General features: G+C 42.4%; 4 protein-coding genes across 6 annotated transcripts; all 4 read right to left on the bottom strand.

Annotated features, from left to right (window-relative positions):
- Positions 1–27,170: 27,170 nt before the first annotated feature.
- On the bottom strand, positions 27,171–35,565 carry cpz (carboxypeptidase Z). 2 transcript variants are annotated; one of them, XM_047334061.1, is made up of 13 exons: positions 35,266–35,565; positions 34,725–34,757; positions 34,098–34,149; positions 33,634–33,956; positions 33,323–33,538; positions 31,259–31,455; positions 29,647–29,808; positions 29,375–29,533; positions 29,104–29,239; positions 28,882–29,021; positions 28,487–28,586; positions 28,105–28,250; positions 27,171–27,986 (listed from the first exon to the last, which is right to left on the bottom strand). In XM_047334061.1, the coding sequence occupies exons 1-13, from the start codon at positions 35,501–35,503 to the stop codon at positions 27,783–27,785; spliced, it is 2,106 nt and encodes a 701-aa protein (XP_047190017.1). In that variant the 5' UTR covers positions 35,504–35,565; the 3' UTR covers positions 27,171–27,782. The 2 variants fall into 2 exon arrangements, with proteins under 2 accessions (XP_047190017.1, XP_035493970.2); XM_035638077.2 differs by having other exon boundaries at positions 31,220–31,455; positions 35,266–35,564.
- A 1,118-nt stretch (positions 35,566–36,683) lies between these two features.
- gpr78a (G protein-coupled receptor 78a) lies at positions 36,684–45,779 on the bottom strand. Its single transcript, XM_035638252.2, has 5 exons — positions 45,723–45,779; positions 39,893–40,147; positions 38,882–39,731; positions 38,182–38,295; positions 36,684–37,947 (listed from the first exon to the last, which is right to left on the bottom strand). Exons 2-5 carry the CDS (start codon positions 40,005–40,007, stop codon positions 37,704–37,706), a joined length of 1,323 nt encoding a protein of 440 aa, XP_035494145.2. The 5' UTR covers positions 40,008–40,147; positions 45,723–45,779; the 3' UTR covers positions 36,684–37,703.
- Positions 45,780–48,951: 3,172 nt separating this feature from the next.
- On the bottom strand, positions 48,952–54,470 carry htra3a (HtrA serine peptidase 3a). 2 transcript variants are annotated; one of them, XM_035638423.2, is made up of 10 exons: positions 53,778–54,470; positions 53,530–53,635; positions 52,886–53,108; positions 52,200–52,394; positions 51,982–52,014; positions 50,768–50,933; positions 50,110–50,160; positions 49,958–50,006; positions 49,662–49,757; positions 48,952–49,509 (listed from the first exon to the last, which is right to left on the bottom strand). In XM_035638423.2, the coding sequence occupies exons 1-10, from the start codon at positions 54,232–54,234 to the stop codon at positions 49,341–49,343; spliced, it is 1,545 nt and encodes a 514-aa protein (XP_035494316.1). In that variant the 5' UTR covers positions 54,235–54,470; the 3' UTR covers positions 48,952–49,340. The 2 variants fall into 2 exon arrangements, with proteins under 2 accessions (XP_035494316.1, XP_035494317.1); XM_035638424.2 differs by having other exon boundaries at positions 50,819–50,933; positions 53,778–54,466.
- A 3,240-nt stretch (positions 54,471–57,710) lies between these two features.
- pi4k2b (phosphatidylinositol 4-kinase type 2 beta) lies at positions 57,711–70,237 on the bottom strand. Its single transcript, XM_035636689.2, has 11 exons — positions 69,629–70,237; positions 63,680–63,831; positions 63,100–63,180; positions 62,874–62,993; positions 62,527–62,658; positions 61,873–62,026; positions 61,589–61,659; positions 61,015–61,117; positions 60,052–60,185; positions 59,909–59,968; positions 57,711–59,101 (listed from the first exon to the last, which is right to left on the bottom strand). Exons 1-11 carry the CDS (start codon positions 69,969–69,971, stop codon positions 58,928–58,930), a joined length of 1,524 nt encoding a protein of 507 aa, XP_035492582.1. The 5' UTR covers positions 69,972–70,237; the 3' UTR covers positions 57,711–58,927.
- Positions 70,238–71,118: the final 881 nt, after the last annotated feature.

Here is a 71,118-nt window from a genome sequence, read left to right as displayed (position 1 = left end):
GATTTCAGATGAGGAGCAACACTTTGAAACTGAGTCTGTGACCTGAGGCCTGAGAAGAAAAGAGAGGGAGAAAGAGAAAGAGAGTGAAGGAGTGTAAGAAAATTGCCAAGGAAAAAAGGTTCAAAGAAAAAAGAGTAATATAGGTAAATCATCCACTAAACGAAAAGAAAAAGAAATCAGTAGACCTTAACCTGGCTTCTATATTATGTCTTTGTTGTAATCAGAGTCGTAACAAACAGCCACACATTCATGAGTGCTTGTGTTTTCCTGTGTGCAATATAAGAAAGATGTATTCAGAACTTGCCGTTCATAATTCAATCTGTGACTGATTTAGCTGTCTGCTGCCCAGGAGCCAGGCCGGCGCTATGGGATACCCCATCCAACACTCTGCTTTCCCACATTGGGACAGCGGGACACTGGGATACCCCCGCAGGGCCTGAGCTGGGTCGGAGCGAACCGATCACCTTAGTCTAAACTGACGTGTCTGTTTAACTCACACACGCACACACACTCCAGGTAGTGTGCATGTCAAGGGTTTGGAGGCGATACTGCATCAGTAAGGATATGTGCTTGGGCCTGTGGTGTAGAATATCGCCCCTAGAGAGGCTTGGGAGGTGTGTGTGTGTTTGATCTGATGGATGTATTTCTAACTTTCTGTGACTATGAGAGATTGAGCGTTGCATGTTTTGGCATGTTCGCCAGCATGTAACAGAAACGAAAGGGCTCTCAGAGATATATTTTACTGCATAGTAATGGTATATTGAAGCAGCCTGAAAGACATTCACAATCACGCAAAGCACAGTGAGGAAATACTCAGTGGCATTAATCCTCAGGCAATGATTTGAAATAGCTTCCCCCTCAATGTCTGGATAATAATCATCACCATGATTTTCACCACTGTCTTTCAAATGTTCCTGACTGTTACCTCTGGCCTTCGTTTGTCTCTAAAATACCAAACCTCCTTCTATTATTGGTTTCATACAGGGATCATGATCTGAAAATATACAACGGTAAAGAATATTTTCAGTAATTGCTCCTCCCGAGCCTAATTTGTCTTCTCCGTCAGTGCAGGGGGAACTAACCCAACATAACCTAAAAGTGCAATCACTACATTCAAGGCCTTAGGAGTTAATAACTAAAAACCAACAAAAAAACATCCTAGGTCCAGGGGTTATGGTAACTAGGGGGTATTGTTGTTCCCTCGATCTTTTGCCTCTCACCCTCCGTAATGAATATGAGAGCCTAATAGACCCTCAGTCTGACCTTCAATAAGTGCTCCACGCTTGGAAACATGAATTGCCATCTTCAAAGCGCTGCAACTTCCTGAATGTTGCCCTTTCACTGGATGTGTGAAGTGTGTGTGTGTGTGTGTGTGTGCATGTGTGAACATGCACATACTTGAAACTAATGCGGCAAAGGTGACTGCCCCCTCTAGCAGTGAGGAGAAACAGGGGATTCCAGGCTCACACAAATTTCAACAGTCACAATTATTCATAATTGCAGAGAAACATTTGTGTGTGTGTGTGTGTGTGTGTGTGTGTGTGTGTTTGTGTGTGTGTGTGTGTGTGTGTGTGTGCGCGTGTGTGTGTGAAAGAAAGTTGAGAGACCCACAAAATGACAAATTCAATAAAAGGCCAGGGGAGTCTGGCGAACGAGCAGGAAAAAAAGAGAATGAAAGAGGGTGAAACTGTTTACTTTTTGGCCAAGTTCTGGCACCAATGGAGCAGAGGGAATAGGTGGCAGCTTTGTTTCCTGAAATTAAAAAAAACATTAAAGACACTACTGAGTAAACTGTCAGCAACTTTAGAAATAATCCTAAGTAAGTTATTTTCCAATCTGACAGAAATCTTGGGAACAAGAAATCTGGATTTGATCTAATCATATACTGTAGATTGATAGTACATAGGTCCAAAAAGACAAACATAAGTTTTATCTTGTGCTTCAGAAATGATTTCACTTAAATGTATACTTTCACACGCTTCCTCACACAGGACACAATCAACTGCAATTAATCTGATCAATGGAATGTTAAACGCTGTACAGGATATGCTGCGGTAGGACTAAGTGCCCTCGAGCCCCATCGAGGATATTCAACGTGATGGAGAAAAACCATGTCCCCATCTCCTCAGGGGGCTAAATCTCTCCCATGTTAGATAAATTAGTCTGGGTTAGTACCTGGACTTCCTATAGTCAACTTGCAACCTTTTGATCTCTAACTACAGCAAAATGGATCCAAGCTGATGAATTTGTACGGCCTGGTTATGATTGATTATGTGGGTGCTCAGGACAGAAAGGCCTGCCAGAGTTTATTTTGAGGTTTTTTCTTGCTGCTGGAAGGAGAGTTGATTCTTTCAAAACTGAAGGATTTTCCAGAGAAATGGGAGCAGCAGAGAGAAAACGCAGAAGATAAAGAAACACAACATAATGCACACAGTGACTGTGTCTGTGTCTGTGTCTGTGTTTGTGCATGCGTGCATGTGTGTGCATGCGTGTAGACAGGTCTTGCAAGTGGCGCTGAGCCGGACAGAGGGCAGATCTGAACTTAAATGACGACTAATGAATGGTGCTGTAATGATCTTGTCTGGATTTGTAAGGCTGGTTCCCATACAAACCAAGATGATGAGGCCATAGCAAACACACACACACACACACAAACACACACAAACACACACACACACACACACACACACACACATACACACACACACACACACACACACACACACACACACACAGGAAAGGTAAAAACAGAAACACATGGTGATCATGGTCGTATGTGTGTTGCTATGCACAGGTCACACTAAAGGAGCATAAAATTACTTCACAGCGACCTTTCACTCTTCTATTGCTTTTTCCTTTCAGTTCTTTACACACCAAGCAGGAAGTTGCCTCCTCGGTTATTTCAGAAACCGTAGACAGGAGCTTTGTAGCCAGCCGGGGCTGCAGCGGCACATTTTTCCAACCACATTTACACTCGAAGGGTGGACAGAAAATCAAAAACTACTCCCAAAATGGCACCACAACGACTATGGCCTATAATTATCATAAAAAGTTATCTGACACAGTGTAAAAAAAAACCTTAATCATTAATCACAATAATAAACATAAACTGCAGGGCAGTTTTATTCGGTTGCAGTTAACTATACTGAATAATCTAATTTTGTGCTAACACTATGCTAGGTTTTTACCAGGCCATACACATTATCATTCAACTCACAAATGGACCTGGATATCATGGCTGTTGAACAGAGTAACTCATAGTTTGCCCCAAATAAACGTTGCAAACTGCAGACACTTTCATACTGAATACATTTGCCCACAACTGAATCCGTTTCTGCCAGAGATTTCTTCCTGTAAAAGGGAGTTTTTTTCTCTTCCACAGTCGCCAAGTGCTTTGCTCATTGTGGGGTTTGTTGGGTTTTCCCTGTAATATTGTAATATTGACCTCACTATGTAAAGTGCCTTGAGAATGAATGTATGTTGTGATTTGGCGCTATACAAATAATACACCCCTGATGACAAGTGGGCTTGAAAATGAACATCAGATTTCACCTGTGAGAACACAGGGCTTGATCTACAACCTGTTGCAGACATGAGATGTGTTAAAAACATCAACTCAAGTGAAAAAGTAAATGTCGTCATCTATGAAAAAATGAAAGACCCTATAAAATTACAGACCAGTCTCTCTTCTACCATTTATTTCCAAAACACTAGAATGTTCTTTATTCACTCAACTTTCTGCATATCTCCACCAGAACGACCTTCTTGACCCCCACCAGTCTGGATTCAAGGCAGGGCACTCAACAGAGACCGCCCTCCTAGCTGTCACAGAGAAAGTCGACACAGCTCGAGCAGCCTCCCTCTCCTCTGTTGTCATCCTGCTCAATTTCTCAGCAGCTTTTGACACAGTGCACCACCAGATCTTACCCTCCACCCTCCAACAATTGTGAGTGTCATGCTCGGCACTCTCCCTGTTCGCATCCTACCTCAAGGACGGCGCTTACAGGGTTACTTGGAGAGGATCTGTGGCTGTGGCTCAGGAGGAGGTTTTTCGTCCATCGACTTGGCCGTTCGATCCTAGCTTCCGCCAGTTGACTTGCCGATGTGTCCTTGGGCGAAACACTTAACCCTCGATCACCAATGGCTGCTCTTCATACAATATATGATTGTGTTTGAATGATAGGGAAAAAAGCGCTGTAAATAGCAGCTGTGTATGAATGGGTTGATGTGACTTTCCTGTTAAAGCATTTTAAGTGGTCTATATGAACAGAAAAAACGCTATTTGAATACAATCCATTTACCATCTGTGTCTGAACCCTGCAAATTCACTACTTGGGTCCCTCAGGTCTATGTTCTGGGCCCCATCCTATTCTCTCTGTACACCAGGTCATTAAGCTCTGTTATCCACTCACATATCTTGTCTTACCATAGCTATGTAGATGAAACTCAACTCATTTGGTCCTTTCCGCAATCTGAAACCCAGGTGGCAGCACAAATCTTTGTATGTCTGGCTGACCTTTCTAAACTGGACAGGACCGAGTTGCTTTTCCTCCCAGGGCAGGCGTCTCCCAACAACGACCGCTGCATCCCCATTGAGAACTCTATGGTGACTCCAGCTCAAACTGCAGGGACCTGGGTGTGACACTGGACGACTTGCTGTCCTTTGCTGCCAACATTGCAGTGATGACCCGCCCCTGCAGATTTGTCAGTTTCTCACAGAGAAGGCGACGCACGTATTAGTGCAGGCTCCTGTCATCTCACGATTGGACTACTGCAACCCCAATCTAGCTGGTCTGCCGACATGTGCCATCTGACCTCTGCAGCTCTTCCGGAATGAAGTGGCCCAGTTGGTCTTCAACCTACCAGCGTTCTCCCACACTACACCGCTCCTCCGCACACTGCACCGGCTTCCGGTGGTGGCCCAAATCCGATTCAAGGCACTGGTACTAGTCTACTGTGATGCGAAATGGCTCTTGCCCTTCCTACATCCAGAAAATGGTCAAACCTTACACCCCAGCCCGTCCATTTCGCTCTGCCACTGCCAACCGGCTTGCTACTCCCTCACTGCGAAGGGCAGGCAGCCACCACCTAACCAAATCCTTTCTGTTTACTTCTGTTTTCCTGGTTACTCTATGGTGGAACAAGGTCCCCATTGACATCAGGACAGCAGAAACCCTTCAATGAAAACTCACCTGTTCAGACTGCACCTTAGTCCGTGAAACATTACACAAAAATAAAAAGGCGCACTTGAAGCAGTTTTTGCCTGTTTGATAAATGTTTATATACTCTCATGATTCTTGCACTTTTCCGGCAATATCTTCATGATTGGATTGCTTTCCATTTTATCGACTCTTGGTAATTTTACCCATTACTAATTTAAAAATGGCCACCAGGAGAAAATTTGTTCTTTGTTTTGATTATCAAATGAACAATAAAACATAGATGATGTTTCTGGTTGGTATCTGTACTGTAGCATAAGCAACATTGCTACTGCTCTCAGCCTTGCTGTTCAAAAAAAGAAAAAAACATGAGAATTGCACTTTATACTAGAAACCTTGTTCCCAATGCTGTGATAAAGACAGAGTAAAACATGTCTGTATTATAGGCAGGTTTTGTTACTTACTGATTTAGTAGAAATAATGCTAACTGAATGTTGGAGTGAATGCCTGACTGACACACTCTAACACAAACTCTCTCTCCATCTCTGACTCTGGCAATATGATTCAACAGTGCTACTACAGCTGTTAAGCACAGTCGCCTCAAAATATTAAGGGTGCGCACCAAAATAGCCTGTTGATCTGCTGAAGGGTTCATTTTAATTCTGATTGTACTGTATAGCAACAATAAAAAATCTTGTTCGTGCTTCAGTCTAGTACAATCATAGTTCTATTTCAAAAGATGATTTCAGCACAGAAAACCCCTGGAGGTAATAATCGATCATCTGCTAATGCCCTGTCTGCCAACTGCTGCAAAACAAAATGGACTTCTCTATTTTACACCCAGCTCCACACAGCTAACTGCCCGTGCCTCTGCTGACAACACTGCTGAAACCATCAATCTTACTCCATTTTAGGATTAACCACTAGAAATTAAACAGATTTTTTAATTCTCACATCTGTTGTCACATATGACAGGGAGGGAACACCAGTGTCTTGTCAGCTCTACTCAGTCTGTTCTCACTAAAGGATTTTGTTTTATTGCACTGCCCGTGAAAAAGCTTTCAGGTTGCACAGGGGAACCCTTAATGAAGTCATCAAGCTAAATGTATTTTCCAAAAAGTCAATTGACTAAACTTAACTGGGAGATAGAAATAAAACTGTTTCTTCAAGTTCCTCCTTGATGTAATGTAATCTCCCTTTTTAAGTTGTTTTTTTTTTACCTTAGGCACCAGGTATTTTTGGATCAACAGCCTGAATGAACCAAAACATACATCTAGCCGCCATGGTTGGTAATTAGAGGAGTATTTGGGATGTATCGTGCATTTTGTGCAAAAAAACACACACATTACATACATTTACATTCTCCAAACACTAATGACATAATTTCACAATTAATTAATTTGTAGATTGACAGAATCGAATTGCAAACTATCTAAATCAGTCAACCAAAAAAAAAGAAAAACAAATTGCTTCTCAAATGTGAGGATTTCTGTTTTCTAACATCATAAAGTAAATAAATCTGGGTTTTTATTGTGTTGTTCAGACGTTTCTTTTGACATGTTGTTGACTAACTGATTCATTAATGAAAGGAATTGTCATTTGCAACAGGCCATCCATCTTTCTAGTCCCTTCATACAAATTATACCATGTGCAACATATAGTATAATAAAGATAAGTGAGTGATGTGACCTATAGGCACTAAGTGCACATATACTATGAAGTACGTTAGTGTGCTTGTGTGTTCATAACTGTTGCACTAGGAGTGTCAGGGTACCAAAGGCCAGTTGTCTCCACAGACAGTTTGCCATTTCACTTTATACCCTTTTGACTCAGAATTGTGAGGGCATAGGTTAATGGAGGATTGGGGTGTGTGTGTGTGTGTTTCCTGGTCCTCTGCTCTTCACATTAACAGTGTGCTGGTGTGACTTACCCCCTAAATAAACTCACTAAATAAAAAATAAATTCAATCTGATCTACTTTCAATGACTACACCTTTTCATCCTTCTATATTCAGGCCCCTCCCATCCCCCCACCAGTGTTACCATGGTGATGACCAAATGCATATCATATGCATGCATGAGTTTGTGTGGCTTATGCGCTCAGGGCTGGGCGGCAGGCAGAGGGGGAGTGCGGGGAGAGGGGCGCAACACAGAAATGTGTTCTACTTAAAATGCTAATTTTACATATTTAATGCCATGGAGCAATTTCTATTGGGAAAAGAGTGGAGTTGCAGAGAGGCGAAAGGAGAAGGGGGAAGAGCACTTATAGCTCGCACACATTCAACTGTCCAACAGAAGGGAGAGGGGGTGGGGGGAGGGCAGTGAAAGCACAAATTCCCTCCTCTTCACTTAACTCATTTATTCATCTGTTTGCACCCTCTCCTCTCTCTGTCTCCCGCCTCATCTCTCTTTCTGTCTCTCAGTGTCCCGAGCCTCCTTATATAATTGTTCTGAGTGTGTTGAGAGACAGATTCCCCGACAGTGGTCGAAACCATCACTTCAGACAGACAACATCAACCAGAGAGATTTGTTGACCTGTTGCCTAAAACACCAGCACACTTGTAATTTGTAATGTGACAAAGGACACCGTAGGGAATAGAATATCACAACACAAAAAGGCCTTCAGAGAAAATAGCCATGCAGTATCACATAATGTATTTAGTATAAAATTGTGTTGCATATTGTCCTTCAGAGAGGAGGAGACCATAAAGATCAAGCAAATTAAAGCATGAACTCATCACAAACAAGGAGAATACATTAAATCAAGCAAGATCTTTGTCACCAACATGACAGAGCATATATATATCAATGCCAAATCCACATAATGTTGGGCTATTAGTTCAATGTCCCAGAGTTCTCTCGAGGTCTCTTCCTGTTGTGCTACCTGACCCCAGCTAGCATGCAGCCATCAGTGGTTTCATGCTTGATTACAGCTGTTCCTGGATTACTCCTGTGTTGTTTTTGGGGCTAAAGGTAAAACCAGATTAACTCGACTTTGGATCTGTGAACTCAGCTGGAAGGCCAGAGGACTGGTTCTCATGGAGAGAAGATGGACACACACACACACACATCCAGGGGGCAAGAGCACACATAATTGTGAGCCATAGTCGCCTGCATCCTCTCAAATGTACCATATTTCACTTTGATGGATGTCTACAGGTTATTCCGAGATCAAACTAAAAATGGCTATGAAGATATCAACGGATCACCCCCACAGGCCTCTCTCAGTCGTAGCTTTCGACTTAGTGGTTATCTCTGTCTCGTTTTGGCTTTAGCCTCTCTGCATACCAGTCAACTGACCATCAGGTCTCTCAGTGCAGCATGTTTCATAAAAACTCCAGAGGCCTTCTGCGTCACGTTGAAAGGTTGCCTCTGCTGTGGAGCTCAGTGGAGCCAGTGAGTCCTGGGGCTTTCTGGTTGATGATGCCCATGGCTGGCTGGAGCTATTGACAGTCCCCTACACTGACAGCAAAGCAATCTGCCTCCAGAGTCCCTGGCCTCACTGTGTGTGTGTGTGTGTGTGTGTGTGTAGATTTAACTCAGTCAACTGACTTCCAATTTCCAAAGCTTTCCGTGTGAAGATGTGGAGTTATTTTAACCCCAAAGCCCCACTCTCTTGGATCTAGACTATCGTTTAGGGGGTGGTCTGCCTGGACTATATTCCCATCTAGATCTGGCCTTTTGGTCATAGTAGACTAGACTCAAGTGAGTGAGCCATCTTGCCAGTCAGAGATTTCCTTAACCACTATTTTAATCTAAGGAAAGACAAATTGCATAAGATAAAACTGACAGGTTAACCTTTTCAATTATCTCGTAACCATGAGGAAAAACAAGGCACACTGTTAATGCAATGTACCATGGAGACAATTGAAATATCATTGCTCTTGTAACCTGGGGCCTACACACACTGCAGCTCCACGAGAGACTGCACAAAAATGACCAAACAAAACAGCTGGATTTTTATTCTGGTGCCTGTTTATAAAGTTCAACTCAACGGTGTCTACAAGAGTCTCTCGGCATTGTATGCCTCAATAAAACCATAAATCAACCATAAAGAACACACAGATACACACACACACACACACACACACAAATCTCAGTGAGCGGCCTGCGAGACACACACAGTTTAGCCAATCCTCCCACAGGCACCAGTCCAGCCCATGAGGTCATCGCCTGCCGAGACCCAGGATTATAACTCCAAAGGGAACCTTGGAAGCATGTGGTTATACGTTCTGACAGCCCAGCAGCCTGATTAAGCCCCCTGTTTGCTAACGCTAATGCTAAGCTAATATTAGCTTTGTTGTCAGCCTAAAATGTGCTTTTTTCAATAGCCCCGCCAGGCTAAGCTAAAGCTATGCTAATTTCCCCCAGTGCACCTCTGTATTTCCTATCCAAATGACTTAACTCAGTGTGAGAGATTCATCATCATGTAATAAGCTCAATGCACTGAGCTAACAGAGGATCACTTTGGTCGAATACAAGATTAAGGAGGGTCATATGCAGAGGATTTGGCTTTAACTAGTTAGGAGACTGTAGGGAACAATACTGAAACATGGTGAAAAGGGAGTAACACAATCTTTATGCAGCTGTTTGACTTCAGGATGAAATGTTCTTAACCAATCAAATGACCTCAATTGTGCAGCTATTGTTTTGGCACACAGATATATATACATCATTTTATTTATTTTTTACTTCTTGATTATTGTTTTTTTTTTAATCAGCATACCCCCTTTAATCTACAACAACTGTTTTGCTGTAGTTCAATCCAAAGCGCCTAGATAAAAACCATTGTCCACTTGCAGTCCACGTGCACACCTAGAGGTTTCAAAAAGTCCCAATCGCATTGCAAGGTATGAGTTTTTTTGTAGTATTACAATAGTTTGGCAAGGGATCAAAGTAAGCTCATTTTGAACTCTTAATAGTGATTAGCTTATAATATTTGTCATGATAAATGTCGTGCTTCTGTGGCACACTGCCTCCCTGAGATGGGTTTACCATAAGAATACCACAGGTAGTATAATGACAAATGTGATGAAAAGACATTCAAACCTTCGCAATTGATGAAAATTTAGCTATGCCAGGAGGCTGACTGTTTCCACCTCAATTCATAGTGCCCATCAGTGATTTGAGTACTTGGTGGTTTTAACATCAATTAAAATCCCAGTGCCACTTGCTGAGCTGCACTGTGCACTGTCACATCGTGTTGTGTGATCCCGTGGTGTGATGAGCAGTGACATATAGCACCGTGACGGTCCTCTGCAGCCCACACATTCATGGCAAAGCATCTCCCTCTCTTGCTGTGTGTAAACATGCAAACATGTGTCTCTAACATACAGCCATTATAACAAATGTGCCCATGTACACACATCTGAACTAAAGATTCATGCATGCCTGCACAAGCAAACACAATTACCAGATAATAAGATTTGGCTGAGAAATCAAATGGAAAGTGTCATTGAATATGATGAGAGAGGAAAGAGACAGAGAGACTTGTGTGAGAGAAATCAACCATCATCATCTCCATCCGTACGAGTTCTCTGCTTCATTCTCCCCGTCCTAACACATCGTCCAGTAAACAGGCCAACGGCTCAACTCAATGCCACCACGTGTTATCCCAGAGTGTCTGCTTACGCCTCCCTGGGTCTAATCAGCTCTGACAAACCAAATATCTCCGGAGAGTTAAAGCCATTTGGTTTGACTTGTCGGTTGACTTCTAACTACCCAGCAGATTGCATAGCTTTGAGGTCAGCTGCATAATATTGGAGTGAATCAGACACCTGTGTAACAGCAAATTGAAGAAAAACAGACAAAAAATTTAAAATGGTCTGACCTGTATCATGGCAAATTAAGATACTGTATTTGGACTCACATAACAAATCTGATATGATGAAATGCCTGTAAAGCTGGTAAACATACTCTGCAGTGTGGCTGCTTTAAAGCAAACACAGAGGACTGAATGCTCAAAGTACTGTCAATTACGGATGGATCCCAGCCATCTCATTGGTTTTAAGGGTTAAAAATTGTTAGTGAAATTTCACTGAACATTTACATAACTCTTTAATTGGCTAAATGAGACTGCTCTTGTTTTAAGTAAACAGTTTTATCATGAGAAGTATCTTGGGTTAAGGCATCATCATCATCATCATCACTGGCTGTCCCTGTATATGTGTTCAGTGATGCTGACTGTGTGCGTTCACTGGTGCGTTCACGTACTCTTGCATGACAGCTTAAGTAGCTCCGTCTAACGGGACTGCTGTTCCCTGCCATTTGCCTTCAGGGCTTTTCCTCATTCTCTCTTCTTCACTGACTTTTAAAGTGGTCTTCCATTTTTTCCCCCCTTCTCCCTGAGGAAATATTACCAAAAAGCTTGGCTCTAGAGAGAGCGAGGCCACTGATCTCGCTGTATGTTATGTGAGTTATTGTGACCCAGCCAAAGTCCTCTGCCAGTTTGCATGTCATTTACCAAAATACAGGTTGAAAATGTTGCCTTTTACTGAGCTCCATTTTTCAAAACAATGTGCAATGTTAGAGTGCAGACTGGATGTTATTCCATAAAAAGGAAAGATAACAGGACTCTCTACTTTCAAAAAACTAAAACTGTAACTCATGACAAACAAACTGAGAAAGCCCCACTTCTGTGGAAGAACTAGTTATATCTTAAACCGTAAAGACACAATTGACTAAAAACAATCCCATAGCGAATATCTAATGCACACGTTTTGATTATAATGTATGCATTTCACCCAATGATGTCATACAAGATCCTGCCATATCATTCTTTATTATACCTTTGGATGTACTGCTGTAACTGTAGTTACTTCTAATTTGCTTTGTCTCATATAGTGAATATCAGACGAGGACCATCCAGTGTGATCTCAGCTGTCTGTCACATCGAATCAATCTTTATTCAAATTACAGAGAACAGACAACCTGTACTGCAATGGCTTTGTCAGGTGCAAAAACATTTTTTAAATGAATGAAGCGCTATAATCATCAACAGCAAAAACCGCCTCCCAGCAAAGTTGCTGGGAGGCGGTTGAGGTGGATGTCAAGCGTAAGAGCCCGACTGTCACATCAGAGACCAGGGTTTGCATCCAGAGCACAGTCTGTGGTTAGGTCATGGCAACAGTGTTTTGGTTGAGGTTATGGAAAGGACTTGGTTTTGTTAAATATAAATATACTTGTTACATCTGAAGTCACCATAGCGACTGCAGCGACATGCACAGGCTCTGTAACTGAACCACCACCCTTTAACAGTGAAGTATAAATCCAACAATACAGTTTACATGGAGTTGAAATCCCTTACGCTACAAGACTTCAATTGACAGCATTAGCTTCGCCCAAAGATGTGGTAGAGTGTCTAATATACAGCTTATGATACACTTATAGCGCCACGTAGTCACCAGTGTCAATTAGAAGCCGACCTTTCTTGGAGATTGATCTTCTTGTCTGTGTTGCGGGACAGTGTCTCAGTGAAGTTATCACCTCTCATCAAGAAGCAGAACGGCTTAATATTTGGCTTTGACTTTCCTCACACGTTTCCAAGATACTCTTAATTGCAACTAAAACATTATTGCTCCTTATATTAACTCATCACAAGGTAAAAGTGGTTCAGGTTATTTGCATTATTTAAGCATGGTTCTCTAACTGTCTAATTACATTTTTCTTTAAGTTACAAAATGAAAGCACAGAGTCTCAGTTTCAGTTGCTTTTTCTTACATGTTTTTTTCCCTCTTGGGCCTATTATTTAGTAGCCATGTGTAAAAGTAACAACCGCATGGTTTACTTCTCAACATTACATAAGAAATGGAGACAAATTTGAGTTGCAGAAGGAAGAGAGGGAACATCAGAGGCCTCAGGGTTACAACTACCTAATTGAATTGCATTTTACTTCACTACTTTCCACTGAAACTAGAAGGGCTGGAGGTGGAGGAAAATATGAGAGTGATAAAAAATATATAAAAATAGTTTTACCTGATTGGTGCCAAGACCATGTCAGAAAAGTCCCTGTAAGGACGGATACACAAGTTATGAGTTATATACAGTCAATGGTCTATTATAATTACAAAAAGAGCAGAAAATATTGACTTCAAGTCCTCTTGACATTTATATTAAATGACATTTGAACTCCATCATTTGATTACGCCACCCCACTGTAACATCAGCGAATCTTCTGTCGATCCAAGAGGAAATTTCACAGGATTCTAAAAATAATTGATCACATGAACCGTGTAAACGGCCAAACAATTTCACCTCTTTATGGCATACCCAAATGCTCCTAAAATTGGAGCCTGATTTGTTTTGCAGCGAAGCACATAACATTGTCCTTTCAACTTTTATCTCCTCATTAGCTTTGCCCAGTCCTTCCCTGAATCATAATGACTAATACTAAAAATACAGCTTTCCATTAGTTTGCATTCTCTGCTTTTATATTTGTTTCAGTTGCCATGTTGCTTTAGGGCATTTTTCCTGCTGGAGAAACAGATTGGGCTAGAACATTAGAAAAAGGAAAAATTAAAAAATATACTCATGTATTGTTTGTTTGCGGCAGTGTATGTTTGCACACATATGTTGTGTCTGTGTCTCAGTCATACTATCCTTGGGCTGTTAAAGGCCAGACTGTCAGCTGGAGTAATGGTACTATGGTATTTGTCCTTAACCATTCAGACTGGGACATTGGATTACTGTACATGACTTGGTTTAGTGCAGCCTAGGGGTGGGCGATATAGCCTCAAAATGATATCACGATATTATAAGGAAATTTGCGAAAACGATATTTATGATGATATATAAAAGAAAATACTGAAAAACATTTTATTGGTGATAACCGCTTGCAGGCAGCAGCATTTATTAGTACAAACAAAAATAAGGACATTTTCCATCCTGCTTTTCCAACTAGCTACTGCACAATATTATAACCTAATAAAATTGCAATTACAATTTTTAAATACACATGTGAACAAACAGCAGCAATCCAAACAAACCTTGAGTCAAAATGTAAACAACTCACAGCTGATGAAAATGAAATGCAAATGCTTTCAAAACTTAAATAACAGATGCCTTGCATGTTTCCTCCTTTTTGCAACTTGCAGCTAATAAATGCCGCATTTACTGCACTTTGCCTTGTCCTCGCTTTCTCTGTTAAAATTACAGCCAGACTTTTGACTGTTCATCGCGGCCCATGTTTTCATATTAAAACACTGGCACTGTTACGTTGATGCATGACGTAGACAGACAGGTCCTGGCAGATGATAAAAATCCTCCTGGGCTTGGCGAGTAGTCACATCTTTGCAGACATGTAGGCTTAGTTCGCTGTCGCTGACGGGACTCATGCACTGCTTTCGTTCTCAGACATCTTTGGGCTTGTGTTTTTTTTGATTGCATGCGCGCTATAGGAACTGAATGCATCATACGTGATCGCATCACTATATCATTGATATCGCGATATCACACTTTTTTAACAAAATAACAAAATAGATCTGACAAACTAACAGTCCACTACCCGCCAAAAATCTAACAGCAGAGTAGTGGTATTTTCGTTAATGAAAACTAACGACCTTTTTTCCATGACAAAGACGAGCTAAAAATAGATCTTTGATAATCAAAATTATGACAAAATGTATTTTTGTTTTCCTTGCTGTGACTAGACAAAAAATGTTAAGATAAAATTATATTTTTCCTCAGCGTGCATCCAGTCCAGCAGTGCCGAACCCACGGTTCGAGTTACTTCTGCAGAGCAGCTCAGACTGCAGCTTTGCACCGCTCCACTCACGTTGTACGTGCACTGACGTTTAAACGCACGGATAACAATCTGTTTCGGTGAATCTCGACTCAGAACCCTTGAACCGGAGAATCAGTTGTTGTCGCTGTGAACACACCGTTGACGTGGTTGACAACGTCTTTACTGAACATAACGTGTGTCCAAATTCAGCACTGCGCTTTCTTGGATCCTAAACAACAAACATGGCAAGTCTGAGACTGATAAGATGAACGGTTCTCGAGATATGACAGACTGACTGACTGACTGACACACACACACACACAGACAGATTTCTTGACTTATTAGCAAGATAAATATATATGTTTGCTTCATTTCTTTGAAGGAAGACCAAGGTAATGAATCAAGATATTACAAAGTGTTCAGAGTGAATTGTTATTTTATGAATTTCAACATTTGATAAAACCTGACTAAAACGTAATGGCGTTTTGTTGACTAAAACTAGACTAAAACTATGAAGGATAAACATGACTAAAATGTGACTAAAATGAATCGTCTAAAGACTTAAGGTGCGTTCACACTGGACGCAATGCAAATTTTCCGCTCAGGTAGATTACGTACAAAGTCAATGCAAAGATGCAAATAGACGCGAATTTCACGGCACTGACTCAGGCGACACGAAAGGAGCGATATGCGCGATTGGAATCAGGCAAAATTCGGGTTCCATCGCTCCGCAACACGATAGCCAATGAGCGTTGAGATCCTCCCTCCGTCACTGTCGTCAGACTACCTGTCATTGCATCAGGAATGGAGGATCACTACTGTCGCTGTGTGTGTGCAGCCCGATCTGGTTGCTATTTGCATCATGACCGGGTGAAGAAGGAGAGGAAGCAGAAAGTGAACAAGGAGTTTGGACACTAGCTTTAGCACCAGTTAGCACTACACTTTGTGTAGCTTTCCCAGCAGCACTCCTGACCTTCCCATTTATCAGTAAATCATTGCAACACTGGGAACAAATTATAGTGACAGGACAGACACTGTATGTTGATGTTGCTAAACTGATGTCAGGTAAAATATTGTCAGGAAATGGCTGCAGATAACGGCCTAACTAATCTGCAACGATACCACTGGAGTGCGTCTCTTAACGGTAGAAGGCAGACTGAGGTAAACAGTGTTCAAATACTCACTAAAATGATGACCAATATCATAGGACTTTTGTATGCTACTCATCAGCCTCAGAGAATGTGGCATAAGGATAATAATGTGGCTGTGCATCACTGTGTCATTCTGGGCCAATTCAGACATACAGGCCTTATTTTGGACTATGTTTTCACCTTAACTTAATGTTCGAGTACCTGTACTTTAACAGCTTAAAGAAAGCCCAGGAGCAATTCTTTACTTTTTTTTTTACTAGAAAATAGACCAAAAATTATGAATTCTGTGCCCTACTAATCTCTGCAAGCCTCGTCTTTACCAAAACAGCCCACATCAATAATGAAGCAATCACATTTCTTTCCCTATATCATACATTCCCACACTGTTCATGCTATCCATCTGTGAGAAGGTGTCGACAGGAGTTGCCCAAGGAAAACATATTCACACACAAATGGTACAAAGCTGTGTCCAATTTCACACGCATTGTTGCTGCTTATGGCTACTCTGCCATGACCCCTGAGCCCTCAGCAACCAGACACTAGCTATTGTGGTACAATTGTATGGCAATAACAGTCCAACCAAATCAAAAGCAGATCCTGGTCTATTAGCAAATCATAAGCAATGAAATTCAAGTTTGTGCGAAACACAAATGATCAACTTACAAGTAAAACAAGACTCTCAATGTCAGAACTGATGACACTGGTATTGTGACAGTCAGGTGTTGAAACCATATTTTGTAAAACTAATGGTTTCAAGTGCTTTGGTTGGAAAAGACAAATACCAATAAAAGTTAAGACTCAATCTTATCAAAAGTCAGAGAGATGAGAAGGGCACCTGAAAGCAGGCAAAGGGAAAAGTCATTTTCTTTACATTATCTGAGCTGTTTGCACAAAAAGAGAAAGGAAACCAAAACAAATAAAGGGAGTGCAGAAGGGGGTAAACAAACTGAGTACTGTTGAAACTGCCACTTGTTAAAAGAGCTTAAGCTGCCAAATTAGTTTTGGGGTCAGAACCCGACTCAGTTCTATTGTCTGCCATGACACCAGTTCGTCATGCCTCTGTAGAGAAAATCAAATAAAACAATAGCAGCGTAACAGGAAAGATCAGTGGATGTTTTATTAAATCCTCGTGATGGCCATTGTAGGAGTCATGGATGGGTAGCCATGGGAGCGTTTAGTAAAGGAAGTGACTCAGAGAGATGTCCGACTGTGTGCTGCTCACACAAGGTCTTAGTTATCACACTTAGTTGAACAGTACAAAAATACACTTCATAACAACAAAGGTTTCAACTTCAGGAGGAAAAGTGATACATTAGCAGTTTTTTAAGCCCCTAGATGCTGCATTTTATGGTACAACATTTTCCTTTACCATTTCTCGAGACAGTTTTGTTTTGTAGTTTTTTAATTTATTTATTTTTCTTTTCTTAGGATACAGTGGTTGAGAAACCCCAAAAAATTAAGTGGGAACACAGACAGCATTTGGTACATTTAACTGAAGTTATCATTTACTAATCACTTGCTCTAGTCTGTTGTAGCTGCTCATTGTAAACTGGGAAGCTTCAGATTTTAGTCTTGGGTTAATTCATATTCACAGTTTGACTGACTAAGTGAGCACGTCATTTTAATTCATAAAATCAAGCTTCGTTGCAAGTCAGCGTTTGCCCTTTCCAGTATCCACACACACAGAAAGTCATATGTCCATGACTTGAAAGGAAATTACATTGAGTTACATTCATTTCCTGGACACTTACTCTAATTTGAATCATAACTACTACTTGCCTAAGCCAAACCCTAACCAAAAACATGTCTCCACCTTAACATTGAATTTACTTTATGAGGACAATTTCCCATAATGTGACTGTGTAAACAGATTTCGGTCTACACAACATTCACAACAGCAAAACCTAGAAAAAACAGACAGAGAGAGAGAGAGATCGAGAGAGAGCGAGAGCAGCATACAGTACATACACCTTCTTCAGTTACTAATGCATCCCTTCACCTACCGCCCCCACACACACATACACACAGTCCACTGTTCCCCTGCCCTCACTGTGTGCTCGTCCAGCAGCGGCAGGCCGGAGTCTGTAATTGCTGCCTCTGTGGCATGGACAGACAGGCGGACTGGGGATTGGAGATGACACGCACCCATTATTAGTGGACCAAGTGCTGTTTTTGTAATTACCAAGGGTTTGGCTGAGCACACTGAATCACACTCTGGGATTCTCTATTCAGGAGCCATTTCAAATCCAACTGGCTGCACAGCTTCTGTTGGCTCCGGCCTAAACAGCAGTGGGCTAGGCCTCTGTGTAGGTCTGACAGTCGGCTCTGATGGGGTTTGGAAAAAGGTGAATCGGGTCTCCATTTCTTAAAATCTCCATCGAGAGCCCTACAAACTAAATGTAGGGGTTTTTTTTCTTCCTTTTGCCGAGGCAGGACTCAGGTTGCTGGGGCAGGCAGGAAAAGGTGTAAAAGAGTGCAGACAACCTACAGGCAGAGCAAAAAGGAAGAGGAGAGAACTAACTGAACATCTTCACTATCCATCCCATCTCGTTAAAAGGTGCAACATGGAGTGTTCTATAGAGAGGTTTAACAGCCACTCCACTGAGACGGTGCTGAAGCGTCTACATGGGTCCTTGACTATTAGGCTGCATGTTGAAATGTGTGACATTTTAAATTTTACAACTGCAATCCTTTATACCTGACAATCATAATAACGGTGGACACAAAATGCAGTCAGACAAAGTGCATTGTGGGGAAACAATGTCGAGGTTCAAAATGTCGGGGAATACCGCACAACATGCGGCTGCTAAATATGAAGCAGCTAAGAGACAGTTAGTGCAGTGATTAATATTGTACGACTGAATTGCTTCATCCAATTCCAAAATGGAAGTAAGACATGGCCCATTATGCACCCTGTTATAGTTTAAAGGGGTTTATGTGCAAGACTTTATTTATTGGCTGGGACCAGTAAATTCCTGAAATCACTAAATTCCTTACAGTGATGACATGGCTTTAACATACAGTAGAGTCCAAAGAGACCACTTTCCCATTCAAATCAAGAGAACTTTTGGACCCCAGTGTATATATCCATATTATTCTCCAAAATATCCAACTGTCCCCTACACTTACCTGATTCAGACCATCTGTCAAATGATCTGAGGAAACACGCAACCCTTCTGTCTTCTGTACACACTGACAAAACTCACAACTGCAAGCATTGTCTCTAAATGCGCCTTCAAATTACAAGAATGTTTGAAGGCACCATACAATGTTCAAGCCACAGAACAGTACTGTACAGAAGACAAGCATATCAATATAATAGCCGCTGAACTATCAGCACACATACTGTCAAGCTGTGTATCCTCAGGTATAAGAGTTCCCAGGAAGTCTAGACATACATATTAGTTCTACGCAGCAGCTCAGTAAGAGAGGGGGGCTCACTCGGAGCCAGCCAGCCACTCAGGCATGAGGAGGTTTTGAACTTAGCCGAGTCTATATGGCCCGGTGCTGCGGCTGGGGTCGTGGTTGTTGTGCCGGCAGCCAGTGGCTGCTGCATACCTGCAATCTCCCTGATGATAATGCAACATGGCAGCCCCGAGGGCAGAGCCCATACAACTTTCTCAGCCCTCTCAGGGTAATTGGTGACCCCTGAACCTGCCCTTCATATAAAAGGGAGGGAAGTGGAGACAAGAGAAGGAGGGGGAGACAGGACAAGGTATAGTCAACAGAGACACTGGAAAGGGGGAGACAGGGTCATAAAGAGGAAAGGAAGACAGAAGGCAAGAGTAAAATCAAGGAGACATGAGCCGGGAGGAAAAGGTTAATCTCTTTTACTGTGGATTGTTTGAAAGTTCAGCAAAGACACAAAAAGTCTGCAGCCCAGTTGCATCTATCACACATGGGGGGCAAATGGGAAGACCCTTCACCAATGTAATTGCATATTCTAATAGCTTAATCGGAAAATATAAACCGTTTCAGAAAATCCATTAGAATTCACTCAATCATTGCCTCCACTGAAGAGGTTGTGTTTTTACACCTCTCCGTTAATTTGTTCCTCAGCAAGATTACGCAAAAACTGAAAATTGGAAGACTGGGACAGGGGTCAGGGATCCAGAAATGTTTTATCAATTAATTTGAAAGATTGCAGGTTTACACAACTTTATGGTTTTGCCAAATACATAATGGATTAAACATAACTGCTGCTCGGTGTGTCCTGTATCTCACAAGTCTTAAGTTTAGGCCTCACAAAAATCTTTGGTTCGGGTTAGAGGAAAATAAAAAAAATAAAAAATTTGGATAAAGAACAAAAAAGGAAAACCCCTTGTGCCTCAAGTCAGCATTGAGTTGAATTTGAGAGTTTTAGATGACAAACTAACCACAACCTATTAAAACGAAATGCATTCAAATCTGAACACTAACTCAACTGCTCCTACTGTCCCTTGCCATGGGCTTGATTCTGCAGACAACTGGGTAGCTAATGTTAACTAACTAGCGACATGACTGGACACTGATCAGCCGAGTGTCATTGTTTATCATCTTGTAAGCCAAGTTCATTTCTCACCCACAAAGCACAAACCGAGAACACAAATTAGCCTGCTGCGTCTTTCAGACTTTCCTCTGCTAGATGCCACCAACAGATTGTGTGAGATACCCAGAGCCGGGAGCGTGTCTGTTTTCCCTCAACCCTATGTTCCCTCAGCCCTATGTTCCCTCACCCACACCCTAATCCTAACATAGGGCCTAATTTTGATGCGGGGGGGAGGGGGATTTAATAGAAATGAGGGAACATAGGGCTGAGGGAACATAGGGATGACCCCCCAGAGCCAGCTAACCACCTCTGTTCACAGCTGTCCAATGAACTGCAACAGGTGTGCAGTGTATTACCTCTGCCGAGGGGGTTATGTTTTCACCTCCATACGTCCGTCCGTCCAGTAGGTCAGTCTGTTGGTTGTCAGCAGGATTATGTAAAAACAAAAGAAAGGATTTCAGGATTTTTTTGTCTTCACTTTACCGTTACAAGATTACGAAATCGACAATTGTCCAGGAAATAATACATGGATGTTGATGAAAAGAATCAGATATATTTGAGGGACTGTTATGTATGAGTGCGCGCAATCTGGTGAGGCTTGATGATTTCCTTTCAAAACTATCAATTCTCTACTTAAGGTGCTCCATGTGCCCCATCTCCATCTTTTGAGGGCAGCACTTATTAGTGTTTTCCACTGCATTCATCGCTCCGGCCCTGTCTGTGTGGGTTTTTCTATGCAGTATGAATCCATTTGTCTCCACTGACGGAAAATAATTGCAAAGCAAACAAATCATCTCTGCCACATTGAGCAGGCCTTTACTCCCGGGGCAGAGCAGCGAGATAGCTACAGGAATGAAAGACAGACCGACAAAGAGGAAGCAAGCGAGAGAGGGGGGGGGGGGGGTAGAGAGGAAAGAGGACAAGAGAATGATAGAGGAAGTTTAGAGCAAAGTGGTTTGGCATTTGCATTATATATGCAGTGTTAAAAAGTGTTATGTTAGAGAAACCGATGCAGTCAGATTGAAAGTGACTACATGGTGCATTGGGGAGGCCAGAGAGAGAGAGCGAGAGAGAGACAGAGAGACCTGCCAGATGGAAACTCACTCCAGGAACATAAGGAGGAGACATCTGGGAACACACTGCCTTGGAAAAAGATAATCATAGCATGATTCAAAAATGGCCTTTTCTGAAGAAAATCTATGAATGCATCTTGGGTGCTTCTGTTGTCCTCACCAAAACATTAGTTATAGATTGTGATGAGGCAGAAAGAATGCCTTAGAAAGAGATGTCACTTAAAACTAAAGGCCGTTCATTTGGGCAGCCTCGTTGAGATCAGTCATGAGTATACTGGAGAAAGTAGCCAGCCCCATTAATAGATTTTCCTCTGTGGTAAAGGCTACAAACAAGAGCATGCTCCCACACAATAAATGCTCTGGAGAAACAAGTGATATTTGTCTGCTTACAGGATCAAAAGAGCAGGTTCAACAAGTTGCTCCTGTGATTTAACCAAAAATAATCATAATTTCAGTTACTTTAAAAACTTATTTTAAATCAACATTCTTTCTTGACTGATGAGACAAAGTTAAAACATACAGCATTTAATGTCAACAACATGAAAGAAACTTAAAATGTGCATGTTTGGTTGCAGTTCTAAAACAATGTATTTAAGTGAGAGAACTCAGTCACGCTTAGCTGCAGATATTGGGAAAGAGATATCTGTGTGACAACAACCCCCCAGAAAAGAATAAATCACTTATTTTTGAGAATAACACAAATTACATCTCAAATGTGTGTGGTATTTCCATGAATCGGCCTGGAGGAGAAAAGAGAGAACTTTTAAAATAACACTTGCTGTGGTGAAGTTGGCAGTTTGACTCTGACAGACAGCTGCAGGGGAAAGTAGAGAGCACTGGAGTGGAAATAAAAGCATACCCTCACAGTAGATAAAGACATTTGAAGAAGTCACACAAAAGGTGAGGGAGTGATTCGACAGAAAGGAAGCAATCATGGAAAGTTCAACTTATGGGTGCTATTGCTCACATAACAATCTATTAATTGTACAGACACTATAACTAATGGTAGCATCATGCTACTATTTTACCTTAAACAACAGGTTGAGCTGTTCCAAGCTAGTAAGAGCGCCTCCTAGTCTGTTAAGTTAAGTGCAAAGTTATGTAATTATTTTTAATTTAGGTGCAATCACAAGGGCACAATAATAATGTGGTTGCAGCTGATAATGAATTATATGAATATAGTGCATAGGTCAAGCATGGATTTAATCATATTTCACATATAAAACAAAGAAAAACTTCAGTGGCTATTTCAACTTGTTGTACTGAAATTTCCCATCCGCAAAAAATCTAAGGGCAATACAAATCATTTGCTCTGGTCAGATATCATGTCCCCGATATTAAAATGCTGAATTATTGGACACCAAAATTTTTGACGGCTAGTTCAGGTTCAGCAAAAGGGAGGAGATCGGGAAAAACTCAGGCTTTGCAAAAGAAAACCTGCCAGAAAGCAGGTTAGGTTCACAGAGTAAGTTACCATGGTAACTGACCTAAAGTTGAAGTTCACTCGCTTTCTGGAACAGAAGATGGAAGAGTTTTAGCAAAACCTGCTTTCTGGAATACAGCCCTGTTCTTGCACAATATAACTGATATATTGTAAGATCGTACTTAAAGTGTCGTGAATTAATGTGTATTGTGTTTTGGTGCTATACAAATAAAATGGAATTGAATTCAGAATATGGCCCAGCAAGTTCAAGGGTAATGCCAAAGTGTAGATCAGTTAAAAGACTTTAAAGTCATTGAAAACCAGTGTTCATCTCTTGATACTAGTAAGAAAACTTTTAAAATATCAGCTTGACACAGACTTTGTTACAGCGTCAGCACTTCTGATTGAGGATGCCAGGAATCTTCAGGAATCCACATTGCTATAATTATATATAGTTATATTTGCTGGTTTAAAGCATTAATGGACTGTATTTATACAGCACTTTTCTAGTGATATCGAACACTCTTACAGTAAATGTCACATTCACCCCTTTCACACACACATTCATACAGCGCTGCTATTTACCGCGCACATTCACATTCATTCATTCATTGTCACATTCATACACTGCCAGAAGAGCCGTCACAGACAATCTCAGTCGTACATTAACCTTCTGGTTTGTGGACGACTGTCTCTACCTCCTGAGGTAGAGCTAATCTGCTTCAAATCTGTGGCTGTGCCTGAAATCATCCACTTGTTCGCTCATTCACTACTAGCCTATGAAACAGATACTCTCGTGTTTGAATTAAAGTTTTGATATATTCAAATTATATATTTGTGTTTTGAGTCACAAAAACCATCCCAATATGGTGTGACAGCTCTTTTCTACAGGAGCTCTAAAGGAACAGGTCAATTTTGACCTGTCTAATTAATATACATGAGCCTCTATTCTGATTGGCTGACAGCGGCGTGTCTCCCTCCCTCACTGTCGAGAACACCCGGTGTCTCTACCGCAGCAGGAGCTCCACGTCGCAGGCTGCGGCCGACACTGGGTACCGATAGGTTTTGCAAAGGTAAAATAATTCTGATCGTTTTGACACTTTTACGGTACTTACAAAGCCCCTCGACCTCATTTATTATGAAAAATCTCAATCTCAATTTTGACAATGTGGGACCTTTAAAGTGGTAACAGACTTAACTTGTCATTATGAGGTAAATGTTGATTGCATAAGTAACGGTTATAGAATGACACCATTGTTTGGATATGTTCCCTACAAATCTCACTGTCACTGTGCAATCCTGTCTGCCACTAGGCACGAAATCGTGCTATCGGTAGCTGCTTTTCCAAGGTAGAACAAATAGCAGATGGTGGAACAAGCAAACAATTTCAAGAATACAATTTTCATTGTGATTAGTAAAAATGGGATTCTGGCCTCTCACCAGAAGACTGTGGGTACGGAAAGTGACCATTTGAAAGAGCACGAGCCGTCAGCCACTATCCCCTCCACCAAAGTCTCAAAAGTCGACGATGAGTGAGTGTTGAGCGAATGTGAGCACAAGGGGAAGGTCATGCTCACACATTGTGCCCCCGGAGCAGAAATGCAACTCTTTAATGATGGCTTCTAATGGTTTTATTTTCCGTACACGTTTTGGGACTAATTAAACACCATAACAGTCCTGTAACAGGCACAGATAACACTAATTCACACACTGAAGGACAGGCACACAGAGAGGGATGGGAAAAAAGATTGACAGGCCAGGGGAAAAAAATGTAGACTCTTTTCTACAGCCCACAGATGCACTGTCCCACCACAATCGGTACCAGTGTAAGCAGTTGAAACAATTTCTACTTAACCAGTAAGTAACAAAACCTATCTGCTTATCCATACAAGCATTTTCTTTATCCTGCCTTCATCATAGCATTGAGGATGAGGTTTCTAATCTAAATTGGGATTCTTACCGTTGCTTCTTGCTTTGGGCAGTAGACAGGCTGATAGTGGCAGAAAAAAACCCATGGAAAAGTTGAGGGAATATATTAAAAGTTGTCTGTTTCTAATTAAAGCTATTGTTACCACTGTATTCGAGATAGCAGTTGCACAGTGCAAACCACTGGCAAAAATCCATCATTAATGATTATTTAGTATTTAAGTAGTATTTGTTGCCTCTTATCATCAGCAAAAATATGTTTGAGATAAATAAATAACGTGTGTGCTGGTAGTAGCACAGAATTGCGTGTGTCTGGAGATTATAGGGGGAACAGGTAGAATGAGCACATACTCATAAGTGCATCTTCTGCTTGTCCCTACAGACATCCACTCCAATTTTCAGCGGGAAATTACCATGGCTTATTTATAAAATCTACAACAATTACTGCTGTTGGATTAGTTGTGCTGGATTCAATTTACTCTACTAATACATGGTCTCATAAGGAGGACGTTTCTCCACCTACTGCAGACATGCATTAAAGTCATCATCATAAAACTTGCTGGGCATATATGACCACCCAAAAAGGTCAATAACTACTTTAGCTTCCTTGTTAACTGCATAAATATAATAACATAGACTGCCTAGTGCCTTCACCACACAGGCCTCCATATAGTGCAGCTAATTACAGGATAGATTATGGATGTGAATAATGCCCCGGCTTAATACACTTACATGCATTAGTTCAAGCACAGGTCATTGTGCTTTAGAAACAGATAGCAAATGGACTGTGAGGTTAGCAGGGGTTGCACGCGATCCAGTCCCCAGCAGATATTATTGATAGACTGCTGTGCATCTCTTCTCCAGCTGTGACACAATTGGGGTAAGATGGAAAATGCAGGTGGGGTGGATGGATAATGTTTGGTGGTCCTATATAAACAGATGCATGGATGACGTTCATGCCTGTCGTCATTATTGCCCTTTCTGTAATCATGGTTATTTGTTATGTATTCAACAGTGTACCTTAGGCTGTGCGTGCATGAATTCACTCTGTTAGCGCTAATTACCTTGTACAGGTAGGCTTGGGGGATCCTGGAAAACAAGAGGCTGCTTAATCTCTTAAACTATTGCTAGTTAATAGAATTAAACAGATTTACTTCACTCAAATAAAAACATTTTCCTTTTACATCTAATGGTATCCAGTCATGCAAACCATTTTGGTTTTATTTGCCCACAGCATCTGTCTTCAGAAAGTGTCCCTTTTATCAGGGAAAACGGGTTCCAATGAAAAGAATAAATAAATCAAATCGGTGTGTGTGTGTGTGTGTTGCAATAGCTGAACTCCAGATGCGCAAAAAGGTTAAAACTGTGCCTGAAAGTGTTGTCCTGCTTTGCCTGATCTCATGTAAAATTAGTAATTAGTAGCAAACATTGCAGTTTCGGCTTTAAGCAAAACTTTTTTTTTTTTAAATTGTCCAAGTTTTTACCACAATAATGTACCTCAAAACTAAGTAAAATAAACTTCGCCCATGTTATCAGTTGCTGTGCTTTTTCCTTCTTTAGCAAGTGCATTATCACTGCCCACGGCCTGTCACACACACCGAGTGGCTGAACAAGTTGACCTGTGAAAATTAAACAGGTCCTCCACATTTTTGACGGACTATCCAACTATTGAGAAAAGGGTTGTTGTTTTTTTAGGTTTTTAAAAAAAATAAAATAGCTACTGTCAGTCCATCTCGCCTTAGAGTAAATATTTAAAATGTGCTCTTTCGAGAAATTACTTCCAAAAATAAGTGATAAAAGACAAGATGAAGCAGCTCAACTCAACTGATGGCTTTTGAGAACTACTTTGTGCTTTCACTTGAGATTTAGATCCTGCATTTGGCTGTAAATTCAACAAAATATCCATTTATAACCTATAGCCGTCAACAACATATGTCATAACTAAAACCAGTTCTCTCTGGTACATGTGTTCGTTAAAATAAAATATAACTGAATGAAGGCTGCTCAACATTGACTATGAGGTTGGCATAGAATCTGTCGTTACATTGTGTCTGGCGCCCTCTAGTGATAAAGGGCTTCAACAGCCTCTGATGAGGTTTGAGCGTGCAAAAGAATCAGCGCCTAATTTAAACACTGATAACATACAACTTAATACATGTTACATTAATTTTTTAAAAATGGAAGAAAAAATGCCAGAAATATTGGATATTTATTCTGAGTGCTTGTGAAAAAAAAAAGCGTGAATTTACAAACTTAGAAATAGTGCACACAAATGGCACAGCATACAGTTTTACTGATTACCCAAGCATAAATGTGCTGCTCAATATCTAATGTTGGTAGTGGTCCATGAATTTTCAGTAAATCACTTTGGCCTTGTGCATAACATGTGGCTAAACATGGAGGGAAATAACCTTTGGAATGTAATAGCAAAATAGTCAAATCATTTTTTTTTTAAATTCTCACAGCTGCCATGGCATGTACAATTGTAATCTATGATCACAATATTAATTGTTAAATAATACTATTCAAGTGTATACCATTGAGTTTGTGATCTTCTTTAAAGGCATTACTCGTTTATTTCCCAGTGGTTCGATTTTTTTTACTTTGGCCAAAACTCCACATACAGGTCAGAATTAAATGTGCTGACTGATGGGGGGAAAAAAGCCTGTTCACATCCTTTCAGGAAGCACTGGAGTGTATTTAGGTACAGCCGATTTCAGCGTCACAGTTCCTGGTTCATAGACACCTGGATGTGGCACCGTTTAGTGGTTCGCTGGGATCTTAATTGTCCCAAAAATGAGTTTAGACACTTCGCAGCAGCCAGTGTGGAGGTGACATGCCAGACTGGGAGAAGTAGGTCCACCACCAAGGCTTTTCCTGACGCTCGATCCCTTCTTCACGTGCGCCTGGCTCACTGTAGCGCTCAAATTGGTTGTAGGGGTCAAATCGATCCCACGTGTCTACTGTGGGGAAGAGGTGGTCATCGATATCAGGCTCCACAGGAATCTGAATGCAAAATCAAGGGGAGGGGGAGGGGGGTGAAGACAGAGAGCATGTGTGATAATATGCACTTTACATCGGAATAGCATTCACTGAACATGAATATGACGACAGTGTTCCAGACCTTCGCCAAGACAAAGTCCACGCGTCCAGCCTTGTTCATGTTGTGAGGCAGATGGACCCTCTTGGTGACCCTGGAATAGCCCTTGGCTGTGGCTGTCAAGATGTGAGTACCAGGGTTCAGCAGCCGCCAGTAGTCTCCATCCTCAGCTGGAGGGAAGGATGGGAACAGAACAAGGTGGCAAAGAAAACACACCAGAGGAGCAGGGGAGCAAATCAAAGAGGGAAGGCATTGATGGAAGAGCATAGCAGGATCAAATCAATTCAATTTTTGATATCCAAGCAACTAACATCAATTTTTTTTTGCTTATAAGCTACACTGTGCATGTCTAAATGTTACAGAAAACAGCTTTCACAATATGCCATATAGAGGTATATAAATGTACCTGTGGTGACATCTTTCCTTATGCCCCTGACAGAGACTGTAGCGCCTTTTAGTCCATTGCCATCCACATCCTTGACAACTCCCTTTATCCCTCGATGCACCTGGTCAGGGACAGGGAGCTCAGTGGACAGCCACATAGTGTAGTTACATATATTTGTCCTGGACTGAGTAATTAAACACAAAGAATTGGCTACTGCTGCTACAGAAAGTACTCACTTTTTATTAGTAACATTTGCATTCATTTCTGTCCTTACTTGTCCTTGAACTTGGAAACTTTTACTTGACAAAGGACAATCACACTTTTGACGCCTCTGCTGCCAGTTACATTAAATACTGCAATGTAGTTTAGGAAGGAATGCAAACAGTTCAGGAGGCCGTCCTGAAAGAGACACTTACAGACTCAAAAAAACTGAGCAGAGCTTCCTTATTCCTCTTCCACTCTGGATAAAGCTCGGCTTCTGAGGGAAATTTGTCACAGCCGAGCTCCACGGTGATCTCCAGACAGTTGGTGTGCAAGTAGTTGAAGTCTGACATGCCTGCATGACATGAACAAAATTAGTCCGCTAAAAGTAATGTGAGGGATAGAAAAAATCATTTTTAAATGGTTCTGCACCTCACCTCCAGCAAAACTGTACCACAGTGCCCCGTTGATGATGCCCCTAGTTCGGTAAAAGGAGGCTCCACACCTATCTGTGTCGTTATTGGACATGGTGGCATGGGAGTCCGCATAGGTACGAGCAAGCTGCTTGAAGCTCTGAGCAAGGGGACATCATAAAGGCGGGTGGATGGTGAGACAACAAATATTACGATCCGGTTACACTGTTAAACCAAACTTTGTCAGCAGTATTGATTATCCATCAATTCACCAATCTATCCTCCCTCCCTATACCTGCTCATCGGGAGTGGGTGAGAACATCCTCTCCTCCTGAGGGTGTCGAGAGAAGTCGAAGGGATAGGAGACCACCAGCTCCCCTCCGTGGAGGCTTGCAGACTGAACGAACGGCAGTGACCTGATCCACTTCATCACTGCATAAGTCTCTGGTGCCACCTATAGCCCAAAAGTACAAAGAATAGTTTTGGAGTGAAGGCTGAACTACAATATCGAATGCAGATGTTTGTCCCATAATTTCTGATTAATGAATAAAACGAATGCCCTCTTACCTTTCCAAACCAATAGGCGTCAGGGATTGGAATGTGGTCAATGCGATAATGCCTACTGCGGCGATTCCGGTAGAAGACGGAGGTGAGGTCCGGAAAATTGCGGTTCAGGTCAATGTTCTGGGCGTTGGTGCGGCCATTGGTCCAACCGTTCAGCAAGTGACCCTGAAATGTTTAGGTTCAAATGACTGGGAGCGTTAGAAAGTGTCAGAAATCGTTTAGACTGGCGATTATCAAGATGGTGATGATGTATAGATATTAGTAGGAGCTGTGATTATTTGAAGAAAATCTATGCATATTAGTCAGGAATACAATGAGGAACATTTTAGGCTATATTCATTAATACTATTTGATTTTTTGGGGGGATTATGCCAACTATACTTTTACACACATTATATGTTTATGTTGCCATAAACACATATATAGATGCAAATGTGGTCATATGAATAAAGGGTACACTAATGCACATTGAAATGATTAAACCATGAATCTATTATGGATCATTCATGTGGGTGCAATATGTCAGACTAAAAACCATGCCCATGACATGTCTCTCTTGAATGTAACTGTGTGTAACATTGTGATAGTGCTGTTTAGATTGCACTTTGCATACATGGACTGATGGTCTTCATTCTGAGTTTTTCAAATGACTGCTTCACATGTTTGAGCCAACAAATGATCCGTCTACATCATGGATGCATGCAGACCTTGTTAGAGTCTCAGTGACAAGGCCTGAGTCATTTGAGAATAAATTTTACAGTAAAATATACCAGTATATGTATAATATGCAGTATAATTTCGAGCATGATAAACAGAGCTGAAGGATGTCTACCATTGCAGAACAAGCAAGTGAAGTGATGATTAGTGTTGCGTTTTCTGTTTAGTAAAGAAAAGAGTTTATATAGAGTGTATACAGTTTTCCCACTGCCAGCTTTGGTATTTTCAGGATTTTAACAGACTCTGATTGAATCAAATTTGAAATGTTTACCTCAATTTGTATTATTTTATATGTATTATTATGATATGTTGAGATCACTGACTTTGTCTGGGAGTGGGAGGACCTGTTCTAGTCTAGTAAGAAGACACAGATAGACAAATGGACAAGACTGACTGACTGGCAGTTAGGAAGTGGAGGGCTGAAGTACTCTACTGTGGAAACTAAAGCAGATTGAGGCGTGGCAGTAATTAAGTGATTCAGCAATCACAAATGTATTACTACTTATCTCCTTATCTTAATTGCAAAGATTATCCAATTACCAATTTAATAATTACACCCCGAGAGTACCACGATTTTTGATCAGTCATGGAGCACAGCCTTAGGGCGGAGCAAAGGCAATCTCTTATACTCCAGCTTAAAAATAGGCAGAGTAAAATGTGTTCTTTTGTCTAGATAATTTAAAACCAGCAGCCTCTGTGTACACAAAGACCATCTTGACAGTATTAAGACCCCCTCTCACTCCCTCAGCAGAGTACCTCAGTCCTCCACCGATGTCAAGCTCAGTGGACTAAACAGGCATTGAAATGAGAACGGATAATGGCAGTTTGTCTTTTTTTTTGAACGGTTAACAACATTTACTTCCTGGTTGCTGAGCTCCGGGTCATTGCTTTCCTCTACCTCTGCGGCGGCCAGTTCATAGCCATCGGGGTTCATGGAGGCCAGAATGTGGATGCGTGTTGTGTTGATGATGGTCTGAATTCGCTGGTTCCCCAGAGTGTACTCCGAACAAAGGTACTGAGCCAGGTAGAGAAGCAGCTGGCGGCCCAGCACCTCGTTGCCATGCATGTTGCCCACCAACTTGATCTCTGGCTCCACTAAGGTTCACAGACAGAATCAAACATTATGAAAGCAGTAATCATTCATTTTGGCCCTAACCCTAACCCTAACCCATTCTCGCAAACAGTTTCCTATTTGCACATCTATCAGACACATGACAAATAATAAATGATTGGATTTGGAGTGGCTCCTTCTGGCTACCTGATGAATGCAAGTCCAATATTCAGTCTTTTGACTTCTATTTTTGCTCTTTAGCTGCTTACAAGCTGACGAGGAGATCCGGCTCAGTCCTGGACTGCCCTCTGGACACCATCGAGGAGGTGGGTGAGAGGAGAATGTTGGCCAAGCTAACATCCATCATGGACAATCCATCTCACTCCCTGTACGAGACTGTGGGGGCCTTAAGCAGCTCCTCCAGCAACAGACTGCTGCACCCTCAGTGTAAGAAGGAGCTCTACCGCAGGTCCTTCAACCCAACAGCTGTCAGACTTTACTTTACTGTCTCATTACAAAATCACAATTACTTGCACTCCCCATCCATAGCCACTTCACCTGTGCAATTTATGTATGTATGGTTGTTTGTATACATGTACATTTATGTACATTGGTATATGCAGGGTGCGATTTGTGAAAAAAGCAAAGTTGGGGATGACAAGATCAGGTGTCACGGAGTCGCTTCGTAACCCCCAATCTCCGGCATGGGAGGCGGACACGCTACCAATGGAGCTAAAACTCATGAGCGCTAGCATGAGCGCATGCAAACACGTCTTTCAACTTGTCCGCGAGTGATGTTTGCACACTGCACTGCACGCACTCGGCTGGCTGAACCACCGTTACATGTGCACAACAAAATAAAACATGCAATGATTATATCTCCCCTCCAAATATTCGTGCTTGGTGACCTTCTGAAAAGGCGAGAAGAACCAGGGTCATCTAGTGTCTCATGAACCACTGGCAGTGGGTGGTCCATTTCAGATTTTATCGTTCTATCGCACTATAGACTGTTCACGTTGCAGCGCTTCACTCAGTTTAAAAATGTCTATTTTAGGTATTTTATATAGGGAAGTAGTATCACATTGAGGGGGGGATACATTTTCTCCCCGTCCGGGATGAAAATTATTCAGCAGATGTGGGGATATGAACCACAGAAGGGGGGAAATCCCACCCATCCCCCCCGGCAAATCGCACCCTGTGTATATGGTTACATGTTTAGTTTTTATGACTCATTTTTGACAGCACATCCATACAAAGCTGTACTTATTAGTCAGATTTGTATCCAATCCAAACCACTGCACATTGTTAGCCTATTTTTCACAAAGCCATTACTTGCACTCTGTGTATAATGTATATAATTTTTTTTGTCAGTCTTTTGAATAGTTCTATTCTAGTTTTATTGTATATTTTTTGCTATATTTTATTACCTACCTCTTCCCTGATGCCTGTTGACTCTTGCTGCTGCTGTAACAGGTGAACCTCCCCGGTGTGGGATTAACAAAGTCTTATCTTATCTAAATGAGTAGCAGGGCAGCTGAGCAGGCAGTGTACAATGAGCTCTGTAGATCACCTCGGCTCTTCTGGGGATTGTATTATATTATCAAAAAAGCTCTGATAAACTGACTGTCCTCAACCTACAGAGCATCAAAGGTAGCGACTACCTCATGAACAAGCATTAGTTAAAGAGACCAGACAAGAGCAAAAGGGGAAGTGAATATTGAACTTATTAAATCAACAGGAATACAACTAAAATTCAGGACTTTCAACATAGCAACGTGACATCTTTTCCTCTTGTCTCCATCATTTAGATGGAAAATCAAGAGGACTAATTTGGCGTAGGATGTAAGTTACACAACAGGGGGAACTGAATGGAGAGGCAATGACAAGACTACACTGCAGTTTCTTACTCACGTAGCTCGTGCTGCCCTGGGTTGTTGGTGAACTCAATAACCAGCAAATCCCTGCCCTCGGTGCTGCGGCCGATGCTGTAGACATGAGAGATTTGGGCGCACTTGGCTGCTGTTCTCTTCAGTAGGCTGTACATCTGGGCATTGGAGGTGTAGGTGAACTGGATGATGGTACTGGGTTCTTCGGGAGAGAGGCTGGACATTGCTTGCTCTTGCCTGGCTGGAGGAGGGATCGATATAGAGAAGGAGAGGATAGTGCTATGTTTTTTTGCGAGTGCATTGGATGTGAATTGGTGCAAAGACTGTGAGCTTTACCTTTCATCCCCGCTAGTGGGTCAAAGCAGCCCTCTCGATTGCTGGCAAAGAAGCGGTCACAGTCGAGAAAGTAGGGCCAGGCCATTTCAATGGCCTCAAAGGCGTGGCTGCAGTCCTTCCTCAACGCCTCACATGTGCTGCGGCACGGTTTGATCATCTTGTCATCCTTGCAGGGTGAGGCAAGCACCGCGCAGCCTAAAAGACGTATCTCAGGGGAGCACTCCCCATTGAGCAGGCCGTGGATGACACTGAGAAGGAGGTACTCTGCCCCTGATTCAGCCTCGAGACGACTCCGGTGGCCAAGGGTGTTTGGGAATATGGTTCTAGATAGTCCACAATCACATATCAAGAGCTTGTAAAGAACATTTTCATCAAAATAATTACTGGAATGGCTTAAAAAATGCGTGTGGTTAAAGCTGGCACTGCTCTCTTCACCCACATAAGTACCAACTTCTATGACCCACCTGGAGTATTCCATATCATTACAGTAGCCCAGGTTCAGCTCTGTACAGGTAGCTGTGGGAAGAGAGCAGGCATGGGCAACTGGTAATGCAACTTTTGAAAAAAAGGACGTGTTCTACTTTACTCAGTAAAACTATTCTTAGGTTGTTGTAAAGGCTCTGCCGAATATAAGACGTTTTTTGAAAACAGCTTAATCTGTATAAGGTTAGTGCTGGTAAAAAAAAAAAAAAGTAAGTCGTAGAAATATTATGATCTCCTACAAAACTACTAGATCTGACTGATGAAGTACCTGGTGTTTCAAATTGGGAAAAGCACTGCGTGGGATTTGTGAAACCCCCATAAATCCTGCCGCCCTCAAGCCCAAGTGCTGCAGCTGCGTTTTACCTTCACGCTGGCTATCCGGAGAGAAGGCCTGTTTCAACTTGCAGCAGCACTTATTTTAAACAGTTTATTCTAGCCTCTGAAGGTCAGGCCATGCCCTTAAAAATTTTAATTCAACACTCATGTAACATTTCAGACGGCTCTGATCACTTCTTTCTACTTGGAAATGTAAAATATGTGCTTGTGCCATCGTGTACGTGATTTATCAGGCTGCAAAACTGCAAAGGAGCTCAAATGAATCCACCTACGTTTCTCTTCATGTACGTTGTTCCTGCATCTTCCTGTGAACGATAAGCCAAACAACAAGCATGAGATCACCCGTGGGCCACAGATGAAACGCTAGGAGGCGACATCTTCGCGAGCTATGGACACATCCCAGAATCGGGACTCAGCTTTTACTGTAAATAACTGTTCAACTCAAAGCTGGTGTGATAAAAAAAAAAAAAACACCAGGTGACAATGTGTCCGCAACGGTAACGAGAGCTCACAGTCCTCTGCAGAATCCAACTCCGCGAGTGTTGAGCTGGAGAATGTGAGAAACTGGATAGACTATTTTTTCCTCCACAAAATCAAAGCGTGTGTAGCAGCCATACGTTTGCATCGGCTGCTTTTAGTTGATCAAGAAATCGTTGTTTATTTGTCTTCAATGTCCACTCCACTCTTTAAAGCAACCCTAACATTATTAAACTTGTGTTTACGCAGCGCACGTCAGCCAGCATGCGTTGGCAAAGCACAGCACTCCTAAGGCATTTTGTGTGAGCCGGATATTTTAAGCTGAAATGATCTCACCCAAAAGCTCGTCTCCGGGCCCACAGCCCTGCCGCGGGGCGCACCAGCAGCCCCTCGCCAGTGAGAGAAACAGCACCAAATATCCTAAAGTCATGTTGTAGTGCAGTTGCGCAGCTTGGCGGCGGCGGCGTGCGATGTGGCAGCGCGCGTTTGAAGCTTCGACTTTTTCCGCTCTCTTGGCCGGATGATGATTATCACCTACATCACGGAAACTCCTTCCTTTGTCTGCGCGGGGCATCCCTGACCCGACAAAAGTGCGACGCGCACAGGGTTATGGCGCAGCGCTCTGGTATACGAGCGAGCGCCGATCATATTTCACTGCGCGCGCGCGCGCGCGATGGTGTGCGAGTAAGAAACGTGGCCTGTGGGGGTTGTGCGTCGCCTTTGCATTCATAACAACAATAATCTATGTTTTAGCCTTTAGCAGTGGTTTCCAGGATCATCATGTCCAGAGACATCTGAGGAGTCGGCAGACGTGGACATTTTCATTCTATTTTTGAACTTGAACGTATGATTAGGCCGTCCTGAAGAATATCTTAACGACCTTCGTTGTCTGCAGACATCACATTGCATTCGTTTAGCAGACGCTTCTGTCCAAAGCCACGTGCAAATAGTGCATTGAACCACGGAGATATTGATTCTTGCACTTTTGGGTAATAAGGTACATAAACGTTTGTCAAATAGGTAAATAAAGCTTCAAGTGCTCATTTTAGTTGTTTTTAAAAAATATATATAAATAGAGATTGTAGAGTAGAGATTGCAGTACAGTACAGTAAAGAGACTGTAGATATTGTCATACGTCCGGGTCATAGTGATCCATGAGGGTGGAATCAGGGGCAATTGGACTTGTGTGTAGTTCCTTCAAGATGTTTCATCCAAGAGGCTTCTTCAGAACTAACTAAGTTGTGGTGAAACCAGGTGTGGGGTGGGGGGCAGTGTTTGTCGGAGCTCCCAGACTGTTTGAACGACCGTCTTTGAAACTGTTTTTGCTGAGGCTCCTTAGAGCCCTTCTAGTATTAATTACCTCCATCAAGGAGATTGTGTTTTCTCCCCTGGTCGTTTGAGTTCATTGGTTGGATTGTCAACAGGATTATGCAAAAACTAGAGAGCGGATTTCCACGAAATTAGGTGGAAGGATGGGACATGGGCCTTGCAACCCTCTTTGCCACCTTGCATTTAGTTTTGTGGAAATATAAGGCTCGATATACAGCAGTATGTCTGCCATTGTTTTTATCGCGTTTTTAATTAATTCTACTAACTTTATTTTTCTGATAAATCCAAATAGTGCTTGTTTTCTTATCATGTATCTATTTATGAGCTTTCAAAATAATTTTATAGAAATACGGTATTTATTCACTTCATATGAGATTCTGTTTTATTCATGCATTGTACCCTGCTTTTCCTCTATTTAAATATGCAGCTAGACATTTTGCAGGTCTGGTCTTCATGGTTAAATCCAGTGTGGGTCCTTATTTTATTTGATCTTATTTTAGTTTATTTAATTTTATCTTATTTAGTACAATATTATACTTATACATCCATTTTCAATCCATTTTCCATTTTCACTTTGTGCAGCTAGCCTGAGAGAGGTAAATATGTTGTGACACAGGCTGACAGTAATACCACTTGGAGTAGCATGGAGGGGAGGTTGAAAAGTGTTCACTGTTAAGTAATAATAAACAATATACCTATTGCTTTTTAAAAAATTTGATCTGTGGCAGCCTCTAAAATATACTACAAATAAGACAAATTAGTCTGGACTGCTCACAGCTCATGTTCACACTAAGGTCATATGTGATCAATTGGATAAACATCGAACAGTATCACTATATATTCCCTGACATCTAATAATGTCTACTAATCACTCATATAGCAGTGTTTGTGGCAGTGTCGTTTATTATCTAACCTGTGTTTTTGCTATGATATAACATGTTCACATCCTCACACCTATTTCTTTTTGTATGTGTTAAAATGGCACTCATTAACTTCAAAATTCACATCAAAACAGTCATCAGAATGAACATTTCTCAGTTTTTCACTGAAACATGAAGACCACTTCCTGACAAATTCGAGATAAAAACATACATTTACATTAATGGTAATAATCAACATATTGTTGCAGTTTTCAGGTGGTCTATCCGTGGCAATGCCTCCACAGGCAATCTGATGAGCCCTGTGGAAACAACAGTCTGTAGAGGCTGCGAAGGGCCTTTGGCACACGCCAGAGGCCGGCGAGGTCCCATTGGCTATACAGTTCTCTCAGTGGACAACTCTGCGGCTTGAACAGTCCTTCAAACCCGCCATCTGTTAGAGTGTCCTTGAGCAAGGCCCTGACTCCTTTCCATCTGCATGGCAGTTGCTTTCCACAGTCCCTGACCTCTGAACCTTCCCGCAGAAGGGATGCAGGCGTCGAATCACTTAACTATAGCACATGGAGCTCAAGTAATCCTGGCGATACAGTTGTCATCTGCAGTGTCCAGAGTGCTGCTCATGCTGTGGGCAGATAGCGAGTAATGATTCTTTCTCAGAACTCGGTAGATAATACTGACCAGGACCTTCCTGTACTGCTGTCGCAGCAGACAGTAGACAAACGGGTCAGTGGAGGCCTTGGCGTAGGAAAGGCATTTGGTGGCAATGCCCACATACCGCGGGACGTGCACAGAGGGCAACAAGTCCACCAACCTGCAGGAGAAACACAAGCAGAAGTCAATTAACGTTGGCTCTGATGAACTAGTTATGGAACCCGTTTCTCTCATGTCATCTGAAAATAAACCCATTATTATATCATAAAAACATGAGACATACAGGGAATGTTATATAGTTTTTGAGGGTCATCTTCATAAAAAGCATTTCAAGTTCAAGTTTCCCAGGAAGTAAAACTACATTAAAGCCATGAGCCACGGAGCTGGATGTTACCTTGTCATAACATAGGGGGAAAAGCAGAGGATGAAGGAGCCAATGAAGATGCAGATTTTTTTTGTGCCGCGCTGCCTCCTCTTCTTCTGTTCTGCAAGACATCTCTCCTTCACACTGAGGAGAGGGGAGAGGAAGATTAACTTGTGTCTCACCCACAGTGAATATATTAAACATTTAGAAGATTACATTAAAGTTTAGATGATTGGCAACACATCTAAACTGTGTTGTATTTTAACCCATTCACAATACTTCCAACTGTCATCTGACTCCACCCACATCCACAAACTTGAATGATATGAACGGTGTAAAGCTTTTGTCTGATTTATAAAAAAAAAAAAACATAAAACTAAAAAACTCAAGGTCACCAGAAGGAAAATAGCAAATAGGGATATACCGTTTGCATTTATTTTGACAATTTTGATTAAATATTCTAATGATTAAAACAAGACTATAATGCACTGTGAAATATAGATAATAATAATAAAATAATCACGTTATTAGATAATGAACAACATAGTTAATTATAAAACAAAATGCATTGATATGCAAAATTAACTTTCTATTAAATCACTATAATTCTTGAGTGCAGAAATCCACATTTCAATCTTTTGTGAATGTTTTTGTAACTCAACTGGGTGCTGACAAGTCAAATTCCCCGGATAGCTCTTGGCCTCAAAGTTCAATGTCAATTACACTTTACCTGGGGTGAATGTCAACCAGCAGCAGCAGAGTCTGCACTGTGATCACATCGATCCTCTTGCAGTGGGACCTGGCCACTCTCAGAACTTTCAGGTAGGCGAAGCACAGGACGAAGAGGCAGAGCGCAAAGCTGCTGAGGTGGAACAGCACGGTGAAGGTCGCATAGGCGGGCAGCCGGGACCTCTCCCGCCCGTCCAGGTGAACGGTACACGAGGCGTAAGTGTGGCTGTATCCACCCCAGTCCATCAGCAGCTGGGTGAGAGAAAACGTGAGGGAGTGCAGCCACGAGTACGCGACGATCAGAAGAGCGTCCCTGTAGCGCATTTTGCTGCAGTAACTCAGGGGGAACACCACCGCGATCCACCTGTCCATGCTCAGCGCGGCCATGCTCATCATGGCATTGGTGGTGAGGAAAGTCTCGGCCAAACTGACCGCCTGACAGAACTCGTGCCCGAAGGGCTCCGCGCTCTTGGCCACGCCGAGAAAAGTGGAGGGCATGTTTATGATCGCGAGGAGGATGTTGGAGAAGGAGAGGTTTAGGATGAAGATTCCGGGCACGTGGGACCGCAACTCGGCGCTCTGGGTGAAGCATAGCAGCACTGACACATTTGTCAACAGCGAGACGACGGCGATCACCACGATGGACACTTCCAGTAGGAACTCCGGAATGCTCATCTCTCGAGGCTCGGCTTTAGTTGCAGCTGTGGGGAGGATGCCGTGGAGAGTGTGCCATTCTCTCTGCTCGTGCCCCCCCGCCGGCTGTGAAAGATGCTCCTTTACCCGGCGCACGTGCCAGAGGCGCGCTAGTGCGCAGGAGACGCGCAGAGAGAGAGAGAGAGAGCTATCCAGTGCTGAAATACCCATACAAACTGTCACTGACATGGGCTACTTTATGTTGCTTAAATTGTCTCACAATTAAATTAGTGACGGCGGTTCTTTTCCCGCCTAGGGTATAATTAGAGTTGTTTAGTCCAAAGTGAAAAGCTGAGTGTAAATAATGATTTTAGGTTACCGAGTGCTCTCTTTCTCCCTCTCTCTCCCCACTCTCGATCATGCGCACTATCCAGCGCCTCCTCTCTCGTTGGCAGTGACGTGCTCCCCGCACGTGCAGTCGGTAGCTGGCTCATGTGACGCTTGAACAATATTCATGCAGGCAGGAGGTAATATCAGAGATGGGGATGTCATGCTGTTGGTGGTTTTCTTTGGCAAAGATGACCCATGTTATAGCCGCGTGAAAACGTGGCGTGCACATGCGACTGTTTGCGTCCTACAGAAGATACACATATTGAGCATATAGCCACATCACAGTTTAATAGTAATATTTTGATATTTCACACATACACACGCACACACGCACACACACACACACACACACACACACAAACACACTCATCCCCATAGCAACACCGAATCTCTGGTGGCCTCCATCACTCTTTGAACTTCGTCTACTTCACTGCTGTCTTGTGTCTCCCGTTAAATGCCTGTAAGGAACCCTTCGCCACTGCGTGTTTTGCATTACAGTAAACCTCTTGAAGGTATCTGACGCTGTGTTCGGCATAATCTACATCACAGATGCAGTTGTGGAGAGGGACAAGGCCTGGGGAAGTATGAGAGGAAGGATGGACACCCCAGGCTGAAAGAAAGAAATGGATTGAGGGGGAGGAAGGACATATGCTGGATGGATGGGCTAAAAGCGTTATGGTGTTTACCTACACAGTGTCTCTCCATGAAGCTACCGTCAGGTGTGAGGTCATTTTTTTTATTATCATTTAAATTATATCACTTCCAACAAGCTAGTGGAAATCATCTTGCAGTGATTTGTGAAGTATTCGTGGGGGTGTTTTGGATGGAAGATTTAAAATGTCGAAATGAAAACAAATCAAACAAATGGAATAAAGTGAATAATTCAATGAAAATCATACGTTAAGTAACTTTTATTCAGTCTTTTGCATTTAGGTGTGGTTTGGGGTTAAAGGGATCACGTTGCTAAAGTCAAGTGAGCTTTGTGCTCACAATCCACCACTGGCTAGTTTCTGTTTTTGATTTTTTTTCTTCTTTTTTTTTTCACTTCAGCAAGCATGCAGGCATGAGTGAGTACAACTGCGTGGGCAGCTTTTCCCTCAGTATGTCAGTGTGCACACATTATACATGTTTGTCTGTGGACATGAAGGTATGCTGTTTTTTTTTTCTTCTCCTATAGCTCCCCAGATGTTGTTTATCCCTGCCATCTCCAAGTGCTTTGCTCATTGTGGGATTTGTTGGGTTTTCCCTGTAATATTGTAATATTGACCTCGCTATGTAAAGTGCCTTGAGACAATGTATGTTGTGATATGGCGCTATACAAATACAATTGAATTGAAAATCTCCAAAGGCTCAGTTTATACTCAATCATTAACAGCTCCTTAGAAGATCACGTTTACCCTACATGCAGTAAAACTCCTTAAATGCAGGCATTTTTTTTTTTTTGTCACCCTGCTATCCTCAGTGGAACAGCTGCTGCTGAGCATATTAACTTAACGGCTGAAGGAAAAAAGAGGGAGAAAGAGAAAAAGAGGGATGAAAAGAGGAAGAGAGGGAATGAGAAATCCCCCCTCAGCTAGAAGGAACCCTTTCAGTGGCCACGTGTCTTCTCTGGGTTCCCTGGCCGGAGGGGATATTATGCAGGCAACAGAATGCTGATGGCAGTAGCACTTAAGAAGTCCTGCTAGCAGGTGATGGACGCATCCCACTTCCCCTTTAGCCACTGCCCCTGGTCCATGACTCTGTTTATGTGCTTTGTGTGTATATGTGCCATTACGTAACATCCAGGTTCGCACAATCTGCAACACAATATGGCACTCTCTCTCATCACCTTCAGTTTGCCTTCATTCTTTGGCCTTTGAGCTGGAAAATGGTTTGACTCTGTCCAGCAGTACATGCATCCATCTGTCCCACCATCTCTCCATTCCCACTGAGTCAGCCTCAGTCCCCCATTCCCTGCAGCTGGATTTTCTTTATATCTCAAATACAAAACTTTAAATACATTATTACTCCAACAGTCGACACCCCTGGGTGCAGCTCTCTACTACCAAAGGCTCTTGGTGACTGAGGGAAATGAATCACATCTTTTTTTGTCAGCAGTGACCCCGATCTGTCTTCTCTGTTCATTTCAGCTCTGCACTTTAAAGACCTGAAAGCAGGGCATTTGGTTGAGGTGACGGTGGCACGGCACCTGCAGTGTAATACCTGTGCGGAGATGATGGCGATGGCAGCGAGAGGAGAATAAGAGATGTGTGAACAACGGCCATGGGAAGATGGTGTGCGGAGGAGAAAGCATGGAAACAAATGTCCTAGGGTGAGTGTTTCTGGAGCGTGGGAGTGCGGGTGTATAAATAGGTCTCCGCACAGAAACGCTAACTCACACAGACGCTATGGCTCACATGTCCGGACACACACACATACACTCACATTCATCCATGCTCTCTGTCTGTCACCGCCCCCCCCCCCCCCCCCCCCCCTCTCTCTTAGTCACGTGCTAACACTATGGGAGCCTTTGTGTGCACAAGTGCATAATGCTGATAAAGGTGGGGGACGCCCTATTCACACTTTGGATTATAATATCAACATTATCTCTAGCTGGAGTGAAACTATTTCTGAGAAGGGAACACGGTCAACATAGTGAAACACCCAATAATATTACTAATCTTTGTTTTTTTTAAATGTCACTTTTTTATGCATTGTCAGAGTATGTTAATAAGAAAACAGCATTTCTTACAGGTGCTATATTTAAGTTGTCTCTGCCACTGAATGTGGATTCTTGGTGGAGCAGGTGGTGGTAATGGTCACTGGTCACTCAGAAGTCTAACACGCTGACTTAAAAAAAATACTAACAACAGGGGGCATCACACAAATGATGAACTTTTATCTTGGATGTTTGAATGATTTTTCACATCAATCAGTATTACATTTTAGAATAAGGAAAACATACTTTACTTTATTGACTGTACTCAAGTATATGTAAGGAGAATGGATCAGTAATTGCTTCAATATCCTTTATTTTTTTCTATATACCTGGGTATAGTAATCTACTTGTGCTGAATAAAAGATTTAGAGCTGCAATGTTGCAAATACAATACTGCAGGGAGATGATCCGCCCACAACTGAGTCTGGTTCTGCTGGAGAGTAAAAGGGTTTTTATTTTCTCTCCATGATTGCTGGTTTTGGGAACTGTTGGGTTTCTCTGTAATATTGTGAGGTCTCGACCTTACTACCTTGAGATAATATATGCTGTGATTTGCTGCTATACAAATAAAATTGAATTGAAAATTGATTTGAATTGCATTTGGCCACAAGTTCTCATCAACATCATTGATCATTAGTCATTCGATCACTAGTCTTCCTCTCCTTTGTCCTTCACTCATCCTCCCTCTCTCTCTGACACACACCTTCCTTCCATTATCCATGTTTCCAAACAAAATCTGAAGCCATCCACTTTTCTCTGTTTGGTAATGAGACTAACAACACATTGGTAGACTTTCAGCTAAAATTACTCTCAGCTTTGGAATGATTATTATTTAATTTTATTGTAAACATGCTGCTAAGATTTTCTATATATTTGAATGTGGTTTCTGCAGAAATGCATGGAATGTTCCATCATTCTGTTTAGAATGTGTTTTGAACAGTTTTGAAAATGAGTATGAATGAGAAAAGAGTTCATGGATTTTGGAAAATGTGGTCAATGAATGCATTTTGTGTGAAAACAATAAAAAAAAATGATCCACAGAGAATCTGTTTCAATTTGGACCAATTCATGTTAGCAATCACAAAAAACTGTAATCCTTTTAGCTTCTATCACTTCTGCAAAAAGACTGTAAAATATTCAAAACAAGCCAAACATTTTGCAACACAACAGGCGTTATTCTCAACTCTAGGCAATTACCCTGAATAAACTGCACAAGCAGGGGGGGTGATGACGACGACTTACACACCCACACACACATGAACTTAACCAGCTCACATGCCTACAATAATATTGTCTGTCCGAGTGCGAGCACACACCCACGCAGAGGTCACACGATGAGGAACTGCAACTGAATTATTCACAATCCAGAGAAATGCCTGAGTGAGAAAGAAGTGGAGTTGAGTGAAATGACTGCAGATATATAAAGAAAGAAAGACATGGAGAGAGAGAGAGAGAGAAGGGGAGGGAGAGAGAGAGAGAGTAGAAACTAAAAAGCATGAGTCATCAGTCTGCCAGAAAGAGGGAGCTGTGAGACAGAGGGAAGGCTCACAGGGTTTAGCTATCAAAAAAAATTCTGTGCCCTCTTTACTGTGTGTGTGTGTGTGTGTGTTTATGTGCATGCGTGTTATTCCTTGGCAGGGTGTCTAAAGAGGCCATCCAGTTCCGTTTGGAATGTGTGTAAAACGACAGCAAAGCGCTGGCTTCTCTGTGAGAGTTTTGCTCTCAAAACTTTAGCTCAGGTCATGACAGAAATACTTTAATCGCAAAAGGCATACCTCAACATTTTGGGGAAATACACTAACTCTATCATTGCCAAGAGCTGGATTGGAAATTATTATCACTCTCATGTCTATGCAGTTAGCGTTGAGGTGCGGCCAGCAGGCAGTTCGCCCTGCCTAGTATAAAAAACTGGGAACAGAGTGGAGAGCTATCCTAAATCCAAGCACTGAATAACAAAAACTACCTACCAACACCTTTTAAGATTGTTATTTAATCTATACACAAATAGATGTATAAAAGTGACTAGTTGTGGTTTGACAGGAAGTTAAATGCTGTTTATTGGCGACCAGTGACTCCCTTGTGGCTTCATTAGCGGCCAGGCAACCAAATGGCACCTAACCAGCCATTAAACCTGAAGATTACATATTGCAGCGATCACCCATCTGATCGGGATTTGAGTAAGTTTTAGAGCCTGCCTACACAGAGCAATGTAAGTATAGTTACTGCAGCATTGTGTGTGTTGTGTTGTGTGTTGGGGCTGATCAGTCAAAGGTCAGTGTCAAGGTCAACAAAAATATGGCCAAAAAACATAATTTCTAAGATATCTCCACATGATCAGGAAAGTATTCCTGCCATACGATAGGTGGCATCATGAAGAAGACAGAAAATGAGGTCATGTTCAAAAATGCATTTCTCAAGGGATGTCTGCATCCCATAGGACTATAGACATGACCTAAAGCTTATATAGATTGAAAAATAATCTATGATTATATGGTAGTAATGATTTAATTTCACATCATTTAGTGTAGTAATGCGGTAACTTTTGAAACCAATATCATTTGAAACACGATCTACACCTCATCATTCGGATGGTATGAAACATGATGTTGTGATGATGTCATTGTGATATGGCATTATTACAATAACAACCAGTCAAACATCTGGACTTGTCTCCAAGTTTGAACAATAGCTGCTAAATGTTGTTTTCTAACGAAACAGACAAAGACTGTTAATGACACCTCAGCTCAAGAAGGTTCTTGATTCGCATCCCGGTTCAAATTAACCAGGGCCTCTTTATGTGGAGTTTGCATGTTCTCCCTGTGTATGGCTTCCTCCCACAGTCCAAAAACATGCAGCTTGGGGTTAGGTTATTTGGAGACTCTTAATTGCGCTGCCCTGCGATACCTAGGCAACCTATCCCTTACAGGATAACCCAGTATAGATAATGGATGGATGGATGGAATTTCTTCCATCTGTGTAAAAAATAACGAATACAAAAGGGTTTAGTTCGCTGATGTATAATGCCACAACTCCTTTTACCGCAATACACCCACACCAAATCCTGGCACCTCACCCCAGTCCTAAAACAATTCCACAGGCTCCCTGTCTCCCACGGAATTACCTTCAAGGTCCTGGTCCTCACTTTCAAAGCCCTCCACCATCTTGCTCCTCTCCCCCTACCAACCCACACGGTTCCTCAGATCCACATCTGCTGCTCTCCTCTCCACTGAGAGCTTTCTCCAGGGCTGCTCCCAGGCTGTGGAACTCCCTCCCCCAAGAGATCCATGACTCCGACTCCCTCATCACCTTACAGTCCCGCCTTAAAACCCATCTCTTCTCCTCTGCATATCCCTAGACACCCCCCCCACACACACACACATTCCAGCGCTTTCAGTTTTTTGAAAAGCGCTCTATAAATCTATATATATTATTATTATCTATTATATGTTATTATTATTATTAACAACTTCTAGCACCTGTGCAAGCATGTAGTTTACGCATGTCAGACACTGCATCTCATTTCTCTCTTTTTGACAGGGACTTGTTTGGCCAAAGAGCAAGAGAAAGAAAGAAAGCAAAAACAAGAGTCACCCACTGTTTCACTTTAGTCCAGTAAAACTTGTCTGCAGACATATGTGGACGGCCAAAGAATTTCTTCGCAGGGACAAACTCAGTATACCTGGAATGCCAGGAATTCCCGCCCCCACATTAAATCTTCATAAGCACATTAAAGTATACGCATGGACGACCCTTGCACATAACTGCAGAAGAGGAGTAGAGAGTACTGCCAGAACACAAACAACACATGGATGTGCTTAGTTTAATTGTCAAGTTTTATAGCCTTTGGAGATGTTGCCTTGTGCTGTGTGTGTGTGTGTGTGTGTGTGTGTGTGTGTGTGTGTGTGTGTGTGTGTGTGTGTGTCTGTGTGTGTGTGTGTGTGTGTGTGTCTGTTGTTTTATTATATTTGTGGGAGTTGAGTCCAAGGACCCCAAATCTATACTGTGGGGCTTTATGGGGACCAAAATGCTTGACCCCACAAGTTGAAATGGCAGTTTGAGTCTTAAGAATTGTTTTCAGAGTAAGGATTGGAATCAGGTCGAGGCATTTACTGTAGTTGTGATGGTTAATGATAGGGTAAGGGGCTGGGGAATGCATGATGTCAATGATTCTCCTGAAAAAGAAAGACGTATCTGATGTGTGCCTGTGTGTGTGTGTGTGTGTGTGTGTGTGTGTGTGTGGTAGGTCAAAAGACATTGTTGTTTTCTCTGTCTCTCCTCTTCATACAGTACGTTGCCCACAGTAGCTCTGGTCAGTAAGGCGGTGAGTCACACAGTGAGAGATGGATGCCAGACAGATGGAAGTAGTTAGTTTTTTACGTTTTCGTTTTTTTTTTATTAAGTCCAATCTGTCTAAGCTTCTGTTCCCACGCCAGAGGCCCCAGTCTGCAGTCTGTGATTACGAAGTTTCCCCAACTCACAACTTCACTGTAAACTCAGTGGATCTGGCTTACTTGAGATTTGCCTCTTTCTTTTTTGCTATTTCTTCTTGGACCAGTTCCCAATTCACTCCCTTGATCATGAGAGAACAAACACACACACACACACGTACTGATCACCATCTCCATATTTGCATCCCATAATAGCAGATGCTTCTCTCTCAGGTTAATTAGAGTGACACGTTACACGCATGTGTGTGTGTGTGCGTGTGCACGTGTGTGTTTCCAAGCATCAGAGGGACATTGCTGATTAGCATCCATGAAGCGCCCCTGATGGAACTCAGAATGTCATCAGGTGCTGGGGTCAGTGATGACTCAAACTTTGACATTACACGGGGAACTCAGATGATTGTGCCCTACTATTAATGTCTGTCAGTCTTTATCCATCTCTCCCGCTCTGAGTGATGAACGCATCATCATGAGCATCACCGCCATTCTCCCTTAGATACTTTCAGTAAAGAATATAGAATTAATAATAAGAACTAAAGACGTGTGCATGGAAAAGCAGAGGAGGGGGATAGGAGGTGTGTGTTGTCCTTTTTTCTTTTGTCCTGCACCTGAACGCAGCTGAAATTCAGCCATACAAGTGATAAAACACTGATCTGCATCACATTACAACAAGATTCTCTTTAGCAGCAGTGAAGCTTTGAATATTAGAGACAAACTACAGATAATAATCCTGCATGCAGTTTTACTATGCCCTCTACTTTAACTTCAAAAGAATCCAGTTAGAGACCAGAGCTATATATAGACTGCTTCGCATATACAGTCTTATAATTTGAATCTGAGCAGTTGATATGCAAGGGGCTTTTTTTTTTCTTCTTCTTTTTTTAAATCCAACACGCCATCCTCTGGTTTGTTTGGGAATCACAAATATGTTTAATTTAAACCAGACTTGACACCATTTGGCCTCTAGATGGTGATAGATTTATAGCTGTGTGAATTCAACAGGGGATCAACTCAAGGGGCTTTATGGGAAGTTTAATGTATATACTAACCTTCATATTAACTCATTACAGTGGGCGTATCCCAAATTTTAGCATAACAGCAGCCAGACCACAAACCACCGGTGAACTCAGTGGATGAACTCAGCCGAGGTGAAAGATGTTTTTAACTCAGGGGGAGCTCAAGTGGAGTTTTGTCTGTAGAAGGACACACAGCTGTGTCCTCTGCTTGCTCCACTGATGCAGTCTGGTGCTGAAAGACTCCTACTGTGTAATGTGGTGGTAACTTGTTCACTCTCAGCATATTTTCCCCTTTTTCTTGTTTATGTCCCATCAGTATCGTAGCCAATAGTAACATGGCACAGTGGTTATTCAAATAAGCAGAAAGGAGTTTCTGTCTGGGTCCCGTTTATGAGCTGTGGCCACACAGGCACCAGCCCCCACTTATGATTACAGTACCTTATTAGTGTCTGTAACCCCACCCGATGTGTGCCTACATGAGAGTGCATTTTATTTAATTTCATAGCAAATGCTACCAAGCTGCGTTTTGTCTTTACAGTTTAAGACTGAATTTGGATTAGTTAAAACACCAGCAAAGTAGCTGCACGAGGATTTCCTGTCCGTAACTACAAGGCTCAGATGGATTTCCGTAACCAAAACAGGACGCTAGGTGAAAGTGACTTTTCCAGTAAAAGGACTTTGCTCAGTGTCTTTGTGTGTGTGTGTGTGTGTGCGCGCGCGCATGCTCTTTGTGTCTAGGTGTCAGTGAAGCTTGTTTAAATAAAGAGAACCTCTTTCCGAGGCAGAGAGGAGGGATGTGGGACAAGCAGACATAAACAAAAGAAGCCGAATAGGCAGATGGACCACAGCTGCTGAGCAGAACTGAACAGAGACAAATGCATACAGTACAGAACTTATTTGAGGGTTTTATTCTGAAACGGGCCTCCCCAAGTATGCAGTGCGATACATTTTCCACTGCAGTATTTTGAATATTGCAGCAAACCACTGCACATACCACACAAAGTACGTGAAAAAAAGCACACAAAAAGTTCAATTTAGAAAAAAAAAATCAATGAAACAATACATACATCAGACCAGCAAAGGTTGGCAGGAAAGGCTCTGTTTTCTTGTCTAATTAGAAATATAGTTCATATTTCTACATATAGCTTATTCACAATTTCTTGCCAGTACATCACCCAGGACCACATTAAATCAAAATTCTCCTCAATGTGCCTTAATGTGTTGCCCAGCATTTGTTTGAATTTAGAACAAAGTAACTTAGTTTTATAGTCTTACTGTTCAATGCACAATAACCTGTGGGTGGATGTTGAACAGTAAGTCGTCGTTGCCCCTGCGGATCTCCAACAGGAGAGTCTGGTCACCTTGCAACACTTCATGAACATCCTCTGTGGTCTCGACTTGCTGTCCGTTAATCTTCACAATGACATCCCCTTCTTTTATCCCTCCACTGAAAAACAGAGAGGAAACTGTGGTCGGTGATTTGGCTCAGGGGTGTGTGGCGTGCAATAGAAACACACTATGCACAAATGATAAATGACCTTACAGATACAGATGTTATATCAGTAAAAGTTTTTTTCATGTGTGTGTGTGTGAACATACTTTTCAGCTGCGGTGTTAGGTATGACCTGTTGCACCAACACTCCACTGCTGAGGTCAGCAAAGTCTGGGTATTGACGTTTTAACTCGGCTATGAGACTGAAAAATATCAAAGAAAACACAGTGACGCTGATGCGTCTAGATGCATTCAGCCTACTCCTTTTTATTTGCCACAAAAATGACTTGCATGAGTCCTTCATCGGTAGAATTCTGAGTTACATTTGGGCTGATAAATGCTCAGGACTTGCCAATGGGAAAAAACTTGAGCTTGTGTGCGAAAGCTTGTCGTTACAACTCACTCTTTCGTGATTGTGAGCATCCTGATGCCTAAAAAACGCCTCTTTACATCTGAAAACAGCATAAAAAGCATCAACTTAAACTCCAAGAAAGCTTGCACTGCACCTGAAACATGCAAACAGTCATAGAGGTTTCACTAGCACAGCACCCTCACCTGCATCAGACAGAGGCTCCTCTGTGAGTCTTCTCTGCAGTCGTGTCTTTTCTGTCACAAAAACAAGTGCAGTGGGATTTACTGAGAAATAATGGAAATTACCACATCAATGCAGGTATTTCTACAGGTATTAGGATCCCAGAAAGGAAAAACTAAGGATTCTAATTTAAAGGTGCCATATTTTTGTCATATAATCAGGTTCATGCTTGGATTAGGGTGACCACTTGATAAGGTTTACATGGTCTAATGTTCAGAAAAGACTTCAGTGTTCTCATACTGCCCATTCCTGCAGCTCCTACTTCACCCTCTGTCTTAAAGTCCTGGATTTATTTTAGCCCCTCCTCCCAATAAATCCCAGTCTGCTCTGATTGGCCAGCTGGCCCAGCCTGTTGTGATTGGGCAACCACTTTCAGAACGTGTAGGAAATGTCACGCGCCTCCACCAGAAAAGATTCTCAGATTGCAGGCGGGGTTACCCCCAAAAGAGTCCAACTGTGACATCACGGTGGGAAAGAAATCAGAACCAGGCTGTAGGGTTTAGCCAGCTCACACAAAAAACAGAGGGTGGTCTTTTTTCAGTTTGTGGGCCGGTAAGCTCCACAGATACACACATTTATGTGCAGAAACACTGAATATGGGATTTTTGCACCATATGTCACCTTTAAATTGTTTGTTTTTGCCTTTTGGTTGCTCAAGCGTTGACCCCCGACCTTTGCTGTGTTCTGTTTGTGACTCTGTGAGGAAGCGGCTGATCCTGTCTGAGGGTATAGCGAAGGAAATCCCCGCTGCCACTTTCAGAGTGTTGATGCCTATCACCTCCCCATCCTGAAAAACACACACACACACACACAAAATAAAGCGGATTTTCAGGTACTTTTTTTTTCAGGCACATCTCACAAATCACCTCAATATTTGACTTGAAATTATTTTATTTCAGACTTAATTACTATTTTATTACTTTCGCCAAGGTTATTGTTTGTTTTCCAGCAGGACTATGCAAAAATGGATTCCCACGAAATGTGGTGGAAGGATGGAACACTCGCCAAGAAAGAAATCATCACATTTTGGCATGAATCCCAACAAAGGGGCAGATCCAGATGTTGTTGTTTTTTTCACGTTCAGTAACATTTTAAGATATACTGCGTTTTTGGATATTTTCACCAATTTCCCAGGGAATCCTTGATGGATTTTAAGAGGACTGTTGGGCTTTGGCGGAGGTATGAACTCTACTGTCTGCCCTATAGTTTTCACTGAATTCATTAATCGGAAAAGGTGAAAATATCTGTTACGTGAGCAGCTTTACCTGTAACCTGTAACTCAGCAGCTGTGTCAGAGTACAGATCAGTATCATGACTGCTAGTATAGATTTTCTTTCTTTCTTTTTGTATTTTGATTCATGACATTTTGATGCAAGCCAGCTCAAATAAACATACCTTTTTATCTTACCATTTTTTTTTTATCAAACATGTATGAATTGATTACTTGTAGAAGCAATTCGAGTAACAGTAACAGCAATAATAATACAAAGAGGGTGAGTGGTAGTAGGAGTCATATCACATAATTTGCCTTTATTTATATGTGTTTCAAACCTTTATTTTGTATGTCACTGTCAAATCTTCAGAAGGCCGTTTTTAGTGTCATGATATGCAGATAGCTTATGCAATGGGTTGTGGATGTTTGCATTATTACATAACACTATGTTTAAAATATATCACCATAACTGTATGATGGTTTCCTCTGTGCTCTATTTACTTTACATTGTGTATCCACAAGAGAATCTTGAGGCCACTTTTGGACACACAACAATGAGGACCCTTGACATATTTATTGAATAATCGATCATGGTCACACAAATCATCACAACACTACTCACCAGGTTGACTAGAGGTCCTCCAGAATTGCCGTACTTCACACCAGTTAGAGGAATGTGAGACAGAAACCGATCAGTCACATCCAGGTTTTTGGACACACACAGCAAAGAAAACAAATACATCAAAAAGTGTATGAAAAAACCTGCACGTACAACTGTCGTGAATAAAAATAAATAATTGGGTCATGATCAGTTCCAATACTGTGTATGTGGGAGCTCACATTGATAATAGCATCAGTCTGGATGTAGCCCATGTCTGAGTCTTTGATGCCCAGCTCCTTGCCGTCCCGCTGTGCTGTGCTGACGATGCCGGTGGTGACGGTGTTCTGCAGAGCGAAGGGGCTGCCGATGGCAACCACAAACTCCCCCGGCCTCAGATCAGCTGAGCGGCCCAGAGACAGCACAGGAAGCCTCTTCTGCTCCAGCGCCCACAGAGCAAAAGACCCGCACACATGAGGAAACATGGACAGAAGATGAGTCGGATGCAGACATATTGGGTAAATTGTCCACGGAGGGGAAAAAAAGGTATATATCAAAAAATGAAATTGTTACTTTGGGAGAGAGACAAAGAAAGGAAGAGCTTACAAAAGTGTCCAAGTATGTGGCAGATGGGTGTGAGAATACACACACCAGCGCTGTGTCTGGGAGTCACATAGCTGGTGTTTATGAAAGTATTCCTGTTGGCCTCATAAGTGTCTAACAGAAAACTGTCAAAGCTTGGCACGGGAGCGTTTGAGGATGTGGGATCCCATGCAAAAGTGCAGAAAGGTTTTTGTATATGGAGCATTTACGGTGCTAGGAAGTTAGAAAAGACTGGAAAATGAAATGTCTTCGCATTATTTCAATATGGAAAAAGAGATAGAGACTGAAAAATAATTGAGCTGTCTTGCATGTGTTCTTCCCTCACCTGAGGGTTGACCTTGATCGTGGCGATGTCTGCCTTCCTGTCTATATCTCTGACCACGGCCTCGTATGCGTTGCCATCATGGAGCTGAACGCGCAGCTGGGGGCTCCCTGTCACCACGGCAGCTGTGGTCACCACATGGGCGTTGGTCACGATCACGCCTGAGTGGGTCACAACAAACCCAGAGCCACTGGAGAGATGCATGTGGCGACCAAACAGAGGATGTCTGGGGAGAAAAATAAGATGTAGAGACTGATTAACGGACATTATATACACAATATAAATATATATATATATATATATATATATATATATATATATATATATATATATATATATATATATATATATATATATATATAAATGTATTGTTGTGGCAACAAGAGGTTTTAAATTTCATGACACTCTGAAGTTTTAAAGCTGAGTTTAAGCATCAAAGCATTTGGGGATTGTAAGTTTCCAATCTAGAAAACTCAGGCTGCACGTCAGACTTTCCACAGCTGAATAAACCACAGCAATGAAGAATTTCATATCTACAGTTTGCCATTGCATAAAAGGAGCAAATCTGGAACATCAGTGGCAGATAAGGATAAAAGAAACATCTCTCTCTCTCTCTCTCTCTACACCCACCCACACACACCACAAACCTTACAAACAGCTCAATGTGGACAACAGCCGGGGCTATTTTCTCCACCACGTCGGCGATGAAGTTGAACTTGTAGCGAAGGCTGCTGGGATGGAGAAGGGACGAACCTGTACTGACATGAAGAACCCACTGCATTAACACACACATTTAGTGATCATATTGTGAATTATATGGTCATACATGTCTCCTTCACTAAAAAGTTCGGGGAATGGCCAATTTCCTCCAGCTTCAAGTGGAGCCATGTCCTACCTGCGCCTAAACGTGAGCATGGTCCTTTGTGCGCTTGCTTGACTTCTGCTCTCCCCTTCTGCTGCGCTTTGCGGCCGGCTGCCCTCATCTTACACACATTACCGTACGTCCTCCCGTCGCTTCCGCACACTTCGTGCTCCATCTTACACCGGCAGACCCCCCTGGTGCCCCTCCGACTGCCCGCAGCGAGATGCTTGCACTCCAAGCCATCTCCGCAGGGCAGGTCGTTTTTGCGGCCGCAGGGGTCTCCCTCGCGCGGTGAACACACCAGGCAGCAGTTGCACCGGTCCGTGATGTACCCGCCGGGGCAACTAGGACTCGGGCACAAGCTCGCGTCGCACTGGGGGGCGCACTTGTCAGTGCGCACAGCTCCGGCGAGGTCGTGCGTAAAGACGAACGCCGCTGTAAGTAAAAGTAACTGCATTGTGATGGACACTGACAACGATGGGAAGCTCATATAAAAGTGACTAATTCCTTATATGAACATAGCCTATTTAATGTTTTATCTCTAAAGCACCCAACAGCCCGGGTGTTTCTTTACGTTGGGACCTGGGATGAGAAGTAAATCCACTCTCCGCCTGACCGCTTCACTCCTCAGATCTGTGATGCTGTTCTGAAAAAACGAAAGTCTCCTCAGTGTCTGCGGAGGTACTTGGGGGAGCGACATTCTATGGGAGCGACGCATGGAGGCCGTGATGGTGCGCACCATCTAGTGGGGACAAAACCACACAACACAGTGTAAAGTGCAGTCTGTCAGTTGTGAAAAGAGAAGATCAATCACGCAGTGTGATCCTGTGACCAGGCAATTCCAGTGCAATTGTAAATACGCACAATATACACACGAGAAATTCCGTTTAACCTTTTCCAGAGCAAGATCCCGTCTATGTATATATCCACTGTAAAGCCGCCATTGTAAATAATTACATGTATTACAATTTCATTTAAAAAAAATATTTTTGAAATACAGTATGAGCTCTAAGAATAAAGAATTATGAATATTTTTTAATGTTGCAACCTTAGCCCAGAATCTCTCGTTTGTGCATTTTCTCTCAGTATTTCCCTTTCACAATAACCTGAAGATAAGTGGCTTGTGAAGACTTGAGACTCTATGTTTGTTTTTCTTTTTTTTCTGTTTTAGTAAATTCTGTGACTGGCTAATAATAATAATAATAATAATAATAATAATAATAATGATAATTGTATTTATATAGAACCTTTAAGAAGCAGCTTCACATAGTGCTTTCACATAAAATCAACAGTACTACAATTTCCAGAATTTTGTGTTCTACTACAAGAAGAACACAAAATAAGAAGGAATGGTTAAAAAAAGAAAGAAGGAATGGTTAAAAAAAAAGTAAAACTACGTGATAAAACAGTATAAAAACAGATATAAAGAGACGACATTATGTAAAACCAAGTCTGTGAAAATATTTTTTTTACAGACTAGGTTTTTAAAAGTGACATAAAAGAAGGCACAGACTCTGCCAGCCTTATCTCCCCGTGCAGGCTGTTCGAAAGTCGAGGCGCCCTAAAGGAGAAAGCTCGTCCCCTTTGATTTGAGCCTTTGGAACAACTAGTAAGTACCCACCTGAGGATGTAAGGCTCCGAGCTGACTCGTAGGGGGTCAGCATTTCGGTTATGTAGCATGGAGCTAGACCAAGACGAGCTTTAAAGATAATTAGTAAAATATTAAAAATCATTCTAAAATGAACGGGGAGCCAATGAAGTGAAGCTAAAACTGGGGGTTTGCGCTGCAATCTATTGAAACCAGTGAGAAGCCCATAGCTGCTGTGTTTTGGACCAGTTGGAGGCCCGCCGGCGAGTTGCATTAGTCCAGGTGGGACAAAATGAGGGTGGGTTGTGAGAGCATTGAATTGATTATTTTTAACTGGAGGAAACATGATTGAAAAACTTTTTTCAATATGTGTGTCACAGGTAAGGGCAGCGTCCATGTAGACACCGAGGTTTCTGGCAACAGGCTTGATGTTTTGTGAGAGAGGGCCAAGGCTGGTTGAATTAAGGTTGGTTGGATGGAAGACAATGATTTCTGATTTGGAATGATTTGCAACTAGTTTTGATACATACAACTGATCACATCATCTAGACAGGCTAAAACAGGAACTAGGCTTTATGTGTATCTGAGTGGAAGGTATATCTGTGTGTCGTCCACTTACAAGACAGTGTAAATGGGCTGTATTTATATAGTACTTTTCTAGTCATATAGACCACTCAAAGCGTTTTACCCGAAAGTCACATTCACCCATTCACAGACATTCAAAAAGCCCTGCTATTAGACACGCTATTTTTTTCTTTCTATCCCATTCATACCTCTCATACACTGCCGGAAGAGTGCCAGAGGCAATTTAGGGTTAAGTGTCTTGCCCAAGGACCAGGAAGTGCACAGGTATGGGCTATTGTTGCCCTGACTGGCTGAGCTGCCCCTCTAAAGAGCCTAAATAAACCTTTTCTTTGTGTGGCTGTTGTGGCTGCATCAATACGATAAGCCCATCATTAGTAAAGTTAAATCGGCATATCATCCAATTTTGTGTTTATTTATTTTGCAACCATAACATCAGCGATGCCCTCTGCCCCCAGTGACTTTACTTTGTTTTTTTATTCTCACACACGGAGGACTGCATGTGAAAGAGAGGGAAGGCCCTTCCACCTTCACGTGAGTTTTTGAAGTTATGGAGATAATGGCAAATGCCCTGTGAATAGTAAAAGAATAAATAATCCACTTTGAAAAATGTGCAGCTTGTGCAGCCTGTGCCAGCCTGTGTTTAGACCTGAGAGTCTTAACACTCAAGAGGGGGAAGGCCTGGGGGTCTAAACACTCGGGCTAACTCAGTCATGAAGTCATAATTACTCATTATTCAACTTCAGCTGTCTGCAGGTCATCAACAGGGAAAGAAGATGATCCAGTGTTAACGCGTGTTTAGACCCCCCCCCCCCTTTATTATTTTTCAGTTGATATACACAAAATGAATATCTAAACATGAAAAAGAATTCAAAACACACAGACCCTTTTTACTCCACAGCACCTGAAAACCTCATTGCCAATGTGCGATCATGGATAGTTTTGGAGCCATATTGATGCACATTCAAATGAAATGCGTCTAACACCTGGAATTGTACAACTAGTGATGTGATCGAGCATTGTACAACATCAAATAGCAGATAGCAGGATCTGGAGTTTGAGTGAGGAACTATAGCAGAACTTTGAAACAGACAGTGTGTGATTTTCTCTAGAAGTACAAACTGTTTTCCACATGAGGACAGTGTTAGGTAAGGCTATGTATCACCCTACTCCTCAGTGCTGCCACACACACACATACACATTTTGCATCATTTCTTTTCATATCTTATTTCCTCTCCAGTTGGCACTGTATCCGTGTGTGAGGGCAATGCCTTTAGCCAGAGAAACAAACAGATGACGTGTGTGATGGCACTTTTCAGCTATACTTCCCTTCAACCGTTGCTATAGGGCTGGCTTTTCAACGTTTCCTAACATCTTAAAGGTTAAATGATCAGTAAGTTAAGAAAAAAAAGGTCAGACTTAAAGACATCCAGAGGGCACAGCAGTCAGAAAATACACAGCAGTGAATTTCATCAAGTTAATCTGGTTAATCTGCTGTTAAATTTAAGTTATTAATAGTTCACTTTGACTCAAGGCATTACCGTCACTGTCATTAGAAAAGTGCGTCTACAAGTCTAATGGCCATGTCATAGGTTTACAGTAACTCGGCGCTCCCGCGTCATGATTGCTCTGCTGAACACACCCATGTCAACAATGTGTGACAACTGGAACTGTACAAAGTCATAACCCTCGTCTGCCCATCACATTTACAGTGTCTGAAATGTACCGTTTCACATGCTTTTATCACTTAATCTACCTGCGAAAATGTAACATGGACAACTGATCAAAACAAAAGATTCAAATTTCCAAAATTTTATTTTTCATCTGTTAAATATACAGTTGTTCTCATACAATCATTGAGTTTGATTACAAATTTCAAGATGCATACATAGGAAAACACAACGGCACCGAGCAAGTGTGAAATATCGTCTTTGCTTTGTTTTTTCCTACTTCACATAGCGTGTAATAAAGCGGGGGGGGGACTGGGTGCCGCCCTCCCATGCCACGAGGGTCGAGAGAAAGCTTCTTGCCAGCAATTAAATACACGTCAAACAACAAATACATTCGTCGTTACGAGAAGAGTCTATTACAGCATTCACTCATTCGTGTTGAAATGTTTAGGAGAAAGAAATCTGTGTAGAAACCGTAAACAGATTACATTCAAGCAACGTGTTTATTCCTCCTTCTCCAAACTGAATTTTCAAGTAACATCAATATTCTCTTCTTGAGGCTTTTTAACGTTCATTCCCACAAACAGAGTTTGGCAGTGGTGAGAGTTGAAGACACTGGGTTTGTGGTTTTGAAAACTAACACTGGGCAGAGGCCGGTTCAGCCCGGTTGTGTTGAACTAGTCAACACTGTAGCAGTGTAAGTGCCCGTCTACAGATCAATTAGTAATCCTACAAGGCAAACGCAAATATTCATGGACTTTGTATCCCAGACCAGGAACAACATCATCCTAGAGAAAAAGAATATTCTAGAGAGAACCCTTTAGATTTTCAAACACTACTGGACCACAGATCTGTTAGTTATTGGTTTGTAAGTGCTTATTCTTTGGCCATTAGACGCACTAAGAGATCTTGCAAGAGTCTTCAGTCGGTACTTTGGATGGGTTTAAAAGAAAAGAAAAAAACAAAAACCTTTCTGCCTCCTAACAATAAACAGAGCCCACTTTTGTGGAAAAGCCGATTATCCCATCAGGTTTCCATGGTAACCACAAAGAGCCCCAAGGTCTGTAGGAGACACTGGTATACCTCTACAGCTGCCATGCTGTGCTCTCTTCACAAAATGAGGAATGGGTCCAAACCCAATTTCTCCGTAAAACATTTCTTCATCTTAATTCCTATCGTCACATCTTCCTCATGTTTTTTTTCTGTGACAGGACAAAATATGAGCAGTTTCCAGTGTGATATTCAAATTTTCTCCCTCATTTCATCCTTCCCCTCTTCAGGACAAAAAAAAAAAACAGCCGCTGCAGATTCTCTCCTCACCTCCCCTCCTCACGCTTTTAGAACTACCAAGAGGAGAAAAAGGGTCGCTTGCAGTGGAAGGTTTGCGTGAAGGCGTTGCCCAGTGTGACCACGCGTCCCTGGCTGCCTGAGCGGCTGCGCTCCACCACCACCCGCGGCATCTGCACCAGTTGGATGGGACTTTTCCCGTCTTTCAATGCCTGAGTCAGGTTCAACACCTGGGAATGAACGGGATTCATGTTTGAAACAAAGAAGCTGCGCAGAGTAAATAACAAGATAAAACGTGTTTGGTTTTTTTAGGGTTAGGGTGGAACTAGTAGCATGTAAGAGTAGTGGTGAGGATAAGCAGCAGACAAAATCATTCAAATGTAACGTATCTGTTGCGGAAACAGTTTTGGATTATTTGTTTACCTGTGTGTCATTTCCAAACAGAAACAAAATATTATCTAGGATTCATTATAACGACTTACAGACCTTAAAATACTTCAAAATGGAAATGAGAGCTGCAACTAAAGATTGATTGTTTTGTTGAATAATCAGATGCTATATGATTATTCATTTTCCATTAAAAAATGTCAAAATTGGCCACAGAAAACCACAGATATATAACTTACCATCATGATCTGGCCTTTTTTGTGTCAACAAAATATTTGCAAATTGATTCAGACTAATCATTTCAACTTTAATGATAGTAGAAAGCATAAAACCTAAACAGAACACAAAAACTCTAAACGTCTGTAAAAAGAGACGTGTGTTATGGAAGTAAGTAATCTTGGGTGAGCTCGTACACACTGTGGTCATTAAACATTCACATACACTATAGCACAGATCAGAGACGTAAAGAGAAAACTGAAGTGAGGAGCAGAATAGATAGTGTGACTGAAAGTGGACCATGAGAAAAGAGGGAGATGGAGGAAGGTTATAAAGGGAAAGAATGGCAAAAGATAAAATAAAAGGAAACAAAGGAGAGAGACAAACTGACAGGAAGAGCACAGTCTAAATTATTCAGTTAAAAAGAAACTCACCTGTCCCCTCATTACAGACATCTGTCTCTCAAACATGGTTTTGTCAAAGCCTTTATCCGTCTGAAAAAAAGAAAATTACTCATGTTTGCAGGCAACTACTTTAATTTGAATCTCTATAAACAGAGGAAAAAAGAGGCCTGTACCTTGAACATCTCATAGAGGTCCTCACAGAGGTCCTGGACAAAGTTCATGTCAGAAAGGCGGGACAGCACCAGGTCTCTGGTCTCCTGGGAGAAGGCCACCTTGGCCTGGGGGAGCCATGCCCAGTGGAACGGGTCTGATGGAAGGGGACAACATCAGAGCTTTCCATAACTGCCAACCGCCGGCCAAAAAGCAGACTTCTACTTTTCCACCATATTTCTTCATATAGTAACCGTAGCCTATATTTCCTGTTGTGTGATGTGTAATTTGTCGTAGTTACCCAGCGCAGTATATTCCCGGAATAACTTGGGATTGTTTTCACTCATGACTTTGTGCGTGTACGAACTAATTCAACAATGCACAGATAGATTTTCACCGAACTTTGTGGGGTTATTACTTGGAAGGGTATCTCGAGATGACTAACTTGTTGGAGCTGTTCGGTCGTGGGGGTGTTAGACACACAGTCCAAGGTACACTTGTGGTGTGAATGCGCAAAGCGAAAGTGGTATCTATTATGGAGAGTCCTGCAAATCCAGAATCCTGATGTTTCAACAAGTCACCGATGTGGGCGGGATTTCTCCCTGTGCTGCCGATGGTCAGTCTGACTGTGATGGGGTGTGTTTGTGTGTGAGTAAGAGCTTACCCTAACCTTAACCACCACAACTAAATGCCTAACCCCTCACCTTATTCTAACCCTAACCATTAAACAGAGTCTTAGTCTTAACCCTCAAAATGCAATTACAAAATATCACTTTTGATGCCGCCGCCATCATCATTGTAATTGTGATGAATAATTTCATTGTGTTGTTCTCTGGTAACTCGTGATGCCCAATGGCCATTTTTGTGAAGATTTGATAGAATAAACAATGAAACGAAAAATTCAATAATTAGATTAGTAAGGACTAAGTGTTTGCACAGACAGAGGATAAATGACAAGATGTAAGGGAGAGAAGAGATCAACGTACAGGCTCTCCATTCGTCCGGGTGTTTAAAGGGGAAGGCCAGGCCGTTGTCGATTGCTGCGATCTTGATGCAGGAATCTGGACAGTTCTCTGGCCACTCTGAATCCTACAGGACAAGAGGGGAGGGGGATGGAGGTCGGAGAAGACATTAATGATTAATGAACAGTGACTTGGCCAGTTTTATTGATCTTTGTCCAAAGGGCTGATTGATTCAACCGACAGATGACAACCTTTGCTCATTTATCGACACATGGCAAATAATGACTGAGCAGTAGTCAGATAGTGTTTTGGGTCTATTCAACAACGTCACCGGGGAACCCATTTGTTTATCCTGCAATTTTCAAGCTACTGTCTGCTCAAGTGTCAGTAAATACACAGGAGTTTGTGTGTGTGTGTGTGTGTGTGTTGTTTGTATGTGTGTGTTTGCTTGCATTTGCTTTTGTGTATGTGTGTCAGTGGGATAAAAACAGTAACTCAAAATCATTCACCTTTCAGACTTGAAATAACACAAGCGGTGTCCCATCATGAAAGTGTACCAACGTTCCAGCAGTTCAAGCGTGTGAGGATTTGGTCTCACCTTTTGTCCGCCTCCGTCTCCTCCCTCCCCTGGCTTCTCGTACTTGATCAACCAGTTGTCATTCCCTCGATCTGAGGAGGAAAGAGAGAGAGAGAGAGAGAGAGAGAGAGAGAGAACGATCTGCAGCCATTAGAATTATTGTCCATAATCACTAGCGCAAACACAATTTGCCAATAGGCTGACGAGGTCAACATGGGACCATTGTATAGGGACTTTGTCAGGAAGTTTGAGGAATGGGCGGTAACGCAATGCTGTGTGCACGTCAGCACACACACACCTCTCACCTGTGTTCCGGATGACGTAGTCCAACACCACCAGACGCTCAAACTGGGACTGCAGCTGCTTCCTGATGTTCTCGGCTAGCGGTTCTGCCTCAAAGCGTCGCAGCCAGTAGTCCGCTTCACGAAAACACTCCACAAACAGCTGAAACGAGCCAACCTGAAAACACACACACAATTTTGAAAACCAATTCTTGAATTCTAAAGTTCCTTTTTATTCCTATTCTGGCTAAAAAGCAATACTGCTGTGCACGCACGCACGCACGCACGCACGCACGCACACAGACAGACAGACAGACAGACAGACAGACAGACAGACAGTTTTTTTTAAAGATGAGGTAAAAGTACAGTACGTTACTGGAGATAAGAATATCCATTCACTGTATAAAAGACCTGGGAAATATACACAAATTAATTTCTGACCCATTTATCTGAATGAGCCCGTCTTTTTAGGGGACACAATGAGAAGACAGCGTGGCACGCTTTCTTTTGCTGTGAGGGCACCATCAGCAGCTATTCTGAGCCATCTGCTCGACTGAAATAACGACTCCTACACTTCATAATGTTGAGATGGCATAGGCTCAGAATGAGTTTCCAGCCTCTGCTGATACTAAACTAAAAGTTAAGTGGCATTAGACCCTGAAGGAAACCGTCTGTCACCTTGGGTGGCAATCCCACTCTGTGGAAGCGTCGTCCAACCTTGGGGACTTTCTCTAAGGCGTACTTCTTCCCCCTGGACTTCGCTCTGTCGATGGCACTGTAATGGAATGTCTCACTGGCCAGATACACCACCTGGTAAACAGGGAAGATGCTCAGTTAACATTGGTTGAGTTGTAACTGCTAGATCATTTTTTTCAACAGGACGCATCCATATTCCCTCAGGTGTTGACTGAATTTTACTAGATTTAAATAAACTCACATACGTGTTTCCTTTCAGGAAGAGAATTAGAGCAGGCACCAACACTTTTAATTGCAAAAACATGTAGTGTGTGTGCTCTGAGCCCCACCTTGGTTTTTGGCACCACTCCCAGGCCGAGCTTGGTATCGACCAGTGAGGCGGCAGCTTCCGAGAGGTAGCCCTGGTTAGGCAACAAGCAGCCTCGACCAAAACAACAGGGACAGCACAGCTAATGAGAGGTTTGGGGGGAGGAGAGAACAGCACCTTTAGAAAAACGTGGTCTACGCCTCCATTTAAATTGTTTACAGGATAAAATAAAACGTGACCTGGTGTACCTTGTGAAAGTATTTGGTCCATTTGGGGTTCAGGTGACCGTAAGGTTCCTCTGACTTTGGTTTGAAAACGCCAATGATTTTCTGTAACAGAAATAAAAGTTTATGAAAAAAATGTTTTGAAAAAGGAAATTTGTCAAACAGACTCTACAGAAATAACACTTTTACATTTTGTGGGAGCTGGAAGAACATGATGATTAAAGAGCCACGGACAAGAACGGTGAAACGATAAGCAACAACATTAAACTTGTCAATGTGATGCTAATCGTGCATTCCCGCTATCTGTTATTGACGTGAGCGTCACTGGTTGCATTATTCAGCGTGTCTCTGCTGTACATTCCTCTTCCTGTGTGCTTCTCAACTTCTCACTTCCTCTTCACTTTCATCTGTTTGATTCTGCTCAAGATGCAAAACCACTTTACTGTAAACTAAGAGTCATAAAGTTAGCACACTTAATCACCAGGTAGGTACTTGACTGACAAATTGGGTTTTGGGGTGCAGTAAACTTTTTGAGGAAAAAAAACATTTGAAACTAGTCTTAGTCTGTGCTCCTTCCATTGCTGTTCCTCGATTTCAAACTCACCCCTTTTGGGTCTTTGACAAAGTAGCTCCCGCTGGAACCCTGTGAAATTCTCTCTGGAAAGACGCCACTCTCAATAGCTTGTTCTGCCCTTTGGATGATGTCCGCAAACTCAGGATCGTCCGGGAAATGGTTGAAGTCCCCACTGTTGGTACCTACAGAGGGAATCAATTAAGATGATTGAAATTCATAATGATTTTGCGGACAATGCGACTGTGCTACTGTAAAACAGCAATGGCTTGCTACTGAACCACAATGCGGTTCAACATTTTAAAAAAGCTGGTAAAAGATTTGGTGTGCCTCGAAGCACAAGAAAGTTTAAACCAATCAGAGACAACCTCATCATAACTATCTCAGTCCCTGTCATCTGTGTCCACTGAGCTGACAGCCACTGAAGGAACCGAAAAGCCTTCATAGCTGATCTGGCCCATCTTTTCAAAACCTATTTAATAGTTTAAAAAAAATAATTTTAACAAGCCAAAAAACAAATGTGTAGTTAAAGTCCATTTAAATGCAGGTGCAAAATCAAAAATGAAAACAATTTAATCCATTATTTCTATGCTTGTAAGCGTATCTGCCGTTCCTCCTCCGATTACCCATTCTACTGTATCACATCATGGACACAGTTTGAAGGGCAACTGGAGACATCCACCCATCTATTCTCTAAACTGCTCATCCTGCTCATGGTCACGTGAGCCTGGAACTGTTGACAGCATGTTCTTGGTGAGAGCTGGGGTGACACCGGTGGATGGTCCGTCAAAGGACTAATACACAAACACATTAGCAGGCAACGTAGACACACCAATTCACCAAACCTGCGTGTCTCTGGTGTGCAGCATAACAAAAACATGCAACCTCCACACACAGAGGCCCCATATGGTCAGTGGAGCTCCACCAAAGAATCCTCTTGCTGTGAGGCAACAACACTGAAAGAGCGACACTGCCACTTGTCAGAAAAAAAGGCATTTTCTACTGCCCCTGCAGTTTAACAACAATTGTCTGGATGTGACTGCTCTCCGATCAATGTGGGGCACTAATTATTCCTATGATGAAGGCCTGGTCATATGACATGTGACACTTTCTACCTTTTCCTCCCTCAAACAGGCCGGAACAGTCGGTCAACAGAAAGGCCCCATATGCTCTGGATCAGTCACACTGAAGTCACAGTGGGATGCAGGGAGGGAGATGAAGGGACAGACACTGGGAGGAGGGGGGGAGGTTGAACAAAGGGAGACTGGGGGGGACAGTTAACCATGTGCCATTTGTCACAGAGAGATAAGGAGAAACAAAGATAGCTTTCAAGCTGATTCACTTGAAGCTGAAGGAGAGAGAGGCTAATTAAAAAAGGAGGAAGAAGAGAGTAGAAGGATTTTGAGATGTGTAGATATTTTCTTTAAGTACAAGATATTTTGTCAGGGTTTTGTTAGTTGTGTAGACAGAGCCGTTGAGAGAGCGAGAGTAGTGACAACGGAAGTCCAAAATGCTTGCACGTCACTTGACTCATGTAGACTTCAGATAGTTCCCAGGAGTTGTTGATACGCAATTAGAAACATTATCCCGAGCGATATATAGCAGACCAACATGCCAATGTAGTTACTCTATGTAGTTTGTCAACACGTCAATAAGTAAAATTGAATTCATAATTGAATGATTTAATGCGCATGTTGATTTGATTCAGATGTGCTGATATACAATCTGATTATTTAAACGTCTCACCCTTCATAAGTGCAACACAGACAGTCCATTGAGTCCATTCTGCTACTCTGATGTGCTGCTGCTCACTTTTCGGGAACTATTGAGAGGCTACATGATCCGCAATTCCTGGGGAAAAAAATGGTCCATTGGAGTGAACAGAGTTACTGTCGCTGCTCTCTCTCTCAGCGGCTCTGGTGTAAAACCATCCTAGACTGAACCACCTTGAGGTAAATGTCCAAATAAAAGAAGTGTTACAGAGGGGGGGAAAAAAATCACATTGGACCTTTTACTTCACTGGGGGTCTCTCTGATGTTGTTCCAGCTGCTGTTTTTTTGTTCCTGCACTGGGTTTGCATCTTCAAGGACAGTGTATTTTCCATCCATCCAAAGACCAAAAACATTAGCACCGACATCTCTCTTGCAAAGCCACAAGGTTTTTGCGTGAGGTGCACCCAATAGGCAGAACCGTGACAATTTTTCCAGATAAGCTGCACTTGTATTTTGTGCTGTCTTTGTTACTAGCTAAACAACTCATTGAGAGGAGGCCTGAAAGCATATGGCGCAATTATCGTGCCACATTAGTGAGCTCGCAGTCCGACTCTTCTGAGCACACAGTGGGACTCTAGAGCAGAAGATATTAATGTGACCAAAGAAAAAATTGTCCTGAACAAAAAAAAAGACAGCCAATCACAGGCTGGGGGGAGCTGCTTCAAGCCTGGATGTAAGCAGCCAATTAGAATTGCTCCCTAGCCCCAGTCTATGATTGGATGGTTTTTCGAGGGATTTTCAACCATGGACCATGGGCGCCGCAAATAAGAAACAAACGCAAAAATCTCTAATCACCTGGGGCTGTGGCGGAATTTTTGTGGTGTTATTTTCAATCATTCTGTATTATTTGTATCTTAAAATCCCTCTCTTTCTCGTATAAAAACCTCTTTCTCTCGCAAAATACGTCCATCGATGAAAATCCCTCGAAAACCACCCAATTATAGACTGGGGCTAGGGAGCTCCCCCCAGGCAGTGATTGGCTGTATTTTTGGTGCATTTTTAATGAGGCTGTTGCGAGCGCACACTAGATGTCGAGAGCGCAGAGACACTGTGCGCGAGCGTGCGGGTGCACACAGATCAGAGATTGAGCGAGCGTGTAGGCAGAGTTGAGCGCGCACACGACAACTTTTTCTTTGGTCAGATTAATATCTTCTGCTCGAGAGTCCCACTGTGAGCTCAGAAGAGTCTGACTGCGCGCTCACTAATGTGGCACAATAATTGTGCCATAAAAGTACAGCAACTGTCGCAGTGCTACGGTATGATCCACCCATGGGTTGGATCATACTGTAGCACTGCGGCGCTCTTTCAAAAGAAGACTCAAAGAGAAGGTAAACTGCCGCACACAGGTTAAATCTGTAGAGTCTCCCAAATCCATGATAGGCCTGTAATGATAACTACTTTTTGTTGCACGATATATTGTCCCCAGAGATATTACGATAAACAATATTATTGTCATATTTTGACAATTTTTTGATACTGGATCATGTGAGCTTGTAGTATAGGCCCTTTTGGTGCAAGTCCTACCCGATTTCTGTGCTGCTGAGAGATATGTTAACAAAAGTTTAGATTCCCGTTTAGGCCTCAGCCAAAACAAGCAATTTGAAGACATGATGCCTTTTCAAAAATACTAAAAAATCCATATTTTCTGACATTTTATAGACCAAACCAGTAATTGATTAATCATACGATGACGACAGAGGAGAGGATAGAAGCAGCAAGACTTGTTGGACTGTTGTTGACATTTATTCTTATGTCAACAAACATATAATAGACAGAATTACTATTATTGAGGTCAATAAAAAGGATTGAGTTCATATTCATGTATTGTACGATAAGTCGAGAACGTAATTATCATGACAGGCCGACTCCATTACTGTCATTTGTGTGAGTGTGTGCGAGAGTCATACCGTCTTTAACCTAAAGTTTTCCAGTCGTAATTGGTCACGTGTTACCCTGCAACAAGACACAAAGCCCTGAGGGGAACTTTATGGTGTCTCTTGAAGCTGGTTGTGATTCAAAAGCAGCTCCATCTCGACTTATATGTGGAAATAATACGGTGTCTACACAGAGATAAATTTTGAGAAAGGCCCCCAGGTCGTCTGCAATTTTCATTTTGATTTTCTCTGTGTGTGTGTGTGTGTGTGTGAAAAAGAGAGGCAGAGATGACATAATATTTTATCTCCATTGTTTAAGTATAGTCTATGATAATGTCATTGTGTAGTGTGACTGAAGGAGACAGACATGACTCTCGGTTCCTCCCTTTTCACTATTCTCACCCTGCAGAAAGGCCAGAGTCAGAGTCAGAGTCAGAGTCAAAGCACACGCGTACACGCACGCACGCACGCACGCACGCACGCACGCACGCACGCACGCACGCACGCACGCACGCACGCACGCACGCACGCACGCACGCACGCACGCACTCACTCACTCACTCACTCACTCACTCACTCACTCACTCACTCACTCACTCACTCACTCACTCACTCACTCACTCACTCACTCACTCTTCCGCTCTCCAAAAACTCTTCGCTCCACTGGACTACAGATTGTTTGCGTGTCTGTTTGCAAAGTGGCCTTATCCATATTTGATGTCTGCCGCTCTGGGCCCTTGGTTAGTTAATTGGGGAAAGTGCAGCTCCCTAAGACCTCTGGAGACCGGCTGACCTGCAGTGCACACGGAGTGTGAGAAGTCAAAACAATGCCCTCTGGAAAAAGGGTTACTGACAACTTTGAAGCAACAATTTAAATTCAAGCCATTACAAGCTCAGGTGCTTAATTCATAGTATTTCACATAATACATTTGTCCTATGTTTACATACTTATGTGACCAAAAAATGAAATACACTGCTCCCAGCTTCCAGCAAATATGGACTCTGTCGAAACAGAGAAGCTCAGAGGCTTGGATGCATGTTAAGTTCGGGTCACGTTCTGGGAGATATGCCTGGTAGAATTTCAATGCCACTATTTGCAATCGAGATTGGAATGACAGCTTGTGTCATACACTGCAACGCAGTACAATAGCGCTCGCAGTCCTACTTTGTAATACAAACTTTGCTGTAATTCTAGATGTGAGCGCTATTATTCCAAACGTGCCATGGGAAATGGGACACTGACACCTGTGATTTCAGCCTCGGCGTGTCTACACATGGCCTAGATATCTGGCCCTGGTAGAACAGTAGATCTCTACGGAAGAGGCGCAGATGGATAGAAGTGAAAAAGGAAGGGAACAAAACAGGTAGGTGGTATGAGGGGGAGTGGTGTTAAATTCAATTAGTGGTTAAGTGCTGCTTCCATGGTGACTAGATAACCTTTCCTCTGTTTTCCCTAAAAAACAACCCTTTCTTTTTTTGTCGCCCACAACATCTCCAGTGCTGTGAATGCATACGATAAGCAGCGCAAACAGTACACTGGAAAAAAATTACATTCGCCTCGTTCGTGCAATGTGTAGAAGACGGAAGGAGACAAATGCTGAGAAGTATTACGACTAAAACATAAGAAAATAAACAATCATCATGAGTATGAGCAATGCGCCTTTGAACAAGGACACTTTGGTTCCACTATCGACTGCACTCGTGGCTGGACTTGTAGTCCTGAGGTCACCAGGTCATATCAGCCACACAACAGGCAGCCATTAGATCAGCTGACTGGGAAAGACACACAGAGCACAGAGCTCATCTCAATGCAAACACGAGACACACACACACACACACACACCTTCGATGTGTCACGAATGACAAGGGTGGTTTTCCATTGCTTTCGTGTTTCATGCAAATGTTTAGCTCTAGTCATCTTATTATTTCGGGAAGCTCAGACTTCTCGGCTATTCCGGGGCAACAGGTTGCTACTTTTTATTGTCATTAGCCATAATTTGGTTCCTTAAAAACCAGGCAAAGGGCCCCGGTGTGTGCGTGCGTGTGTGTGTGTGTGTGTGTGTGTGTGTGTGTGTGTGGTCAGCACTGCCCAGAAGGCTCAACGCGTAACAGGTCAACATTTTAGGACACGTTGCCTTCACTGTCATCTCGACAGCTCCCAGTTGTGAGCCGGTGGTGTTCTGCGCCGGACTGTGTGACAATAGAACGGGTCATATCCCCGGGACATATCCTCACTGAGCGTGTGCGCTGTGAACCGAACTGCCTGTTTACACACCAGTACTTGCGACAATCAGATCTACCGAAGGGGCCTCGATCTAACAAAAAAAAACAATTACCTGGGGAGGCCAAGGTGTCTTTATCCGACGACGAGCTGTGCCGGCTCCGCCTGCCCCGCTTCTCCCGCACGCCGCGCGGAGACGACGAGCCTCCTGCTAAGCACGGCAGCAACAGCGCCTCTTCGCCGGAGCCGTCCGTCTCAAGCTCGGTCAGGACGCTCTCGCACGAGTCCGAAATACGAACGGCGACTCCGGGGTTCGCCGCGAGCCCCAGGCCGGTCCGGCTCCTGTCAAACAAACCGCTCGGAGAGTCCGTGGAGTGAAAGTTGGACTCCGGCGCAGACACCGCTGTGGCTCCTGCGTCCAGCTCGCTGGTCTCTGTCGGGTCGCATTCTGACATCATCGTCACTCAGGTTTTAATACATACAATTGGAGTAAATCCCACCCGGCTTTTCTTCAAGTTGTCAGAATTCCATTTTGAAAAGGTACACAAAGCCCCAGATAAATTATTTGAAAGCAGCTGCTTTCGCTTCTGTCCACATAATCCTTCTAGCCCGTCTGCTCCGCTTCCTCCTTAGCCCAGTACGCATGCGCTGAATAAAAGACCGATGTTGGCTGGTGCTGCCTTCATGTGCTCATTCGGAAGTCCGGACTCTCGAACTTTTACGACGTCAACAATTCCTCACTCAGTTTTCTAGTTTTCCAGTTTTGTAGGCAACGCCCAACACAAACAAGTCTCGGGTATTTATTTTACCATCCCATTAGCAACGTTAAAATGAGTCAATTGGGTATAGCTAAACGTGAGGTAATGCCAGTAGATACATACAAAAAGTATTCATGGAGGTTTAGTGTGTAGGCTAAAACATGGTTGCTATGGCTTTGTAAATCAGTCAGTTAAGGCGAAATCCTATCAAGAAACACTTGTTGGCCTGACCCAAAGCCAACCCAAACTTAAAGCTACATTATAGCAACAGCTCCATTGACTGAATAGCTAACGTCAATTAATAAGTTAGTTATAGGCTGCCTATTGAGACTAAACAGATAGGCTGCCGTGCAATTCAATCTAATTCGGCTTCATGGGAGGTAATAACAGATCGTCGACATGATATATTTATATTTTAAAAACTTCTATAACACACAGATAGTATTGATATTCTGTTGACTAATTCATCATCACACACCCGAGTAAGACACCTCGCAAAGATGCCTTCACTGTCCATTCACGTTACTGTTGATATGAAGCAGTCATCGTTGTGGCCACTAGGTGTCGACAGTAATACACAAATGAAAAATGTTGAAACCTACGTATAACAGCATTATTCCTTGTTTTAATCTTTTATGATAAATAGTCCTCAATACTCCCTGTTGACCAATTTTTAATTCCTCATTGAATGTCATCATTCTTCAGATTTTTCCAGCACAAGCACAGTCTTGCATACCCCCAGACTGCCTCTGACATTAAGTATGGGGCCACAACATGGGCCTTTTTCTGGTGTGATGAAATAATAATGAGCAATTTTCCCGAGCTCCAAGTTTGGTTCCAAGGTGGA

The sequence above is a fragment of the Scophthalmus maximus genome, chromosome 8 (genome assembly GCF_022379125.1).
Source record: "Scophthalmus maximus strain ysfricsl-2021 chromosome 8, ASM2237912v1, whole genome shotgun sequence".
In the NCBI taxonomy this organism is placed as follows: domain Eukaryota; kingdom Metazoa; phylum Chordata; class Actinopteri; order Pleuronectiformes; family Scophthalmidae; genus Scophthalmus; species Scophthalmus maximus.
This window is presented reverse-complemented; position numbering and strand designations above follow the sequence as displayed.

What these genes read in the sequence shown, in the direction of transcription:
- cpz (XM_035638077.2), bottom strand. Translation starts at nt 35,503, where the DNA reads ATGCCCCGCGCAGACAAAGGAAGGAGTTTCCGTGATGTAGGTGATAAT. An exon ending in AATGATATGGAATACTCCAG is followed by an intron (nt 33,957 to 34,097) that starts GTGGGTCATAGA and finishes TGGACTATCTAG; the next exon opens with AACCATATTCCCAAACACCC. An exon ending in GTGGTACAGTTTTGCTGGAG is followed by an intron (nt 29,022 to 29,103) that starts GTGAGGTGCAGA and finishes CATGTCATGCAG; the next exon opens with GCATGTCAGACTTCAACTAC.
- gpr78a (XM_035638252.2), bottom strand. Translation starts at nt 40,007, where the DNA reads ATGAGCCAGCTACCGACTGCACGTGCGGGGAGCACGTCACTGCCAACG. An exon ending in AGGGAGAAAGAGAGCACTCG is followed by an intron (nt 39,732 to 39,892) that starts GTAACCTAAAAT and finishes TGGGTATTTCAG; the next exon opens with CACTGGATAGCTCTCTCTCT. An exon ending in CTGGTTGACATTCACCCCAG is followed by an intron (nt 38,296 to 38,881) that starts GTAAAGTGTAAT and finishes CCCTCTCCTCAG; the next exon opens with TGTGAAGGAGAGATGTCTTG.
- htra3a (XM_035638423.2), bottom strand. Translation starts at nt 54,234, where the DNA reads ATGAGCTTCCCATCGTTGTCAGTGTCCATCACAATGCAGTTACTTTTA. An exon ending in GAGGACCTCTAGTCAACCTG is followed by an intron (nt 50,934 to 51,981) that starts GTGAGTAGTGTT and finishes TGTGTTTTTCAG; the next exon opens with GATGGGGAGGTGATAGGCAT. An exon ending in GGAGCCTCTGTCTGATGCAG is followed by an intron (nt 50,007 to 50,109) that starts GTGAGGGTGCTG and finishes TGCTGTTTTCAG; the next exon opens with ATGTAAAGAGGCGTTTTTTA.
- pi4k2b (XM_035636689.2), bottom strand. Translation starts at nt 69,971, where the DNA reads ATGATGTCAGAATGCGACCCGACAGAGACCAGCGAGCTGGACGCAGGA. An exon ending in AGACACCTTGGCCTCCCCAG is followed by an intron (nt 63,832 to 69,628) that starts GTAATTGTTTTT and finishes TTCCCTCTGTAG; the next exon opens with GTACCAACAGTGGGGACTTC. An exon ending in CTACGTCATCCGGAACACAG is followed by an intron (nt 61,660 to 61,872) that starts GTGAGAGGTGTG and finishes TTTCCTCCTCAG; the next exon opens with ATCGAGGGAATGACAACTGG.